At 43.0% G+C, this 72089-nt stretch overlaps 1 protein-coding gene across 2 annotated transcripts; it reads right to left on the bottom strand.

Moving 5' to 3' along the window:
• Nucleotides 1–14889: 14889 nt before the first annotated feature.
• On the bottom strand, nt 14890–63238 carry GDA (guanine deaminase). 2 transcript variants are annotated; one of them, XM_083186094.1, is made up of 14 exons: nt 62848–63238; nt 55534–55622; nt 49584–49755; nt 48468–48555; nt 44162–44267; nt 39361–39388; nt 38026–38133; nt 30179–30286; nt 28656–28753; nt 27118–27185; nt 25610–25852; nt 20184–20302; nt 18308–18335; nt 14890–15524 (listed from the first exon to the last, which is right to left on the bottom strand). In XM_083186094.1, the coding sequence occupies exons 1-14, from the start codon at nt 62953–62955 to the stop codon at nt 15454–15456; spliced, it is 1434 nt and encodes a 477-aa protein (XP_083042220.1). In that variant the 5' UTR covers nt 62956–63238; the 3' UTR covers nt 14890–15453. The 2 variants fall into 2 exon arrangements, with proteins under 2 accessions (XP_083042220.1, XP_083042221.1); XM_083186095.1 differs by lacking the exon at nt 62848–63238 and having other exon boundaries at nt 55541–55622.
• Nucleotides 63239–72089: the final 8851 nt, after the last annotated feature.

Here is a 72089-nt window from a genome sequence, read left to right as displayed (position 1 = left end):
AAAACTATTGCCCAGACTGATGTGAAATAACAAACTGTCAAAGACTGATAAATCAGACAGTTATCACCCATTGAAGTGGTATTATGCAACCTATAATTCATTTTTGAAGCATCTGGTATATCTGGCTGTTGGAATGTAACAATTATCCACGTGTGTAGCCTTTCGCTAGCACAGGAATAGTCATGAGTAAAAGGTAATGCTTAAGGAGACAACAACTAACTCCAAGGTAGATATGAAAATAAGTAGGTTATCCATATGCACATATAGCATAATTATTCACTGAGCGTGTCATGTTTCAGAAAATTAATCCGCAAACAAGAATGATGTTTGTCCAACACAAGGTTTTCACACACACTAAAAAACATGTGTTCTTTAATTCAATTAGTCTACTTTGTTAATACCACGTTTACACCAAAATCCTGGGCTGGACCTGGGATTTAAAGATGGGATATTCCTGGGTCAGACCTCGCTTTACACTTCATGACAGCCCAGGATATTCCTGGATTAGCCCTATTTACACTAAATCTGGGTAAAACTTGTAAAAGTCTATAGGTGGTCATACAATACTGCGATGTATCGCAGCAGTGTTTGGCCATCCGACCCTTTCTGAGCCATCCGTGACCTTCCCAGGCGGCAGAATCGTATGTGATACATCGCATCCGGCCCTTTAACATGTAATGTATTGCACGTGACCCGCTTGGATGTGTGCCAAGTCGGAGGTTGAATGGGCAGCAGGTACGACCTCCAGCTCAGGTCCAATGCACATCGGAACTGAGGGGGATGTCAAACACATCCGATTGGACGTGTATATGGGGGCCTTCTGAATGTCATTAAAAACATTATGTGGAGTACCCGGTCCACATAATTAGGTATGTAGCATACCCGTTGCATCCTTGGCTCATGAAAAGGATAAATTAAGCAACATTAAGTAAGTATACAGCTTCTTGCGGCAGTGTAACTCAATATGCAGCTTCTTGCGGCAGTGTAACTCAGTATGCAGCTTCTTGCGGCAGTATAACTCAGTAGGCAGCTTCTTGTGGCAGTGTAACTCAATATGCAGCTTCTTGTGGCAGTATAACTCAGTATGCAGCTTCTTGTGGCAGTATAACTCAGTATGCAGTTTCTTGTGGCAGTGTAACTCAGTATGCAGCTTCTTGTGGCAGTATAACTCAGTATGCAGCTTCTTGTGGCAGTGTAACTCAATATGCAGCTTCTTGTGGCAGTATAACTCAGTATGCAGCTTCTTGTGGCAGTGTAACTCAATATGCAGCTTCTTGTGGCAGTATAACTCAGTATGCAGCTTCTTGTGGCAGTGTAACTCAATATGCAGCTTCTTGTGGCAGTATAACTCAGTATGCAGCTTCTTGTGGCAGTGTAACTCAGTATGCAGCTTCTTGTGGCAGTGTAACTCAGTATGCAGTTTCTTGTGGCAGCATAACTCAGTATGCAGCTTCTTGTGGCAGTGTAACTCAGTATGCAGTTAATTGTGGCAGTATAACTCATTATGCAGCTTCTTGTGGCAGTATAACTCAGTATGCAGCTTCTTGTGGCAGTGCAACTCAGTATGCAGCTTCTTGTGGCAGTGTAACTCAGTATGCAGCTTCTTGTGGCAGTGTAACTCAATATGCAGCTTCTTGTGGCAGTGTAACTCAGTATGCAGCTTCTTGTGGCAGTGTAACTCAATATGCAGCTTCTTGTGGCAGTGTAACTCAGTATGCAGCTTCTTGTGGCAGTGTAACTCAGTATGCAGCTTCTTGTGGCAGTGTAACTCAGTATGCAGCTTCTTGTGGCAGTGTAACTCAGTATATAGTCTCTGTGTAGCTGCTCAACAATGTCAGGGGTCTACTCAGTGTACTTCCATATAAGTGCAGGGGACAATGATGGCTTACGTATCCATATTACGTTTATATATTATCTGCGCTTTAGACAGCCTATGTTTTATTGAGATAAGGGGTATCACCTGACCCCTTGATGTGTGCAATAGAAAAGAAAAAGGTATCTCAATCAATTTAACAATGGTGCCAATATAAATATAAATTAACAAAAGTACTCCCCTGTAAATGTAGTAGTTCGGGGGTCCCTCTTCACTCCTTTGATTCTCAGAGTGGTATATGGAAAATATAAAGACAAGATACACTTATCTCCCTGTGTGTACTTTTAAGAGTGACTAGCAATGTCACTTTCCACTGTCTCCAGACATGCTGCTCTCCTGCTCTTCCAGGTTCACCACACACTGGGCCTCAACTCCACCCCCTCACTTCCCTGGGGGAATGGTCCAGCCCAGTGGCTCCCTGCTTGTGTCAATCAGTTCAACATCACATTTTGAGGAGGCCTCCCTGTTGTCCAGCTGCCCTGTCTGAGTCTTTAGCATACCAGTCAATGCCTACTGTGTAGCTTGGCAGTTCCCTGGGGTGCTACATATTATCTCCCCCACTTGCCCCCTCAAAATTATCAGCAAACTAAAATGTGAAACTGATCTCTTAGTATTTCCTCAGTGGGAAGCCACATTCACCGCTCCCCTTCTTATGATTCAATCACACAGAAATTATGCCTAAACTATTGCAACACTTGTATCTCATGCCATACATACAATATGACTGGCACAATATAAGCTTTACTGGTGCAATTGTGCCAGAGTTGGTGAAATCTTCCATCTATTCTGGGGTCGCCCCCGTATATAGCCACTTTGGATTGAAGGTTTTGCTTTGATTAATTCAGTGCTGAATCTCTTTCTGCATTTGCATCCTCCTCAAGTCCCTAACAGGGAAAGATATCTCCTAGGTCGTATATTAACAGTTATTAGGACAGCCATCACTCAATGTATTGTCTTTCCATGCATAACATACATGATAGGGTCAGGAAGAAGACCCTACCACAGAACTACTCTACACCAAGTTAGATTAATTAGTATGAATATTATTTTTAATAATAATAACAAATATAATATTAATGTATTTATTCACATGAATACATCAACCATGCTTGTGCTGATAGCATCAAACTATTTGCTAAGGGGTTACAAACTGTGTTATGTTCCAGATAGATGGCCTCATCCTGAGGTGGGAGTGAATCAAAATGAAGAAATAACTGCGCACCTGGACAAACCATGTCGCAATGCTTGGTGTGTAAATACAAATTTGTATAAATTTATTTGCAGGGTCAATACTGCTACTTTTGCATGGAGCCCACAAATACTGGGCTTTATTTTTACACGTAAGGTGCCCACACACCGCACCAATTTCTGAACAATCCAATATGTCACCTACTTTCCCTTGAAATCCAGAACACCCCTAGCAAAACAATATAATGCACACACCAGAATGATTGTGTAAATGATCACAGGGTTTAGAGGGTAATTTAACGACTGCAAATCATTATTGCAACATTAGCACTTCGTTCATTTTGACTACACACAGAACCATGTGTGCAAAATTCTGCAGGACAGGTTGTTATCTTTCCACCTGCTGGAGGATCAGTAAACTAGATGGACGACCAGTAAGGTACACATATTGCATTGTTATCATGCCCACACAGGTACAGTATCGTTAAAAAATATATATATTTATGTGTGGGCATCGTGACACTTCCCTCTTAAATCTAAATCTATCTGCACATCTTACTAAGCACCATTCATAAATAATGTATGCATTAATCTATAATAAAAGAATAGTATACACCAGTGGTTCCCAAACATTTTTTTAATCATGGCACCCATGGGTATCTGAATGTTTTAAATGGCACCCCTAGGGCAAAGGTTTCTCATTGAGAAAAAAAAAAATGAAATTGAGTAAATTGTATTTATTTCTCATTTGGGTCAGTTATGTGGTAATGGACATAATTCACGTCTGTTTGTCCACAATTTGCCTATTACATTGGTCATAAATAATTTTTATTGGTCATGTACCACCAATCCAGGGCACCCCTATAGGTCCTTCAAGGCACCCAAGGGTGCCACGGCACACAGGGGGTTATTCTAGTCCATTCTTTCTGACAAAATCCTTCTTAGATGGACAAAACCATGTGCACTGCGGGTGGGGCAGATGTAACTTGTGCAGAGAGAATTAGATTTGGGTGGGGTTTTTCTTCAAAGTTAGATCTATATTGAAGTGTAAAATCATGCAGTCAGTATTTTCCCTGCACAGAAACAAAATAACTCACCCAAATCTAATTCTCTCTGCACATGTTACATCTGCCCCCCTGCAGTGCACATGGTTTTGTCCATCTAAGAAGGATTTTGTCAGAAAGAATGAACTAGAATAAACCCCACAGTTTGGGAACCACTGGTATACACATTCCTGACTCAATAAGTAGATGCAATACTTGTAGCTGCCACAAGATGTCATCAGAAACAAACTATATAAAACATATAAATAATATTTGAAAAAAAAAAAAAAAACATGGACTGGACTGAGACGGCAGACTTAGCAGCACCCCATGAATTATACGGTACACTTGGCTTACCCCTGGAATAATACATGACAAATGATGGCACCCCTAGAATAATACAGTGCACATGGCGACACCCCTGGACTGATATGGTACACATGGGGCACCCCTTGAATTATACTGCACACATGCAACACTCCTGCAGTAAAAAAAAAAAAGTATCCTTTTAAATATCATTTTTTATTGAGATACAAAATATATGGCATCGCATGGTAAACAAATAAGCATCATGTTACAGGTACAATCGAAGAAAGAAAACAGAGATAAATGGGTACACATGAACCTCAGAGACGAAGTACAATCAGAAATATATAAAAAATGTGGATTAGTGTAATGGGCATTTCAGTAACATATCAAAAGGGAGGAGCCTCCTTCTCCAACACAGTCATACGCTGAGGTCATGGGTTCAATTCCCACCATGGCCAAAACTGTGCGGAGTTTGTATATTCTCCCCGTGTTTGCGTGGGTTTACTCCGGGTACTCCAGTTTCCTCCCACAATCCAAAAATATACTGGTAGGTGAATTGGCTTTCTACAAAAATTAACCCTACATTGTCTGTATGTACATGTGGTATAGATTGTAAGCTCCACTGGGGCAGGGACTGATGTGTATGTTCAACTATACTCTGTAAAGCGCTGCGTAATATGTATGCGCTATATAAGAAACTGTTAATATTACCAAGTGGACAAGTGAACAATCTTTCTAATATTATCATGTTCTGTGATGGGTAAGGTCAGTATATAGGGCACCCAGATATCATAAAATGTAGAGGCAAGGATTCCACATCGAACGTGCAAACTACCCATTCCATTTGGTACATGTAAATCAACCTAGGTAGTAGAAGCGCTAATTAGATATGGTCAGAGTGTATCCATTTCCATAATATCGTTTTCTTTGCCGCCATAGCTAACCTAACTAGGAGAAGACATGTACCAGCAGGGGGCTTGGGGGTAAGGGATGAAGGGTAATAATTCCATAGAGCCCATGGCATGGTAATCTTAAATGAGACATGCAGAGTGTTGGTGAAATAAGACTGTACATCATCCCAAAAGAGTTAGACTATCGTACAGGACCCAAGACAGTGGCTAATGTCTGCATCTGGTGAGGAAAATGTATTCTTTTAATAAAAAAAGGACAGCTCCCCTGGACTGATACGGCAGACTTAGCAGCACCTCATGAATTATATGGTACACTTGGCTCACCCTTGGAATTATACATGACACATGGCAGCACCCCTAGAATTGTACACAACACATGGCAGAACCCATGGAATTACACACTAAATATGGCAGCACCCCTGGAATTAAATACAACACATGGCAGCATGCCTGTAGTTATATACAACACATGGGGCACCCCTGGAATTGTACACGACACATAGAGCACCCCTGGACTGGTACGGAACACAGGGCAGCACAGAAGAAAACATTTAAAAAATGTTTTTTCAAATACACAGCAATCCCCATTTATTAGCCCCTGCCCCCTTAGTGCCCCCCATAATAGTACCCTTTTAGTGTTTCCACTTGGTATTTGTCCCACATAGCAGTTTCCCCCTTAGCAGTTGTCTCCCATAGTAGTTTCCTCCTCAGCAGTTGTCCCCAATAGTAGTTTCCTCAATAGCAGTTTCCCCCATAGTATTTGCCCCAATAGGTGTCCCCTACTGTAGCAGCCATCTTTCATACTCCATTACAGGCAGCCCGTAGTAGCAGACAGCATGGGACACGTCCATGTTGTCTGCAATCAAGTGAGGGAATGAAGATGGCACTGATGACCAGGACTTATATCGAGTCCGTATCTCGCAGGATGACGTTTTGCCACGTTCTGAGCTCAGAGTCTGGGCGGAAATACCTGAACAGTGCTCGGGTCGGTACTCAGATCGGTATTCGGATTCCGGAAATCCGAACCCGCTCACCCATAATAATAATACATCATTATAACTGCAGAGGAAGTTGGGAAAATACACTGAACCTGGAGTATCAATTTTACTTGCAAATATATATATAAATGATTTCATATACAGCTAATGTAACATGGGACTGTTGCTATTAATGCAAGGGCTTATCTGTAGTGGGTGAAGGTGTTGCAGTGCACACAGGCTTCTGGGTCCGGGTTGGCACCCATTGAAATAGTTCTTACCTCTCCATCTGTGCCACAGGCATCACCGGTAAGATAATGGCAGAGAGGGGGTTTGAACCTGCACTAGTTATTTTAGTCAAAATGTTGATTTTTATAGCCAGCGATGCCAAAATTAATATTAGATTACAGTCACCCTGATCTGTGGTGTTGGAAGTGCTCCCCTGGGTTTCAGACATTAAATGGTTTATAAAGTATTAAATCATAACTTTTAATTCATTGGCATTTAAAATATGATTTTATGAAAAATATGTGTAGATAGAAATATCTAAGCAGGGAATAGCGACTCCATGCTCCTGTAAACTCTGCTACTGAACTTTGACAATACTATTACAGTACAAAAGTTAGGGACTTGTAAGACGCCAGTGGTTAAAAAATATTTCTACTTAAAAAAACATTACAATAAGAATTAAATTATAGGAAAATGAGAGAAGGTCAATTGTTTAATACGTTCTCTGGAAGAAAATATCCATAATTCCTGTAAGCTGGAGGGCACAGCCGCACTCCGTTCTTAAGTATGTGCTGTGTAACCATACTTTTTTATACGTAGAGGCTTACAAGGGGTATCTTAATTGGTTATTCGCATCAGTCCCGGGCCCTTTGTGCAGCTTACAGTCTATATCAGTAAGCCCAGAGGCAACTTTTATGAAGTGTCCCCCCACGTCTGAATGATCGGAGTGGTAGTGCCGTTCAGTCTGGCGGGTTCAGCCAGTCTCTTGTCCGGCAACGGGGCTCCCTGCCAGCATCGGCCTCCCATGTCCACAGCGTAGGCAGGTCCATGTCCTGCTGAGTAATGCTATCTTTCAGGAGCCGGTCCTACCACACACGTGGTGCTGACAGACACGGCCGCTGTAAATAGTTTGGCTGGCCCGTGTTTGGCTTCAGGTGCTAGGACATAGGTGCAGAGGAAAAGTGTCCCCCTAAGAGCTTGGTGTCCAGCAGCGAGATCCTCCATTGTCTCCCAGAGTTCAGCCACTGGTCTATATTCCCTACAACACACACACGGAGACATTTGAGATTTAATTTCTTGGGAGCCAAATAAATTAACCAGTATATTTTTAGATTGTGGGAGGAAATCTGAGTACCCAGAGGAAACCAATGCAAGCACGGGGAGAAAAAACAGGTAAGTTTAAACACAGTAAGGGCCATGGTCAGAATGGAAACCATGACCTCAGTACTGGGCCTGGAAAATTAGTACCTGCCCCCACCTCTCTGCGGCCCAGGGTAGGACTTCCAATAGGACGTCAATGGTAGTCACAGTGAAATATTAAAAGAAAGGAAAGTGCAAAAGCATACTTGCCTACTTTTGAAAACTAGTTTCAGGTAGATTATAGTTGGTAATAGAATTTTGCAAGGTACCCATTGAGGGGGCGTGTCATGCTCCACCCAAAGGGTGTGTCTAGTTCCATATAGAGAGAGATTGTGAAAAGAGATTGTGAACGTGGCTCCTAGAAGCGCGTGTGTGTACTGCTGTATCTGGGAGGAATCTTGTAAAATAACTTATATCCAAATGTAGATGAGCCCCAAAGCAGTTAGTAAGAGCTACTATACTTGCTAAAGTGCTGGGAAATGGTGCTGATGATTCAATGTAAATGTATCTGTCTCTCATTCCTTTTTCCCCCCTCAAAATGTAACAGTGTAATGTGGGCTAGGTGAAATGCGGGAGATTGCTAGACTAATCAGGGAGAGAGGGAGATTGCTGTTAGTTCAGGGAGTCTCCTGCAGAATGCAGGAGGGTAGGCAACTATGGTGCAAAAGTTTAGAAAATATTTTTGGGCTGTTGTCTGATGCTGACAATATGATTGTAATGTATATGTAGCAGTCAAATAGAATGTACACAGAAATGTAATTGACTATGGCACATTGTGGCAGTGTAGCACTCAGAACAGAGTGACAGAGACTCACATTGATGCAGAATAGTATTCTCACGCATGCTGTGATTATTGTATCAGAATTTCTAACATCTTATAATTTATATTGCAATTCTACAGCAGATATTTACCTCTACGCTGCTGTATTAACAAACAGCAGAAGCTCTGAATGTACCCAGGATATATGGGGACAGCAGCATAAAATAAATATTTAAAGATATGAAAAGGAAAAGGGGAAATCGCACCAAATAGTGATCAATTTAGATCCAGCGACACCCCACAGAATGCATATCCAGGTACCAGAATATAGTACCTTGCTTCAGCGATATGTATACATGGCCCTTATTCAGATCTGATCGCAGTACAAATTTGTTCTCAAAATGGTCAAAAGCGTGTGCACTGCAGGTGGGGCAGATGCAACATGTGCAGAGTGTAAGTGACTTGAGAGTTACTTCAATATACGTATACCTTCCACATCTTTCAAGGACCGGCGATCATCGAAAGATGTGGGATGATCCCCCTTCCCTGTAAAAGGATGTTACTGTGTCGTCCTTGTGAATGGGTGGCGCCAGCCAACCATTCATAAGGCGGGGTTTGGTGGATTCGCAAGGCTGCGAATCAACCAGAATAATCCTGTGTGTTTAGTATCTGTCTGGCCATAGCTAACAGTATAGCTCATTAGCAACAGACTTCTATATGACAATAGGAGGACAAATATGCAATGGCCCACTGGGAGTATTATTTTAAAACACAATTTTCTTACGATCCTTTCTTTTAATATTGAACAATTTTAATACCTACCAATAAAGGGTTTGACTTTTATATTGTAACGGATCCCAGTGCACCAGACATAAATCTACTTATCTTTTTTCTCTATTTTGCTACAAACACTTATGGACTGCATCTGACACTGAGCAGGGGGTCGGATTCTACTGAAAAACACACATTTATGATCTGTATCTTTAAAGGTTAATCTCGTAAAGTCACCTTTTATTTCTTTACTTTTGGAGTCCAGAGAGCAAAAGTCACAGTAACTTTTCTGCAACAGTTGCAGATATTTACACTCTACAAATGTCAGTTCATGTGCAGGACCTATGTGTCTATTATTGGGAGCGTTTGTTACAATTGTTCTGCTATTTGGAGCAAAAACAGCAATTAACCTATCTCCTGTAGAGAGGAACATTGTCATGGATGTGGTCATGTGGCACCTCTGAGTCACATGGTCTTAACAGGGGTGTAACTAACAAAGGGGCTGATTCAGACCTGGAAGTTCAGGTGTGAATTTGGCCCTTTACCCGATGTTCGGGGTCTGTGCATGCGCATACAAGAATATGCGCATACGCAAACCACGGGACTGGGCAGCTTTGGCGAGTTTCTCACTCACCAGGCCATTTGTTCTGGGAAGGGGGATGGTAGCAGGGAAACGCCCAGCCTTTTATGTGAGTCCCCATAAAAACTCTAGGCATTCCCAGTGCCTGCATGGTGCGAACAGCTGACGTCACATGATGTCAGCACCTGCCCTGAATTCGGCCATCTCCAGCCACAATAAAAGTCAGTTCAGACTGACTTTTATCTGCAAACAGGGAAAAAATCTTTTGATGGTCAGCAAATAATCCCGGCAATCTGCGCTTCTAACGCATGCACTGGAACCATCACAATCGCAGCGGAGCACCGTCTGTCATGTAGCTTATATGAAATCACATGTGCTCGCGTCGCTTACACTTTAACCTCTCGTTAGAGTGATGCCTTGGGTTAGTTGGCCCGTGCTGACATGCCCTGGTTCAGCAGCTGTGTGAGAGATGGAATGGCTCTTGCTGGTGACAGCGGATCATGTACTGCAACATAGTACAGCAAAGTGTAGTGAGCTCAATCACTTTGATCCCATCATCTTATTGCCAGTTATTATATGATTAGTCCCAGGGCCTTATTAAGGTCCTGGGTGTAAGCAACGCTGGGTGTTCTCATGCAAATGCCCCAATGACACGGGTGTGGAGGGCGGCCAGCTGACATCACTGCTCGCTCACTTCCTCCCGAGCGTCCACGCATATGTAAGTGACTTGAGAGTCACTTTTATGTGTGCATCTTCGCCATCGGCGACCATCAAATGATGAAGGTGGATCCCACTAGGCTGTGAATGGATATTACTGTGTAACATCCATTTGCAGGCCCTGCGAGGGAATTGCCCCTGTGAATGGGTGGCGACCAGCGACATATCAATTAGACCTGTTACTGAGGTTTGAGAATGTGTGCCTAAGTTGAAATCTGCTATCTGAAGGCTAAATATGGTAATATGGTTTAGCTGGTTAGAGCTAGTTACAGAATATAAGATATATATTGAGTATCTATAGGAGTATCCGATAATTACCAGAATTATAGCTTTGTCAAGCCCCTGGTTTAAGGTTTAAAGGGGGAATAGATTATTTATTATTTAATTAAAAGGGGATTGGCGCACTGATATGTGGCATACTATGAACTAAGCATGCGGCCATGAAGGAAGGCACCAAAGCATATATTTGCACCAGACACCGCCACTCTCAAGCTCCGCCACTGGTGAGTTTTGACTATAAAAATGAAAATAATAATACAAAGATGATAGTTACAAGCTTTAAATATAATATTTGTATTATTTAAATAATTTTTGTAGTCAAAACTGTGTAACTCTAGAATATACAAACAGTGTAACATTATTTGTTAAGGCGATACAACCGCAATTACAAGCAAAATATAGGTAAGCTGCATATCATTGTACGTGATTGTATCTGCATTCCATGATGTTACACTGTTTGGCTGGGAAACACAGTACATAACATGTTTTTATGCAATACAGTCTCAATTAGAAACAGAATATAGGCATATCATTTTAATCAGCTTGTGTGTACCATTAGCATAGTGATGTGCAAAGGATGCATTTAACTGGGGAAAATGGAAAATGACACGTTCAGTAAGTGAGCTATTCTGACAGAAATAAGTATATTTATATCTGTACGTGGAAACCGGATGCCAGGCTGACAGACTTTGATGCATAAATGATTTAAACTGTAATAACTGTATTGGCAATGTAATACAGGCACAACATACACATATAGCAGGTATTGAGCAGGTGTATAGGTGCAGTTTGTTTTAATTATCTGCTACTGCAGAGATGACTTATGGGGGTCTCCACTTGGGTGATAAAGGTGCAGCGTTTTCTGTTGGGGGGGCGCTCCCAATGGGGAGTCATACACACACACACACCAGCTCTTTCTTATAAACAGTGGGGGCACTTCTATAGCAGCGGCTTCCTCCTGCTCTCCTCTCTGAGCTGGTGTGATTTGGGGGTGACAGGGGAGAGACAGTGGGTGACAGTGAAGAGGAGGGGGAAAGGTAGAGGTTGAAGTGGACAGGGCAAAGGGTGTCAGGGGAGGAAAAGCGTGACAGGTAGATGAAAATAAAGTGGCAGTGAGAGGCAGATGGTAACGTTGAGTGAATAGGAAGAGGCAGTGGGTATTTAATGTGTGTTCTCCCTCCACAGACAAGTCCCATACTGACCACTGTCTGTGGTTAGTGCTCCCCATACTGCTGCTTCATCTCCAACTTTAAACACCCCACAGCATGGGTCCCACACAGCATGGCTAGCTGGTGAAAGGAGCACAGAGGCCCCCATCATGTCCCCTCACCTGCAGCAATGGATCAGGGCCGGCACAGACAGAAAGCTTAGCATCTGCAGCAGGACACTATCTGGCAGCCTGATCTACAACAAGTTCAGTGTCACAGGGTGGCGCTACCCAGACCCGAGATCCCCGAGCTCTTCCTGCAGATAAGGACAAGGCAATCACTTGAGAACCACTGCGGACTAGTCTAACTGCGGGCGGGAGGAAGGCGTGCTGCTGCGCTATAGGCTGAGCGCGCTGTCAGTCTACCGACGGCATGCGCAGTCCAGGGGCTGCTGCCGGGGGCTGGCTGTTGCTAGGAGACAGATGCCGAGCACTCTGCTCCTAACACATCGCACAGTAAGGAGAGGGGTGGAGGGCAGTGGGCCGGTCCGGATGGCGTCGCGGGCCGCATCCGGCCCGCGGGCTGGCGTTTGCCCACCCCTGTTCTAGAAGGTGCTAAATAAATAAATAAATAGTAGAATCAGATTAGTTGCTATGGGAAACGCCCCATCTTTAATAGAACTCACATTTTAGTAAGCTTCTAATTAGTGAGCATAATGAAGCAAGCTGGCAGCAACTGGAAATACCAATCATCATGATCAGATGAAATATTTTATATATCTTCACAGTTGTTCAGGAAGATTAACAGGCCCACATTGATTAATTCACGTGGACGAAGGTTTACTGTAAATGGAGGCTATAAAAATATGTGTTTTACCTGCTTGTTGATTTCAGTGTCTTTTACCTTCCAGCCTGGCACATTTGGGGGCATGTGAGTAATCAAAACAGAGCAGCTGTCCAGAACTCCTTTTTAAAGGCAAGGTAGGAGTGTCATTTGCCTGCCAGTCTGGGTAGGGAAGGAGGAGTCTAGGGTATATTAGGTCTATCTGGGCCATTTCTCTGGATGACCCATGACAGAATAGCTGGCCGTGACTACAGATAAATTTTGAAAGTGACAGTAAACATCTTACTGTGATATGGTTACTGATCTGTAGTCATCCTGACTAAATATAATCATAGTGAACAAGTCCAGAGTCCGTGTTTGCTTCCACTGCACAGCTTGCATATTATGTTCGCACACACACTGGTTTCTTATATTTAAAAAAAGTATAATTAAATGATTTATCTTTATTATCTCATTGACATTTTTATTTTCAACTAGTATCCATAATGACAATTTTTAACATATTAACACTATAAAATAGTTGCTGCACCAAGCCCTTCCAATCACGATACCCTCCTTCTTTAGAGAGCTGCAAAGCTTGGTATGTAAATTTATTTGGGCTTATCGGAGACCTAGACTCTCTCAAAAGGTCCTGGTTCAGAGTAAAGACAGGGGAGGTATCCAGCTCCCCCACTTTCTCAGCTATTACCACTCAGTCCACATAACTAGGGTGGTGGAGATGTCTAGGCCTTTACAATCCAAACAATGGCCTGCCATTGAAGGCCACTCATCTGGTATATCCCCCCGAGTCATCCCCTGGCGCCGGAAGATCCCGACAGTGCGACACCCAACTTTGACCCCAACGCTCTTGTGTTGGAACAGGTATAGACACCTCCAGTACTTTGTTCCAGGCACGTCACTCCTCACTCCATTAATTAATAATCCAGAATTCCCCATGGGATTTAATTTATGGAATGTCCCTAGTCGTTTCTCTGTAGACATGTCTTACCTGGGTCAGCTGGTGGACGGCTCTGGATTATACTCCTTTGAGGATTTGCGAAAAGATACTGGTCTTCCAGTGGGTCTCTTCTGGTTTTATCTTCAAATTAAACATTATGTCGCCTCACTGCCCAAGCGGAATCAAAGTTGGGAACCGACTATTTTTGAGTCGCTCTTTGTTTCTCAGGAGCCCCCAAAGCACTTAATCTCAAAATTGTATCAAATATGCCTAGGTAGCCTCCCAGATTTGATGCCTGGTTACACTGTGGCTTGGCATAGGGAATTGGGATGGGACCTGTCGGAAGACCAGTGGTTGCAGATATTCAAATGTATTTTTGCTTCCTCTTCCTCAATCCAGACACTCGAGACTCAGTATAAGATATTGTCCCATTGGTATAGATGTCCATCCATACAACATAAATTAAATAATTCTTTACCTGACCTTTGTTGGAGATGTGGCCAGTCTTTGGGTACCCCTCTACATATATGGTGGTTATGTCCAGACATCCAAGGATATTGGTGTCAGGTGCACAGAATTACGGAAAAAATTACTAACTCCTCCCTGCCCTTTAATCCGGAGTTTTGGCTGTTCAATCTTACAGATATGCCTATCTCACAGTTCAAGAAATCATTACTTAGACACTTGTTGAACGCAGCTAGGGCGGTCATACCATGCCATTGGAGATCTACGACATCACCCCCTATATCACACTGGTTTCGTAGAGTAGACCTATACATGTCTATGGAGGACCTGACATCTTTTTTGAAAGACCCTACCCAGTCTTTTACTGCTACGTGGTTAGGTTGGATTACTTTTAAGGAATCATCAGATTACTCCCAATTGGTATCGCTCGAGCAGGTCTCTGAGGCGTAGAAGTACTCGTGCAGAACTTCTTCCCGCCTTTCCATACCCCCTTATCCCTGCCTCCTCTCCTTTTTCTTTTTCTCCCCCCTTCTTTTCTTTTTCTCCCTTTCTCTTTCGCTATTTTTTTTAATATATCATTTTCCACTTCTTCTAATAGTGTACATCTTTCTTTTAGCTGTGTGTGAGAGATAATCCCAGTGTTCTAATGTTTTATTTTATATTTCTAACCATACAATGTCCTCACTCTGGAAATAACACATTTCATTTTTGTAACTATCTTTTATTGTTTTCCTTTTGAAAGTGCATTACATTGTTACATTTGGAAGATGTTTGTAATCTTTAATAAAAATTGACTGCATTAAAATAGTTGCTGCACAGAAAGGAAGAAAAAACAAGTACTGTAGAAAATTTGCGAATGCATCCAAAAATGCGATGCATACGCAGATCCATTTGTAAAAACCAGAACACCAAAGAGTGTTCTGTGCCAGTCATAGGCTTCCACAGTTCTGCTAAAGCAACAGGTTATAAGTGGTTATTGCTAACTTCAACACTCCCCCACCCCCTGAAAAACGCCTTGGCACACCTGATATTGACAAACACACCCAGAAAACAACACGTTTCCTCCCCTTAAATGCTGGCTTTCTTTAGATCAAAATGTGATTGTATTGAATGCGGACGCAGAATATTTAGCAAATTGCGGATGCGCGTGCACAGTCATTCCATCATTGCCTGGATTGCGTTTTCTCAAATTATCCGTCCATGCTGAATTAGGCCCTTTATACACAAACATCTTCAAATAAATCTCACATAGTACATTGAAGCGAAACAGTAATCAATTGGACCCTATGCATTGCTAGAGAATGGAACAACACATCTACCTGCCACATAAACAGCTCTGATATTCCTGTCATCACCTGCAACAAACAAAAGTTGGTGTGAATAAGTAATTACTACATATAATGGATACTTTTTTTCCCACTTCATATAAGGACATTATGAGCGAGATGTAATTGGGTGTCCCTGCAACGCCACATAGCCAACCCTGCTGGCTCTGTATCTAGGATCGGCTATGATCTCAGTTTTGGGGTTGTGCATACTACTGTACCCTTACCCTCTAACCCTGCATAAACTACTGTACCCTTACACCCCTATCTCTGTACACACTACTATATGTACCCTTACACCCTAACCCTGCACGCACTTCTGTACTCTTACACCCCTAACCCTGTTACGGGTGTGGTATGCGGCTCCGACAGTCGGGATATCGATATCGGTGTGTCTCCAGGATCCAGCCAAGTATATTACTTATCATATATATATATATGTATTGTAGTGCAGCGACACTCAGCAAAGAAACATGGGACAGCAGGCCGGGGGTTGCCGACGTTTCAAAGCCCGCAGGCTTTTTTATTAAGGTGCTGGATTTCACCAGCACCTTGATAAAAAAAAGCCTGCGGGCTTTGAAATGTGAGCAATCCCCGGCCTGCTGTCCCGTGTCCAGCACCTTGATAAAAAAAAGCCTGCAGGCTTTGAAGCGTTTGGAGGTGTGGCACTCAGAATACCGCTGCATGTTAATTCATTTGTGAGGGCACCAGGTCAGAATTATACTTGGATTTTTCGGAGTGCCGGATGTATGGAGTATACATGTATATATATATTTAATTTTAGTTCCTTTTGTCTTGTCCCACTTTCTATATTAGAAGAACAAAAATAAAACCCAAACTTATTGTGTACGTTGCTTCTACCTGGTGCATATGGTGATACAGTCAGCGGTGTAGCTGGGTGCCACAGTGCCCGGAGCAAGGTCATACTTTGCGCCCCCCCATTTGTAGCAGGCCAATAGCCACCCCACCTCAGTGGCAAACGCAGGATTTTCATGAGGGGGTTTCCACACACACACACAACTATATTTTCACCAACTCACTTATAGCCAAACACACCCATTTCAAATACTGAAATATAATTAACATAATAAACTTTTTGCAGTGCTGTGCTACTGTACCTGGTGTCCCCTGTGCAGCCTGCACTGCACACCATCAGGGGGGGGGGGGGGGGGGGGGGGGAGGCAGTAGGCTCTGCTTGCTGGGCTTTCAGCACTGCAGGCAGAAGCCAGGGTCATCAGCGCTGTGGCCGGGTGTCAGGGTCATCAGCACTGCGGTTGGGCGCCAGGGTCTCCAGCACTGCGGGTGGAAGCCTGACTTTCAGTGCTGCTCGCAGGAGACAGGGTTATAAGCGCTGTGGCCGGGTGTCGCGGTCATCAGCGCTGCAGGTGGGCACCAGTGTCATCAGTGCTTGGGGCGGAAGCCTGACTTTCAGCGCTGCGGGCAGGAGACAGGTTTGGAGACAGGTTTGTCAGCGCTGCGTGTGGGCGCTGCAAGCGGGAGACAGTCTCCCGCTTGCAGCGCCCACACGCAGCGCTGACAAACCTGTCTCCCGCCCGCAGCGCTGATAACACAGTCTCCCGGAGACTGTGGCCCTTATTCTGATTGACGCGGACTTTACCGCATTCTTACGGATCGCGTCTTTTCGGCGTCTGCGCATGCGTGGAGAACGCAACGCGCATGTGCCACGCCTTGACTCCGTACCAGTTCGGCCAAATCCCGTACAAAACTGTTCCCCGCAATCAGTCGGGAAATATGGGCGTATTATGGGCGTCATGCGGAATGTCACATGGGCGTAGTTTAAAAGTGGGCAAAACGGGGCGGAAACATGGGCGGACACGGGGGAGTACACTTATGTTGGGGGGCGTACATTCGGATACCACTCCGAATGCACGCGATCAAAAGGGGAAGAAATGTGCGGTGTCCACAAGTGTACTATTGCTTTGCGGACACCACTCGTTCATGCGGTAGGCGAACGTAAGCCTAATGACTACAAGCATTAACACCTGAACCCAATAGAATCGACTCCTTTACTCATTACTCACTAATAGGACGCTTGTCAGTGCTTTAATTGAAACCATTGCACTTCAATTGCTGTAAGGGTTAATGTGTGCAATGCATGTGTTAGGCATGCTTGTAAGGATATATTGGCATCTAATTGATTCCAATTCCAAATAAGAAGTTTTTTATGAGGATAGGTAATTGAATAAGTGGGTCTTGTGATGTATTGCAGAAGATACATAATAGTGGGTTGTTTGGCGTAAATACTCCGCTTACGTGCGGTAGCACCGCTTGGCTCCCGTTCAGATGCGGTATTCCCGAGCATACTCTGTAATACTCTGTAATACCGTGCAGAATCGGAGTGTTTCTCCCGCACACGCATGGTTTGTATGTCGTCCGTAAACACGCCCTGTTCTTAAAGAGTGAGTCCGTCCGAATGCGGAGGACACGTGGGCGTTTCTACGGACGATGGCCACATGCGGCAAAACACCGTAGCGTGCGGACCGCTCCGTAAGAATGCGGGAATATCCGCACCGATCAGAATAAGGGCCTGTGTTATCAGCGCTGCGGGCGGGAGACAGGTTTGTCAGCGCTGCGGGAGGGAGCCCCTGCCTCCCCTTTCACTGAGCACGGCAGTACGCCACTGTGGGCGGGCGGTATACAGCAGGGCAGGGCAGGGATGCCGTTTGCGGTGCGTGGCTCCGGCGCCCTGTCAGCTTACTGCGCCCGGAGCTAACGCTCTGCCCTAGCTACGCCTCTGGATACAGTACATGTATTACAGTATATTGCTAATGCTAAACTGAAGTAATACATACCTAGATAAAGGAACCTCTCTATCATTTCCTAAAAAATAAAAAAAATAAATGATTAAATAATGTATACATAAATAAAATACTATAATGTTATAATGTTAGTTACAAACAGTTATCTTGCTCAGAAAAGGCAAATATACAAATGTACTTCAACATATATTTACAAAGCAGGGATCAATGATGGATTAGGGAGTAAGGGACACATACTGTACAGCACTGACAAATGTAATGTGGAGACGGAGTTAAGCACAGGACAGAAACAGAAACCATCATGGGAAGTGTGGGGGAAGTCACAACAAGAGTTAAGGTGAAGACAACATCTTCACTAAATTCTCGGAGAGTGAAGAGGCAGCAGGTCCTGGCATGCATGCCTGCTCGCCCACCCGCCATCTCGCTGTCCAGTCCAGTGATAGTGCTGTCTTGTCCAGTAATTGTGCTGTCTGCTCTATATATACTAGTCCAGTCCAGTGAAAATTCTGTATAGTCCAGTCTAGTGCCAGTGACACTGCTGTATAGTACAGTACAGTGATACTGTGTGTATAGTCCAGTCCAGTCCAGTGAAAGTTCTGTATAGTCCAGTCCAGTGATACTGTGTGTATAGTCCAATCCAGTGATAATTCTGTATAGTCCAGTCCAGTTATAGTGCTGCGGCCTAAGTCGAGTCCAGTGGTACTGCAGCATAAGTCCAGTCAAGTGGTACTGCTGTATAAGTCCAATCCAGTGGTAGTGCCGTCAAAGTCCAGTGATACTGCCAGTAAAGTCTATTGGTACTGCCAATAAAGTCCAGTGGTTCTGCTGCATAAGTCCAGTTTAGTGATATTGCTGCATAAGTCCAGTCCAGTCTAGTTTTTCAAACTGCCATCCTGTCTGTGACTGCAGTGCCACTCTTATTTGGCCACGTGTTTGTGTCTCTTAGCATAGTCTTTCAGCTACCTTGGTGCAACCTTTTGGCCTAAAAACAACATTGTGAGGTGTTCAGGATAGACTGGAAATGCATGGAAATTAATATTATTGAGGTTAATAATAGCGTAAGAGCTAAAAAAATGGTGGTTTTAGCGATTTTTAGGATTTAAAAAAAAAAAATGCAGATTCAAAACAAGAAACACAGAAGGGTGGTGTTTTGACAGATCCAAATACAAAACATGGCCGGAGATACAAATCCGAAATACAAAACACTAAAAGTGTCCGGTGCACATCCCTAAAATATACTCAATATTGTATGGTTCTGGGCTCCGGTGAATTCAAGCGAAATCACATAGTCAAAATCATACATAGCCAAAATCTCACCGTATGTATGCACCTTAAGGAGTCAAAGGTGGGCTGAAGAAAGAGTCTTGGGCATGTGCAACTTCCATAAGTAAAAGTGGGCGTACAATCCACGCTCTTTACACTAAATATCCACAAACTGCTTTATTTACAGTGGTAATGAATATGTGGGTCAAATGCTGAGTTTACCTATTATATGGCAGAGCCACCACAGCACAGGCCATGTACAGCAATAGGTTGTATGGTTAATGCCTTTTCTTGGAAGCCCCATTATACGAAAACAAAACAAATTCTAGGGGGTATGTTTAATAAAGTGTGTGTGTGTGGGGGGGGGGGGGGGGGGGGTTAGATGTGGCGATAGCATAGCACCCAGATTCTACTTATCATTTATCTGGAACCTTCTAGAAGATAATAGTTAGAATCTGATTGGTTGCTATGGGCAACATCTTCTTCTAAAAACCACACAGTTTAGTAAATATACTCTTAAATGTGAAGCAGAATTCAAAATAAGGGTTTTTTAGTTGTGTTTTAAAAAAAAAAAATTCATAAAGCCAAAATCACAAAATGAAAAAAAAAAAACGGTTTGAAATGCAAGCTAGTATTTCAGCCGTACCTCTTTAGAGATATGAGAAAATACTTCAAACGGGCTGTCTTTGGCTTCAGGGTTGATTATTAATGCATCAAATTCCTTGTTGACTTCAAAGTTTCCAATTAAGTGATCAATACTCAAAGCTGGAAATAAGATAATTAGCATCTTATCTTTCACAATTTCAAAACAAAGAGATCAGTACTACAGTATATTGCTGTTCATGCGTCACATAGCTACAGTATGTCTGTATGGCACAATGTATCTGTTTCAGTATTGCAATAGTATATGAAATGAAGCTAAACACATTAAGGGGGTATTCAATCTGTGCCCATATTTCCGCCGGCGGAAATATCACCAATTACCTATTCAATGCTGTCTTTTCCGACTGCCTCTCTCTGGGTGACTGATCAGTGTCTTGATAAAACTTGATTTGTAAAAAACAATATGAAATATTGGGATGCAGTTTAAATCCCGGCGGTCGGGATCCCGGCGTTCGGAATCCCGACCGCCGAAATCCCGACAGTTTCTCCCTCCGTGGGTGTCCACGACACCCCTGGAGGGAGAATAAATTAGCGTGGCGAGCGTAGCGAGGCACCGGGCCCGCTGCGTGGCGAGCGCAGCGAGCCCGCAAGGGGGGCGAATCCACGTCCCCCCCTTGTCGGGATTTCGGCGGTCGGGATGCCGGCGTCGGGATTTTGAACGCCGGGATCCCTACCGCCGGGATTTCATACTGAATCCGAAATATTTATTCTAAATAGTTTGACATATGTTGCATAAGTTAAAATACAAAACAATTACAATGATAAAGCAATTATTCACAATTACTGGATTCCACACATATTGGCATATAGTTGTAGAATCCAATAAAAAAAGTGTCACAATAATAATAAAGGCAGATCATCCAAATCTAGAAGTAGATGATATTAGATTAAAGTGACAATATAAATGCTGGGCATTAATCAAGGCTTATATTGTCACTCTAATTTAATTACATAACAAGGTATATGGCCCATATTCCTAATGATACAGCCTTCATTTATTTGTTGAGTCTTATTTGTAAGGAATTGTATTGCTGTATATCGGCTGCGTGTGGATCAATACTCCTACAGTGTCTGTTTTGTGTTTAAGAGAATACATTTTAATATACAGTAGTGACACACCGTGACGGAAGTCGGGGCCAGAGCACGCCGGAAGGGATGCCAGCCACGGAGGACGGGGGAGGAGACGCATGGGGTAAGTGTATTTATTGTGTGCTGTGTTTCCACTTGCTGTATCCTGACGAAGGGGGCAAGACCTCCGAAATGTAGAAATAAATGTTTCACTGAGCAACAACGTTTGGAGTCCCTGAGTGCCGCCGCCAACAAGGAGGGTATAGTAGTGGAGCTTCCACCACGGAGGGCACCAGGGCAAGACACCCCAAGTAAGGGGCAACAGAGTGCCGGGAGAGAGAGTGTATACATATATATATAGATATATATATATATGATACATTTATATATATATATGATACATTTGATAGGATTGTATATTTGAAGTTTGTATTTGTTTGATCCGGCTGATTTCAAGGAGGTTACATTCAAACATCCGCAGCCCAGCTCCGCCCCCCTTTCTCCGCTCATCGCATACATATTATCGCATATGCTCTAACCTATGTGATAATTATGGCAAAGGATAGCTCTTGCGTTAAGAGCGGTCCTTTGCGTTGAGAGTCATGGGTCCCACCAGGACCCGGCAGCTCTCCCCTCCCATTCTCTTCCCGGTGTAGGGAGGAGGAGAGCCCGGCGCAGCAGCAGCAGAGCCGGGCTCTCCTCCTCCCTACACACGGAAGAGGATCATAGTGCAGGGAGGAGGAGGTCACAGGTCCGGGCAGCACAGCTCTTTGCTGCCCGAACACAGGTGAGGGGGGTTCGGTGCGGGGCGGTGGTGGGTCGGTGCGGGGCGGTGGTGGGTCGCGTTAGAAGCCCAAAGGCGATGCCCCCCATCACGATAACCCAGCGGGAGATGCTTAGATCATCCCAAAATGCAGTAAAAACCCAGATAACGGGGTTTTTTTCCGCATTTTAGTTTAGAGAATCTCCCCTTTGACTGGAAAATAGTTATGGAAAACTGATTGAATAACAAGGGTTTAAACAGGGGCTGATTGGCCTACCGGGAAACCAGTCATCAAAAGGGGACCGGCCCAAAAGTCATCAAAAGGGGGCCGGCCGCGCTCCCCCCTGGGCTGCCTGGGCCTTAGCACTTTGCCTGCTTCCAAAATGGCCGCATGAGGGCTGCTGCGCATGCGCGCACAGCACCTCCCAGGCTCCCAGTTCCCGTTCCCCCTCCACTCGGCCAGCAGCAGGTGAGCCGACCGACCCCCGACCCCCCACCTCCGGCGAGCATTATGGCATATCATGGCACCCCGGCGTACATACCGTCGCCGCCGCCACCACGCCCTCCCCCCCCCCACCCCGGGTGTACATGCCGCTGCTGCCACACCCCCCCCCCCTCCCCCAGGATTCGGGACCCAGTCCGCCCCTGGGTTTAAATACACCTGGCTGTTAATCTAAATAAAATGCATGTAATCTAAACACACATAAAGGTGTCAATATTTTTATCCTATTTGATATGTATGTATGTATGGATGTATGTGTGACACCATTTATCAGATGATTATACGGAGAGGTTACCATTGAGCTTCTTTGACAGCTGACTAATACCCCTTTTACACCAAAATCCCTGGTCAGACCTTGGTCTTTGAACACGGGAGTTTCCAGAATTGGACCCAGCTTCCTACCCCATTTACACAGCACTGTGACCCAGGTCAGACCCAGGTTTGTGCCGTTTACACTGAACCTGGATCAGCCATGCTTTTCTCTATGGATGACATTAAAAATGTCCATTTTAGGACTGATAAACTGCCATCCAAAATTCCTTCAATGATTTAAAATTAAAAGACATGACTAGTTAGTATTGAAAAATGTTGGTTGGTTTACATAAAATATTTTTCAAAAAGTTTTATTCAGTGCTCAAGCCCACACAGTGGTATAAAAGTGCAACATCACCCATGTACTCCACCCCCCCCCCCCCCAAAAAAATAACATAGATGATACTGCATCCAATTATGATTTCTGTGTGCACTGCCCGTATCCTTCTTGGCTGCTGTCTTTTGACATCGCAGCACACTGTGGAAAGGCGTCCAGCACTTCTGGTATCCTTTCAGCACTACCCGGATGTCCCAACCTGGGTTGGGACCATTTACACCGCCCACGACCCAGGTCCAACCAGTGTTCAACCCTGGTCAGGACCTGGGTAGGAGACCAGTGTTACTGGACCTGGGTTGGCCCCTTTTACACCAACGCTGACCTGGGTCCGATCTGGGTTTTGCCTTGGTGTAAAAGGGGTATAAACTGCCTTCAGCTGGGATTCTCATTTATCACTCTTTCACAGGAGCTTACTTCAGATAACCTGCTTTGGAGCTTTGTTATCTATAGGATATGAAGCGGTTCATTATCACTATCAATGTATTAAAAATCAGCTAGTTGGAAGTTGTATTTAATTCTATCCCTGAATCAATTGAGCATCACTTAAATTATGATAAAGATCATGACAACCTGCATACTCCTTAGAAATGCTAGTCCAGTTTTCTGTAATTCCTTTGTGTGTGTGTACATATATATATATATATATATATATATATATTTTTTTTTTTTTTACTTTAATATATAGGGGAATTCAATCTGTGCCGATTTTTCTGACAGTCGGAAGAATCAGCACTTTTCGTGGATTTTCAAATTTACATTCAACCTATTTAATACTATTGCCGATTTTCAGCTGTGGAAATATTGTCACAGTCAAAAAACATGTGGATCAGCAAATTACTCTACGTTCTGCAGGTTTTAGTAAAAATGCGGCTTTTTTATACTATTTTCTGCCAACGCAGATTCAACTTTAAACAAAATGTAATCTGTATCAGCGGAAAAGCCTTCCGAAAATGGCCACATTAAATAGGGATGTCTGGATATTTCAGCTAGCTAAAAATCTGGACAGAATTGAATACCCCCATAGTTTATGCATTCAGCATCCCAGCGGATAAGATGTCGGCAGTCACAATACCAATGTTGGCACAGCCCGACTACCACCAGGAGACACCAGAATGCCAACATCGAAGTGGATGCCAGTGTGTTGAATCTCGACTGCAGACATCCCGAATGCAATTGTGCAGGGAGGGGGGACTTAGGGTTAGGCTGCAGGGAGGGACGGTTATTTTTAGGAAATTTGAAGGGGATAGGGTTACGTAGTGGGCTGGTGGAGTTTATGAGAATTACAATTAGGCATTACTGGGAAGAGAAAGAGTCACGCTGTTGGATCAGAGAGGAGCTGCAGTCTCAGCAATAGGAGGTAAGCAGGGGCTGTGCTGAAGAAATGCTAGCGGGGAGGGGGGAGACATGAACAGGGGTTGGACGAGCTGGAGAGACAGAAATGGTGTGTGGTGGGGGGTGGGGGGAGATCTGGAGATGACGTGTGTGACACAAAAAAAGTTTTAATCATGGTGCTGGGAGACACAATAAGATGTGCTGGACACTTCATGATAGGACTGATACATTGAGACACAGGGATGAGGCCAAGAGACACACGGTATGGAGGTGAGTAAGGAGAGATACAGGGGATGGGATTTATATATATATATATATATATATATATATATATGAAACACAGGAAGGCAGCATTAGAGACTTTGTAGTGTACAACAAGTAACAGAGCAAGTGCATTAGATATATACCCACAGAGTGCGGTATTATTGCACATTGTGTAAAATTTTATAATGTCAAATTAAACCACTAGGTTCCAATATGTGTGTGTATATCTAGCCCTGATACTGGCCAGTGCCTCCCCAGCCATTGACCTCACAGCATGTCACTGCTGGACAGTTGAAGGGATTGTATGCTTTTGTAAGAGAGAAGTTAGTGAAAACAAGCTACGCTGATAACGTTGTACAAAATGGGAAAACTGAATGTCCTTAGGATAGCCCTTGTTTTGTAGCAGAGTCCAGGAGTCCCCAAAGTCGAACTGAACCTCGCAACTCATGGAGCTACAAGGCAAAGTCCAGTGAAACAACACAAAATTGGGTTCACATGCAGGAAGAAAAAACATTTTACACAGTTTACATGGAATCAGATCTGAATCACGTCTGAATCACGTATTTTCAGCATGTTTAAAAGTATATTTAATTGAATAGCCTTTCCCCATGCCATGGGAACTTTTGGCGGCTATTAGTCGTGGGGTAATTAATTGAATACCTGCCAAAGTCCCAGCTTCTAACTGGCTTTTTCTAGCACAGTCTATTAAATGAATGTGTGAAGATGACTGTTGGGAACTTTCTTTCTAAATGAGTTAATAAATCTATTCATATGTCACTTATATTGAACTTTTTCATTTATGACAGCTTTGCTTTGCTCAGTTTTACTGACCTTCACTTCCTCCAAGAGTTGCAAGCCGAAATGCCTCCTTATAACCCAATACATGATACTCAGCATCCATTTCCACTGTGCCATTAGAAGGACGGCTTTCTTTCTTTAGTACAATTTTCCCCGCTTCTTTGGTGTCTACTTTATTGCTCTCATATTTGCTTTTTTCCATGAAAATAATTTTTGAAGTTTCTATAGCTTTCCGGATAGAGTCAAGTAAGGATATGGAATATCCACCAGCAATATCTTTTAACAAAAAAAGCAGTTTATTTTTTAAATCCAATCAATAAAATTTGAATTGTACAGATAGCCATAAGAGCTAACTTAAGGTGCCCATACACATCACAATTATTGTATACAATATTGTATACAATATCGCGGTTTTGCAATGAGATGAGATGAGATCTAGTACAAAAACTAGGTGCTGCACATACTTTTTGTACTAGATCTCATCTCATCGCAAAACCGAGATGAGATGAGATGCGATATTGTATAGCATATACTGTATACAATAATTGTAACGTATATGGGCACCTTTAGAGGGATAAAGCAACAAATGCCGTGTTATAGTTAATTAACTGTTCTTTTCACATTTCATGAATGGTATTGTAAAGCTACTGTACTTTGGAGAGATTATTAAATCTCACACAGTTAGGAGTAGCTTTACTAAAGCTTCTAAGACAAGTGGCAACCTATCAATGTGTATCATTTTCTAGGATACATTAGAGAAATCATAGCTAAAATCTAACTGATTGATACAGGCAACATCAGTACTTTTTTTTTTAGTAGCCTCAGTAAATCTACATTTAAGATGTGTAAACATGGTGTGATTTGCACCATAGATTTTGACTATATAGTCAAAATCGCATACCACATAGTGCAAATTGCACCGTGCTATGCAGAACCCGATCCTGATTCGAATCAATTGTAGAATTAGACTGTGCAGCACAGTCTATTTCTACTATCTCGGAACAATGGCTATGCTGCTCAATGCATCATGCCCCCCCCACCCAATGCCGTCCCTCCCTCCCTAACCAGTGAATCGATATCGGCAGATGCCAAATCTTACCATGTATACACAACGTTAGTCTTATGAGAGAGAGATAAAGTTCCAACCAAACTGAACTCAAAAGGGAGAATACAGTGTGATTCAGGGTCACTTTCTATTCGATTTGGACTATATAGAATCACACTGTGTGTACACAGCATTACACTAACATTTTAGGCTTAACACTAAGGCTTAGTACATATGGAGAAGCACAGACAGGAGGCACTGCTTGCCTCTTTGGTGGGCGTGGGAGGGCTGTTTTGTGGCCAAATTACATGGATTTGTGTGATTTAGCCCCACCCCCTCAATACGGCACTGGAAGTTTCCTGAATAATCTTCTGATCCTGCCTGCTTCACTAGGAAATGCGCGGCGTGAGGCAGATGTGGCAACTCTGGTGAAAAAATCAGGAGTCTGCATGAGTTGCGGGAAAATAGGCAAGCACGTGCAATATACATTACTTACCAGTCCCAAGACCCAATTTAACATTGTGCTTTAATACATTTCGGACATCAAGGTAACCACTGCACAATCTGCAAGTAAATAACAGAATGGATATATGAGACTAGCATTAGGTCTGAAAGTGTTTGTTATCATCATTTTCTACTTTGTTCTAATCCACAGGCTGCTTCCCGACAGGTTGGAGGCAACGGCTCTTACAGTTAGGGGTACATTTACAAAAGCTTCTAAAAATGAAAAGAGGTGATGTTGCTGATAGCAACCAATCAGGTTCTGTTTATAATTTCGCTATTGCATCCTCGAAAAAGATAGACAGAATCTTATTGGTTGCTATGAGCAACATCCATCTTTTCATTTTAGAAGCTTTAGTAAATGTAGCCCTTAGTGTAGAGTCTAACATGCTTTACACTGACTGTGAAGTGCCATCAGCTCTTTGCAGCACCCTCTGAGCACATGATGCCATGCTGAGGGGGCTGTGCTGCCAGCTGCTGGGACAGAGGCAGAACTCTGGGAGGCAAAGGAGTCATCTGCCACCGGGCTCCTGCTCCCAAGGGGGCACCTCTCCTCCCCCTGCAAGTATAAATCAGTTATTTAAAAGCCAACAATGCTTCTGTGGCTGAGTTTTGAGAGATATATGTGTTATCTATCTATATCTCTTAACAGAAATATATATTTTATATAAGGCTTAATTGGGTTGTGTTGTGTATGCATGTGTGTGTGTGTGTGTGTGTGTGTGTGTTTGTGGGGGGGGGGGGGGCACCAACATATATCTTGCCTCCGGGCAACTGGAAGGAACTTACGCTGGGAAGAACTGCATTACTCTGAGCTTTCTCAGGATGCACTGGGGCCCTGTATAGGCTGCAGCGTGCATGTTTGGAGCATCCAAATTGGTGCTGTAGCAGTGATGATGGCTGATGGATTCCATTTTCCAAGACTTTCCTCTCTTTTGAATTTTGAATCCAAAGGTTGTGTTCAATCCTGGCAAATATTTCCAATATTCAGAAATATTGTACAGGACCTATTCAATCTTGCACATTTTCGTCCGGTACTCGCTGCTGCAGATTCAGCTCTTTGAAAAGCTGAATCTGCATTTCCAAGGAAAAAGACGTGGATTCACTGGAGAAAAAGAAGGACATTGAATAGATCGAATGTGAATTCGATCTATTGTATGCGAAAACGGCAGATATTTCTGAGGATCGGAAATATCTGTCGGGATTGACTACCCCCAAAATCTTTAACACACAATACTTCTATTATCATAGTTCAAACTCACCCATATTTAATTTCATTAATTAACACAATAGGTGCAGAATTTAGCTTTAGGTCTTTTCAAGAGTAATATTATAGAATAAATAAATGTAATTAACATATATATATATATATATATATATATATATATATATATATATATATATATAATTATATTGCAGTAACTATTAATGCCATTACAGGATTAAAAGAAACAAGAAAAATAATATGACGATACAGTATATATTATTCATGTGTTTTAGCATGCATTTTAATTATAAAATATATTAACTTACGAAATGTTTGAATTAGGGCAATGGGATATTGCAGCTCCCTTTTCTTTAAACACATGTAGTTCTTCATCTGTGAGATAACAGCCATGTGCCATTACTGTCTAAATTGTAAAATATACTCAAATTTAGAAAAGTACACATCTAAATGATTGCTGTGTTTTGATTTTGAAAAACCACCCTTAAGTGTTTTGGTATCAGTTTGGTTTTGGATCTTAGTTTCTTTTAAAACTGATAAAAAAAATCAATTACGACTTCAAAAATTATGTAACTTTGACCTGTTTTTTGTTACTACAATATTATGAACATTAATAACATACATTTCCAGTCAATTTTGCCTACCTCTCTATACAAGCTCCTGTGTGAAATGCCACATGAAATCATGAGGGAGGGATTTATATGCAACCTAAATCCCCAGATTGTTTTTTTCTAAACCTGAGTTCTGAACAGGAGGGAAGATCCAACTCAGTAATTGTCCCAATAGGATGCTAAAAATTCACATCAGGTCCCCAAAGTTTGACATTTTCGTTTTTTACCAAAACAAAAATGCTCATCTCTACTCAGATTTACCAACAATGAATCATATCATACCAACAATATCAATCCATACATTTAAGCACTAGCCACTGTGGTTTTCAGAGAAGAGCCTTCACGGACATTGTGCTACTCTATGCCAAAAAGATGCCTCTTCCCACATTTTTCCCCTTAGGTATTTCAGTCACTTTGCTAAGCTAGATAAATGATGAGGAAGGTGTTTCACCACAGGTGACTTCTATCAAGAGAGAATGCCAGGAGCAGATCATTTTGTACACTGAAAGAAATCATGTTGGAAGGCCTGCTTTTGGATAGTGAAAGTTAAGCTGGGTACACACTGACTGATATGCTGTTTGATAGGGTGGATCGGAGGGACATGTCACCTATCACACAGGGTCAGATGTACAAAGCCTTGAAAAGTGCTAAAATGGAGAGTGGTAAACCACCAACCAATCAGCTCCTAACTTTCATTTTTTCAAACACAGCCTGTAGCACTCCCGCTGTTGCGTGTACAGTAAGCTGGACAGAAAACAAAATGTCAGACCAATTGACATCACCTTTATGCCACCCCGTAGATATATATAGATATATATATATATTTTTTGGTCGCAAAGTGGGTCCCGACCACCTCAGCATGGGGTCACGACTCTATGTTGCTGACCATCAGGCAAATGTGTCTGTAGAGGGGGGACAAGGTATAACTCATTAAGTAAACACCCACTGCTTCCCTCATCCATCCCTGTCACCCTTTTCCAACCCCACCATTACCCACTGCCTCCCTGTCACAATAGTGGTCACTTCACTTCACAGACCACACATGTGGTGGCCATTCAGTAGTAACTTGCTGGGGTCCTGTAATAATTTTATTGTCTGGTGGGGTCCCAGAGCAACATAGTTTGAGCAACCCTGCTCTAGTCTATATCCAGCTATAGATATTGTCGCACAGTAACAACCAATAACTAAATTCCTGTAAAAAGAAAAATATCCAACCTTACTTTATTTGTCAGAAGCTTATTTTTGTTGTACACTTCAGTATAGTTTTTGTATTCAGGAAATAATCTTAACACCTCTTCAATTTCTGCAGGAGACTCGCTGATGTGGCTCTAAAATTAAATGTAAAAATGCAGCCATTAATAAAAATAAATTCTGTGTAAGTAACAGATGTTATCACCTTCATTTTAAAAATACCTTTTATACACCCGGTTATTTGTTTGTATGCGTGGCGTAGCTGCAATCTTATCAATTAGCTTTAACAATTAACATGCATCTTTGCCCGCACCACCTTCACACAACTTGTGCAACACCGTACACAACTCTTGTGCTGCATATTTACTCTGTCTTAAGTGAACACAGGCCCAAAGCATCTCACCACCAACCCCTTACTGGCCTCACTCATATTTTTTTAGTTATTGCTCAGCTCGACGGATCAAGATAAACCAAAGTGCACCTTAATTAGGACTTTCCACAACAAATGAATGCAGTTTTTAAAAAACAAAACACTAGTTTTTGCACCAACTTGTTCTTACAATACTAGTATAGATTACATGTACAGCTATTGCATTGGAGATGGGGAAACATCTAACAAATGTTGCTACATTTGCAATCATTCATAATAAAATGCAAACCCGCCAATCCATCACTGTTACTACTGCTGTGAACAACATAATTATATAAGTGATCTATTATTAAACCAGATACATATAGGGGAATTCAATTAAGCACTTCAATTACTCATCTTTCTATAGAGTGTCTTCTCGAGCATCCCTTTATAAACTTTTCTATGGATAGTAAGTGCTAATCAGGAATTAGTGGCTCATAGTATAGGTTTGCTGCTTGCAGAAATATCATGGATCCTCCTTTCCCTAAAATTAGCAAAGATATACAACTTGTAATCTTGTTTGAAGCAAATGCTTCGAAAGCTAGTCTGCTACCTTGTGATTGCCTCTGTTTTTGTGCATGTGTCAGAGAGAAAGAGATGTAATTTCACTCGCTACCAACAGATGGCGGTGTTTCAGAGACACACAATCAAACACTAGACATATACAGTATATAGATGGTAATATTCTACCGCATCACCTATAACAATCAAAAGTGTATGGATTGCAAAAGGTAGACACAGATAAGAAGTATGAAGGTTCTTCAGAGAACACAATTGTAAATAACTATTATCAAATAGTACAATGTAATACCTTTATATAAAGATAGCTGTGTATGTGTGTGTAGGCAAAAATCCTCGTAAAAAGGTTAAAATTGATAATAAAAGTCTTTATGGCCCTTGATCATTCAAGACAAGCAAAAATCCACAATGTCACAAGTCCCAAACTTGCGTAAACATTGTCTGGGTTGAAGAATGGACTATCAAGTACAACTGCAGACTTCAGTATTGTAGTGTCCTCCTACTCTCTAACCCCATTCCATTGATCCTGAAAATGACCCCACTTTGCTAACATGGGTTTAGTTATGAAGGGGGAAAATAAATGTCTGACAAATGATATCAGCATGGCTATCATTGACCATGCCCCCACATCAACACATATCTGGTCCTTGACTTAGCACTGCAGTACATGTATTACCTGGATTATGTTTCCAATATTTAACTTAGGGTGCATCTCATACTGGATGTTTGCATAATGGTGACATACAGCATGTTTAAAGTCTTGCCATGATTTTAATCTTAGAACTGCAGTTCTTGCAGCATAAGAAGATTGCCAAATGTGTCTTGCAGCCCTAGATGTAGCAGTTTGTGCAGCCTTAATCAACTGACATGTTTGTTTTACAGATACAGAGTTCATGTCCCTTGAGTCTACATGTCAAGCATTGTCGACTGACTGGTTTGTGCAGCTGGGGACTCCATGACCTCAGTTGCTGCATGACTAGCAGCATCAGCAGCTTGGCAAGCTACCCTTGCATTGAGTGGCTCTCTCTATTGAGTGGCTGCTTGTTGAGCTGCCAAGGCTAATGGTGCCCATACACCGTTCGATATGTACTAAGTGCGTTTTGGATTAGATCACATTGCATCTAGTTCAAATCATACGCTACAACAGCATGCAATTTGAACTAGATGCAGTAATGCCTGCACGTACTTTTTTGGCTTGTGATATGAGCTACACGTGATACGTTTTGAACTCAAAAGTTTAAAACGCATCAGAGAATCGAACCGTGTGTGGGCACCATTAGATGTAAACTAAAACCGTGAACACCCGGTGCGATTTGTCCTGGCAAATTTGACTAGATAGTCAAAATTGCATAGAAGGTTAGCAAAAATCTCACCGTGTGTACACTGACGGCGACAGCAATTCCCAGCGCTGAGTGAGAGGTGCGCCATCTGTATATGTAATTTTTCAAACCCAGCCTGACAGTTAGGAGCAGATTGGCTGGCTGTTTATTGCTCCATTTATTCACTTTTTGAAGCTTGATATTGTACATCTGGCCCTTAGTGCACTAAGCCAACAGCTTTCTTTTGTTTACACTCCTTTAGTTTTAATGTGGTGTACAAAAGGTGGAAAAAATGGAACTAAGAAGTCATACTCATTACACCTGAATAACAATGCAAATGAGGAGCAAGTGGCATATTCTCCGACTGTTTGGAATGAGACAGACTTAAATTACAGAAATCAGTACAGTTTCCAAAATCACTACAGAACAGAAAGCATTGCTAAGCAGAACTCGCTGCAGGCCAACAGTGAAGAACAAGGCTAGCAGGGCTGCCATCAGGGGGGACTGACTGGACGGGAGTCTGGGGCTAGACAAATTTGGTGGAGCTACAAGTACAGAATTCTAGCTGTGCATAAAGAACAAACAAATCATTTTTCCCTCTTATCTGCCCTTAGTACATGGACCCGTTAATCATTTTTCAGAGAACTGGAAAGTTGGAGGACCTAGGATTGCAGTGAGGTGTAGCGACACCCAAGTGTCCTGTGGCAACATCCCTGGAAACATGTCACAGCAGCGATTAGTAACATATAGGGTACTTGTGTAATATCTGGGCGCCCGATTTTTTCATTGTATTGCATCGCATCGCATGCAATATAGTGGCATACAATTCATACAATGCATTTTTTCATTGTAAAGACCCGATTTTTAATTGTATAGTCACCCATGGGTGATTTCATTCCCCCACTATCCAACTACGCCCGAAGCATGGCGAGGGGACGCAGAATACATGTAGAGTAATCCGCGTCACTTAGCGGGGCTCGCTGCGCTCGCCACGCTTCGGGGGCGGTGGCTCGCTGCGCTCGCCACACTATACAAAGTCAACTCCATGCGTAGTTGGATAGTGGGGGTATGAAATCACCCATGGGTGACTGTACAATTAAAAATCGGGTCTTTACAATGAAAAGTCGCATCGCATGCCTTAAGTCAGGGGTGGGGAACCTTTTTTCTACCAAGGGCCATTTGGAAAATTTGAAAACCCTTCGGGGGCCATATAAAAATTATCAATTATCGGCATATACGCGGGGGCATTATACACAGGGCAGCGGCATATACATGTGGGCATTATACACAGGGCAGCGGCATAAACATGTGGGCATTATACACACTGGCAGCGGCATATACATGTGGGCATTATACACAAGGGCAGCGGCATATATATGTGGGCATTATACATACTGGCAGCGGCATATACATGTGGGCATTATACACAGGGCACTGGCATATACATGTGGGCATAATACACAAGGGCAGCGGCATATACATGTGGGCATTATACACACTGGCAGCGGCATATACATGTGGGCATTATACACAGGGCACCGGCATATACATGTGGTCATAATACACAAGGGCAGCGGCATATACATGTGGGCATTATACACACTGGCAGCGGCATATACATGTGGGCATTATACACAGGGCACAGGCATATACGTGTGGGCATAATACACAAGGGCAGCAGCATATACGTGTGGGCATAATACACAAGGGCAGCGGCATATACGTGTGGGCATAATACACAAGGGCAGCGGCATATACATGTGGGCATTATACATAGGGCAGCGGCATATACATGTGGGCATTATACACACGGGCAGCGGCATATACATGTGGGCATTATACACAGGGCTGCGGCATATACATGTGGGCATAATACACAAGGGCAGCGGCATATACATGTGGGCATTATACACAGGGCAGCGGCATATACGTGTGGACATTATACACAGGGCAGCGGCATATACATGTGGGCATTATACACACAGGCAGCGGCATATACATGTGGGCATTATACACAGGGCAGCGGCATATACATGTGGGCATTATACACAGTGCAGCGGCATATACATGTGGGCATTATACACACTGACAGCGGCATATACATGTGGGCATTATACACACACACGGGCAGCGACATATACATGTGGGCAGAGACACCATAAAAAGTAACAGTGTGGAGGAAGGGGGGGTGTCACCCCCAAACAGGTTAATGTGATTATATCTGATTATGAGAATCAGATATAATCACATTAACCTGTTTGGGGGTGAATCCAGGGGTAAATGACAACCCCTGGATGTGTCAGTCACTGGGGAAGGGAGGGTGAGAGAAGCAGCATTGGCAGGTGCGTCTTCTGCACATCTCCCCCGCCACCCGCCCGGCTATATTACCGATTAATCAGCTGCCCGCCCGCCTATATAACTTATGTATCAGCCGCCCACCCGCCTATATTACTGATGTATTATCATCCGCCCTCCCTCCTATATTACATACCAGGCGCCGGGGATGGCTGCTACTGCTGCCGCCGGGGAGATGTGTAGAAGACGCGCCCGCCAATCACAGTGGCTGTGGAGTGGCGGGCGCGTCTTATGCACATCTCCCCGGTGGCAGCAGCAGCCATCCCCGGCGGCTGGTATGAAATATAGGCGGCCGGGCGGATGATACTTCTGTAACATAGGCGGGCGGGCGGCTGTAATATAGGCAGGCGGGCGGGCCAGACATACTGGGTGCGGGGGCCGTATCCGGCCCGCGGGCCGGAGGTTCCCCACCCCTGCCTTAAGTAGTGGCATGCGATGAAAAACTATAAACATATAGTTAAGAAAACAAATTCACTTTAGGGCCCTTGCCTCCCCTTGTGACAACCTTCCCCACTAGCAACCACGACCTGTGCATACCAGGACTTCCAGAGAACCTTCTGCAGGTAGCTTTGATTATGCTGTGTCTAGAATAAAACAGCTGTCAACACTGTTAATTTTTAAATGGACAGCAAGTGGTAGAACATGCAGGAGGAGGAACGAGTAAAGTGCACAACAGCAACTTGACATTCCATCCAGGCTGCAAGGTTTAACTCTAACAATAACACAATAAATCTGGATGCTTTAATGGAACGTTGGATAATCTCATTAAATAGCTATCATGTATTCTGTTCATATTTATATAGAGCCTGACTCAGGCCAGTATGCATGACTGCGAAGTAATTGCAAGCTTCGTGTAGCCTAGGAATGACTTGAAAAACAGCATATCCTAGCTGATGTCACAAACACTCCAGTCCCCTAACAGGCTTTGTCACGCATGCACATTGTGGCCTATATGCATGCAAAGTTCATCGATAATTGGCCATCATGCGCATTCGCAGCCGTGCAAGAAGGTCTGAAACGGGCCAAGGTCTGAAACGGGTCAAGGTCTGAATCGGGCAAGAAGGTCTGAATCGGGCCAATAGAGGCAGAAATATTTTTGCTTCCTGCATAGAGAAGGGACAAACACCACTCTCATAGCAGGACACAAACAGCTCCACTGTTACTAGAGCTGTTTGTGTCCTGCTATGAGAGTGGTGTTTGTACTCTCTCTGTGCAGGAAGCAAAAATATTTCTCTTGTGAAAACAAGGAAAAGACCCTACAGATTTAGAAGCCTACAGGCCAATTTCATTAATACCATCTGAGGCTAAAATTTTGGCAAAGATCTTGGTGGCGAGGCTGACCAAACACATAGAAAAAATTATACACTCTAATCAGACCGGGTTTATGCCCGCTAAATCAACCTCCATAAATATTAGAAAGGTCTTTAGACATCTACAGCTTCCACAAAATAAAGTAAATAATGCAGCAATAATGTCACTAGATGACATTAAGGCATTTGATGCGGTGGAATGGCCATATTTATGGTTGGTAATGAGGGCTTTTGACTTTGGCCCAAAGTATATCAAATGGATACAATTGTTTTATACTAATTCCATGGGCAAGATTTCTGTTGGACTTCCTCTGCCTTCCCCCTCTTAAGAGGAACAAGGCAAGGCTGTCCCATGTCGCCAAGTTTGTTTTCCCTGCCCATTGAGCCCCTGGCGTGTATGTTAAGGTCTCATCCTGAGATCATTGGGTTTAAAATAGGACAAGTTAATGATACGCTTGCTTTATATGCAGATGATTTAATTATTTTTCTCTTCGATTATATGAAATCTGCTCCAAGGATATTGAATATAATAGAGGCATTTGGTAGTTTTTCTGGTTTTGGCATAAATATAAATAAACCAAGTATCCTCTCAGTAAAGGCAACCTCCGTGTCATCCTCTTCAATGGTAAGATGAGTTGAGTCATTTAAATATCTTGGGATTTGGATCTCATGAGATCCGTATGAGTTTACTCAATTAAACGTGCAACCGTTACCAGTGTATTTGGGTAATAAATTTAAATCATGGAGTAGATTGCCACTTACAGTTACACGGCGTGTCAACCTGATTAAAATGATCGTGCTGCCACAGTTTCTGTATATTTTGCAGTAGTCACCAATTTACTGCCAAAATCTTTGATTAGTAAGATCAACAGTTTCATTTCTTCCTTTATTTGGAATAATAAATGGGCTAAAATCCAAATAAGTACATTAATGATAAAGAAGAATATGGGGGTATTGCTCTGCCTAATCTGAGATTGTATTATTTATCTGGGCAATTAATGCATATAAAGGACTGGGTGCTTTAAAATTCTGACAGCGACATCATTAGGTCACTTGTTGTGCGTCTGCACATGCGCATTTCTGCGCATGTGCCGATGCAGGGTGCATGCACCCTACACGGCGAGCGGGGGTCACCGGGCAGCCCCATTACTATATGGGAACGCCCAGCGTTTCATGGTAGGTCGTAACGTGGGGGCGGGGGGTGGGTAGCTGACATCACTGGATGTCAGCTGTCCGCCCATTTCCATCCTAGCGTGCACACATATGTAGGTGACTTGAAAGTCCCTTTTATATACGTGCACTTTCCACGTCTTTCAATGGTCAGCAACCATCGAAAGATGTAGTTTTTCACTGCAACATGCAAATGGATGTTTATGGTAAACATACATTCGCAGCCTGTGCAGGGGACACAAGCTGCGAAGGGGGGCGGGCAGCCATGCATTCACATCTTTAAAAAGCTGCAAAATATAAAAAAAATACATGAAGGCCCATACACACTGGGCAACTTTGAGCCCATAGCTGCTCAAAACAGCAACTTTGAGCGGCTTTCAGGGCAAAGCCACCCAGTGTATATGGCCCGGCGATGAGCGGTGAGCGATGAGCGTTGAGCATGGTGGAAGGCTGTATATCTGCTGGTATTAACAGCAGATGAGCAGCTTTGAGGACTTCTTTGCATAGCGCTGCGCTATGCAAAACCATCCTCCCCTCGCTAATGTGGGGCAGGGGGAAAGCCACTCAATGTGTAAGCACTGAGCAGGCTTTCCCACCACCAATGATAGCGATCATCGCTCTCCTCGCAACCTTTTCATACCCCCCACTATCCACATCAGCGCAGAGCTGTTGCTGTACTATGCACTTGTTGTAGATTTTGATCATTTTTAGACATTTGATCATGGCAAAAAGGAAGCATTTATTATATATTAGTATACCATATATCAGACTCCATCATATGTATAGCATACCTGGATATGTAGCTGGTGTGCATCAGCAATTGTGCCAAGTTTCATCAGTAATTTTTCAGTACAGGATATCCCAAACCGAGGCGTTACAATGGGTTTTACTCTGTCATACTAAAAAAATTACACATTTGTCATTATTACGTTGGTTACATATGTCATCACAATCTATCTGTATAGAGGAAATGTATGTGAGGAAGCAGAACACAGCAAGGCATCCTCCATAAGAGAATATCATATTTATTCATTCCAATTTGTATAATACACAGGCTGAGACAAGAGTAAATGGAAGAACTCATTTATCATTTTAATATATGCAGCTGTCTTAGCAAGTTCAATGTATGATCTTCATCTCATAAATAGGTGCATTTGACTCCACAATCTTCCTAATCCAGGGGAAACAGTGCATTTTTAGAATATACATTTCCCTATTCCCCATTGCAACCAACTTTTGCTCAAAAGAAGAACGCACTTTATTATACATAATCAAAAAATTGTGGGAAATATTCATCATGTAAATTATTGGGGGCTGAGTGGTCTTCAGTAGTTAAGTATCCAATTCGCTGTGAGTAGTAACGGTGTATACAAAACCACCAGAGCAATTCAACATTGCTCCAGTGTAGAGACAGCTGGTCCAAAGATCAGCTGTCCCCACAGTCCTTATTACCGCTACTTTAGTAATGGTAAATTGAAGTACTGCTGAGTCTGACCCTGCAGTGCTAGTACACATGCTTGAACCACTGTGTGTCTGCGGAAGGAACCAAACAGGGGAGGAGGGATCTGAGCTTCACAACCCCAGGGTAAACGGATGATAGCTGTGACATCTATGGTCTACTTTTTATCATAAATGACCCCAATATTTAAATAGGTGAAAATGTTAATTTAGTCGATTTAATGGATAATGAATAGACATACACACCAGACAATATCATCAACAATATCAGTCAAACTTCCGGGAAACCGATATAGTGCATACACACGGAAGGATATCATTAACGATACCCTACACTGACATCATTGAGTCCCTTGCTCCGGACATGCAGTTATTGATGATATAGTCAAAATTGACCTGCATGTACAGATGAGTACATATTGAGTGTACACCTTAGATGACATGAACGATATATAGCTATCAATATTGTTTTTGTTCATATCGTTAACGATACAGTATATCGTCTATTGTGTATGGGGCTTTAGGCGATGGTATGTCATACTGTACACATGAGCAATGTACTACTTATCTTTGGTGTTGAGTAGAGCTCTTGTTAATGCAAATTACGTGAATGTTCTAGCAAATTTCTTTTTGTTTTATTATTCCAATATTATATTCTGTATACTCACTTTTCTCTCTTTGAGGACTTCAATGAACCTAGAAAATAATACAACAGAATATATGTCATTTCTTTTTCAAGTCATTAAGTACTGTATGCAATACCACCAAAACTAACAATGTTTAATTGCCTAAAAACAAAATCTGCCTCTGCTCTCTATTCATCTAATATTATTTTCATATATTTAGGTTAAACAAGGCATACCTTACATTGTGAGATATTATTATTATTATTATTATTATTATTATTATTATTATTTTATTATCTATTTATATGTTGCCATCAGAAGACAAAATTGCAATACAAATATATAACATTTATAAAAATACATTTCTGCATCAGGAGTTATAATACTCCAAAAAGCAGCCGAATCCAAATTTTTAGTGGCCATGTAAACAGTGAGGAGTAGATGATGGAATAATTGAGGGGAGGAAATGTACATGAGGGAAGATAGTCCTGCTCATGAGAGCTTACAGTTTAAAGGAGAGTGACAGACAGACACGGATGGGGTAAACGGTCAGCATGGAGCAGTGGGTTAGGATGAGAGCTGGAAGGTTTTGATAAGAAGGAGGGTGTTGAATGCCAATTTGTAGTTTTGTGGAGAGTCTGATATGGAGCGAGTTTCAGAGGTAGGGATCAGCGGGATACATATAGATGACAGGCATTGGGGATGTCGGCGTACAGAATACCAATGCCGGCGTCCAGATGGAGGGAATCCTGACAGGGGTCAGGAAAGTATACTTACCCTACCCCTGCCCTCCCCTAACCCTCCCTTCCTTCCTACAGCCTAGCCCTCCCTACTAGTGCCCAACCCTAACCCTTCCTGCTAGTTCCTAACCCCTTCCCACCATGAAACACTAACCTCCTTCTACATGCCTAACCATAACTCCCCACAGCCTAACACTCTAACTCCCTCTCATCCCACAGCCTAACCCCTTCTAAGTGCCTAGCCATTAACCACCCCACCCCCCGCAGCCTAAGCCCAAGTCCCCCCTAGTGCCTAAACCAAATCCCCTTTATGGCCTAACCCTAAGATGCCCCAGCATACTTATAATCGGCATCCTGGCAGTCAGGTTTCCAGCCAAGCATCTTCATTGATGTTGGGATTTAGAGCAAGGTAGTAGATATATAGGGGGAAATTTACTAATATGAAAAACCTAGTTTTTCGTATTAGTATTTTCCCTACGACTGCATACGGCTGTTTCAGCCGTATGCACAGTCGTGTTCCGAGGGGAATTTACAAAGCAGTCATATACGACTGCTTTGTAACCCTCCGATGTCGTACTAATTCATATTAGCTGGCCATATATACGGCCGCTAATACGAATTTTTCAGGCAGCCTGCACGGATCAGACAGATCCGTGCAGGCTGCAAGGTATTAAAAAAAAATTGAAAAAATAAATAAATAAAAAACCAGCGTGGGGTCGTCCCCCCACAGCCATAACCAGCACCAGGCTGAAAGAGCCGGGGCCGGTAATAAAAAATCAGGGAACCCGACAAATAGGGGTTCCCCGATTTTTTACAACCAGCCCCAGGCTCCAGGTCCGGGGCTGGTTCCCAAAATACGGGGGACAAAATGACTAGGGGTCCCCCGTATTTTAAGAACCAGCCCCTGGCCAAACCAGCCAGCAGGGTAATGTCACAGCCGGGGGACACTTATTATATAAGGTCCCGCGGCCAAAACATCCCCCCACTGACCAGTCAGCCTGGCCAGGGGCCCTGGGGGAGTGGGGACCCCCCCCAATAAAGGGGTCCCCCCCTCCAGGACTTACCTGGTGTGTGGTGGCCACCGCACAGGGCAAACGGGGACAGCACCAGGCTTCAGCCTGGTCAGGTAAGTCCTGGAGGGGGGGGGGGCTTTATTGGGGGGGGTCACCACTCCTCCAGGGCCCCTGGCTAGGCTGACTGGTCGGTAGGGAGAATGTTTTTGCCGCGGGACCTTATATAATAAGTGTCCCCCGGCTGTGACATTACCCTACTGGCTGGTTTGGCCTGGGGCTGGTTCTTAAAATACGGGGGACCCCTAGTCATTTTGTCCCCCGTATTTTGGGAACCAGCCCCGGACCTGGAGCCTGGGGCTGGTTGTAAAAAATCGGGGAACCCCTATTTGTCGGGTTCCCTGATTTTTTATTACCGGCCCTGGCTCCGTCAGCCTGGTGCTGGTTATGGCTGTGGGGGGGACCCCACGCTGTTTTTTTTATTATTTATTTATTTTTCTATTTTTTTTTACACTGAAGCCTGCACGGATCTGACTGATCCGTGCAGGCTTAAAGCAAATACGACAGGGAGATCAAGGTGTATTTTCCTGCCGTATTTTCGTGACTGTTTCACGCCAATTAGCAGCCGTATTATCAATACGGCTGCTTAGTAAATCAGGAACCACCATTCTTTGGAATGGTGATTCCTGTCGTATTCTATCGATGGTGTACACATTCGTATTTGTAAATACAAATACGAATGTCCCATCTTAAGGGATACGAATTGCTGTATTTTTGGGATAGTAAATCCCGAAAATACAAATGTGTAAAAAATAGGTGTATTTCTGCCTACGAATACACCTATTTTTTTACGAATTCATATTAGTAAATTTCCCCCATAGATTCTTTCTTTTCTTAGTGAACTCTTTGAAATACTATTGCTTTTTAGTTCTGAGTGTGGTTATCCTTTAAGCTATAGTACTTGTACACTCATGTGGGTGATTAAAAGGGACTGTATGACATGGGTTCCATTTCGCACCTCATTTAGCTGATCTGCACATGGATTGGTTTTGATTTAAAGACACCTTTTGAAAAAAAAATATATAAAGCATTTTATGTGGGGGGGCGGGTTTCTTAGTCCACTCTGTATGAGTTAATAGCCTCTTGTTATTTAACTGCACAAGCAAGGTCAACAGAACCTTGTCATGCACTAAAGATGGTGAAAACACAATTCATTGGGGTTTATTTACTAACATGGGCGTTCTATTGCATATGGGATGTTGCTATGGGCAACCAATCAGATTCTATTATCTTCTACAAGGTACTAAATAAATGATGAGCAGATTCTGATTGGTTGCAATGGGTAGCATATTAGCTTTAATAGAACTCCTATCTGAATAAATAAACCCCATTGCTTCTTAGTGGTGTGGTGCTAATTATATTTAAGCTATGGGTCCCAATTAGACTGAGCATAGACATGTGACAACTAGACTCCAAGGGTTAGCCAGACAAGAACCGATTGCAAGTAATACATGCAACAAATCATGTTAGATTATTCACATTGGCCTTCAAATTAGGCAGCTATACACTTTTGTGTACTATATATAAGACCTGTTATGTAGCAATTGCAAATGACGACTAGAGCCATGAGAGAGGGCCTGCTGTCTATAACAGCCAATCGATGTTCCCTTTTATTCACACACTAGCACTTAGGATGCCACCAATTCTTATACCTCAAACAGTAGGGGTTTATACCATTGGCTGGAGAACACTGTTATTTTTAGTTTTTAATTCTTATATTAAATTGTGTTTGTTTACATCTGCTTACCATACCATTTGTTTCTCCAAGATTTGGTTCACACTGGGTAGTGACCATCTCATACATATTATCCTTTTTGAGAACTAAAATGACTGACATAAAAAGGCACTTAATAAGTAAATGCCCAGGACTATGGTATAGAAACAAGTGTCTGTGGAGTAATTCAGCGCAATAAATTAAGTAGGGTGCAGCTGTTCAAACAGGAGAAGGTACACCACCTTCAAGGTACAGATTCAAAGAACAAATATGTTTGAATGGTAGCGCAACCCCCTTAAAAAGATGTAATGGACACAATAAATATTTATAAATTTATTGTGACAAAGAATGATAAAACAAGCATGATAAAATACATGTATGATATTTACAAAAGATCCAAGGGCAGGTTTCAATTTCCTATGGTTACACCAGGCAAATATAACGAAGACTTTCTCTCACCATATGATGGGATTGCGGTGGGCTATGCTCCCATATGAAGTCCTGCGGCCACACCGCAGATGGCTTGGTGTAGAATAAGTCCTCAAGTAAAGTGCTGGTGCGTCCTTCAAAAAGTGTCTGGTCGTTTTAAAGTGCAAGGTGCCAGTGCACTGTGATGGGCAGTCTGTATCCAGAAAAGCTGCTTTTCTGGATACAGACTGCCCATCACAGTGCACTGGCACCTTGCACTTTAAAACGACCAGACACTTTTTGAAGGACGCACCAGCACTTTACTTGAGGACTTATTCTACACCAAGCCATCTGCGGTGTGGCCGCAGGACTTCATATGGGAGCATAGCCCACCGCAATCCCATCATATGGTGAGAGAAAGTCTTCGTTATATTTGCCTGGTGTAACCATAGGAAATTGAAACCTGCCCTTGGATCTTTTGTAAATATCATACATGTATTTTATCATGCTTGTTTTATCATTCTTTGTCACAATAAATTTATAAATATTTATTGTGTCCATTACATCTTTTTAAGGGGGTTGCGCTACCATTCAAACATATTTGTTCTTTGAAATGCCCAGGACTCCCAGGGCCTAGAATGGAAACAGTTATAACAGCAGTTGAAGAGAGACACAGGAGGCAAGAATAGCTGTCACAGTGTCACTGGGTATATTAGCTTGCATTCAAGTTGCCTAAAAATGAGTGGGTTCATCTGGCATTACTCTGGATGACGTGGTTATAGAAACTACTGGGAGCCGCCAGGGAAAAAAGCCTTGTTGACTTGTAACAAACAGCTTAAAAGAGTGGTGAATCATTTTACGCATATCAAAATACAGTTTTTGTTATGAAGTAAGCAATACTTTTATCCAACCTTTTAGTTTCCCTGATAGACTCTTCAGTGCTTTCTTTATACTTTGGATATGTATCATTTCTATCCATGCAAACTTTCCCAATAAATGCTCTCTGACCATACTGACCTGTGAGACAAACACAAAAGATGTAGTAGAATTCTTAAATTAATATACAGCAGTGCGGAGAGAAACATCGAAATATATAGAGTACATTGCATTCATACTTGTTTTATATATTGCCAAAGCCTAGGTCACCTGTGTTCACATCCTTCACCCATCATAATAAGAACAATAGAAACAACTCTTCCATACAACTGTTGCACTAGTAGAACATGTTTGTAGGTCAATGAAGTCCTTAAGAAAGTACTGTAGCAACTATGTAGACTTCACGGTTCATGGTTTAACAGGACAGCACAATAGTTGACTAATTGTCTGTGTTGACATTCTTTATACTACTATCTGGAAAGATTTGGTAATTTGTCATTTATTTATGCTTTATTGTACTAACTCCAATGAAAAATACATGCTAATCATAGTTTTAATGTTATGCAGACTACGAACTTAATTCAGGACTGGATGCAGTTCAATTCGGTTAGAAATGACCGATAGTTCTGCATGTACCAAGGCCACATGGCGCATGTACCGTGATGTTTCTGCGACCCTGTCTGCAGTGTACTGTACACCACAGCTTGACTGACATGCGTGCCATTGCTCAAAATGATGTTTTTTTGCCTCCGTTTCGGGACATGCCAAAGCCAGTGTCTGCATCTCTGGATGCAGATTTACTTGCTTCAGCAGAGAGTTACTCCAGATGTTCGATATCTACAGCCTCGCGTGCAATGTTGATGTTGCACCATCGACACAGGTAGCAGATCTGAGAAGCCGGCAGTAGGCATCTTTTTGCAATAGAAGCCACATGCAGGGTTTGCACATGCACTTAAGTCTGCTGTTACTCAAGATCATGCAGCACCAACTTAGACTATGTGCGCCTATGAACCAGCACAGGGTAAGGCCGCTCCACTCGCCGGGTTCCTCCCTGCGATATATTGATGGCGCTGAACTTGTGTGTCCCACAAAATGTATAGTTCTCGAGATGTGGAGAAAATAAGTGAAAATATATGGAAAAAATGTGTTTGAATTTCCAAAAATAACAAAGATGTGTTTATTTGATAAACTCTCAAATGGGGGGATTCGTACCCAAACTCACAGGTGAGGGGTGTGGTAAAGGTGTATAAAGGTATCTTTTAGAGGTTCAACCGTGCAGATGATCTAAAGATGGAATACCAGTAGATAAGGTGTGTCCAAAAGAGCGTTCCATACTCACTGTATATACAGGAGCTTGATGCCTATAAAGGTTTCTTTTTGCTGACACCAATTAGTGTGAGATATTCAATAATCAAGGTGCCTACCGTACTCACTGAGCATGTAGGTGAGATAAACACATAGCGTTTTCTTTGAATGATGCCTGGTCCTTCAAGTTTTCACTAACCTCGTCCCAGAGGTGTATATAAAAAGAAAGGAGGAGGAGGACCGGTCTCAGTAAAAGAATTTAATTATCGGAACAAATGCAATGTGGCCAATTGGCCAATACCCACATACAAATGATCCAATAGACAAGGTAAAACAAGGTAAAAGTAACTCACTTCTCTGCCAACATGTTTCGGCGGTCACAGCCACCTTTTTCAAGGTAGAGAGTGAGTGACCTGGCAGTGATTAAATAGCAATATGGAGGAAGCACTTCTGGGTTATATTGATTAAAATATAAATGTGTAAAAAAGGTATAATAGAGAGCGTACATGAGCTCTTATTATCGGCGCTTAAGTGGCAGCCAAAATCCAGATATCTCATCAGGGGCGTCTAGTGGAATAAAAGCATGTAGTCCACCATTCGCCGCAGTGGAACGCATAATCACGGCTTTCTTCTGCGATATGGAACGCATGACCCGGAAGTGTCGTCTACGACACGTTTTAGTTAGCCGGGTCATTCGTTTAATGCGCCGTCTCAGACTTCTGTTCTGTGGAACGCACAGCCGGAAGTAGCCTTGCGTTAATGGGGCAAAGAGAATATCTTAAACAGCTGTTCAATGTGGCGTAATGGACTTCCGGACTGTGAAACACACGGCCGGAAGTTCAGGAGATAAACTCTGATATGGAACGCATTAATATGGTGTGTGAAAAGTTTTGTGTTTCCTCCATTTACAAAATATACAGTAGTATCAGACAATTACATCAATACAAAAGTATAAAAATATATAAAAATACAAAAAATTATTTGAAGTTTAAGAATACAGAAATTTAAGAATACAAAAATAACTATGGATACAGCAGCATATTAGAAGATTAAAAAGTAATTGTAAAAAAATTTTAAATACATTTTTTAAAATAATTTTACAATTACTCTTTAATCTTCTAATATGCTTCTGTATCCGTAGTTATTTTTGTATTCTTAAATTTCTGTATTCTTAAACTTCAAATAATTTTTGGTATTTTTATATATTTTTATACTTTTGTATTGATGTAACTGTCTGATACTACTGTATATTTTGTAAATGGAGGAAACACAAAACTTTTCACACACCATATTAATGCGTTCCATATCTGAGTTTATCTCCTGAACTTCCGGCCGTGCGTTTCACAGTCCGGAAGTCCATTACGCCACATTGAACAGCTGTTTGAGATATTCTTTTTGCCCCATTAACGCGAGGCTACTTCCGGCTGTGCGTTCCACAGCACGGAAGTCTGAGACGGCGCATTAAACGAATGACCCGGCTAACTAAGACGTGCTGTAGACGACACTTCCGGGTCATGCGTTCCATATCGCGGAAGAAAGACACGATTATGCGTTCCACTGCGGCGAATGGTGGACTACATGCTTTTATTCCACTAGACGCCCCTGATGAGATATCTGGATTTTGGCTGCCACTTAAGCGCCGATAATAAGAGCTCATGTACGCTCTCCATTATACCTTTTTTACACATTTATATTTTAATCAATATAACCCAGAAGTGCTTCCTCCATATTGCTATTTAATCACTGCCAGGTCACTCACTCTCTACCTTGAAAAAGGCGGCTGTGACCGCCGAAACATGTTGGCAGAGAAGTGAGTTACTTTTACCTTGTTTTTACCTTGTCTATTGGATCATTTGTATGTGGCTATTGGCCACATTGCATTTGTAACGATAATAAAATTCTTTTACTGAGACCGGTCCTCCTCCTCCTTTCTTTTTATATACACCTCAGGGACGAGGTTAGTGAAAACTTGAAGGACAAGGCCTCATTCAAAGAAAACGCTATGTGTTTATCTCACCTACATGCTCAGTGAGTACGGTAGGCACCTTGATTATTGGATATCTCACACTAATTGGTGTCAGAAAAGGAAACCTTTATAGACGTCAAGCTCCTGTATATACAGTGAGTACGTTACGCTCTTTTGGACACACCTTATCTACTGGTATTCCATCTTTAGATCATCTGCATGGGTGAACCTCTAAAAGATACCTTTATACACCTTTACCACACCCCTCACCTGTGAGTTTGGGTACCAATCCCCCCATTTGAGTGTTTATCAAATAAACACGTCTTTGTTATTTTTGGAAATTCTAACACATTTTTTCCATATATTTTCACTTATTTTCTCCACATCACGAGAACTATACATTTTGTGGGACACACAAGTTCAGCGCCATCAAGACCTTCCTTTGTTTCCAAGTATCTGCCAGTGAGGATTACCCAGTGGTCCTCCATTTGGGTCTACGGCTGCAAGGACTGATAGCGCATTGGGACTTTTCTACACTTTGTCTTTTTGTCCTCCCTGCGATGTGCCTGCAACATTTTGCAGGCACATTAGCAAAAATTGCAATCACCAGAAGTAACACATCTTTATGTGCACAGGGTCACTTTTGTACCTTTAATTTAGCAATATTTTACAATCCTTTTCCCCCCTCTAATCAGGGCTGTCATGCCCCAGACCTATCCCTGAGCAATGCTGAGGCTATCAATGCTACAATCCAATTCATTTGGAAAAGTCAGAATGTTAAACTTTGCTTATAGATGTTCCCACATCACTTCCAACAATGAAAGACAAGAACCTATTGTCACCCGTATATGGTTTCAAGGTTTTTTTAATGGCCTGTTTCTAAATTCTGCACAAAGCATAAAGAGTCCTTTACACGTAGATTTATATCTCTACTTTCTGTTTCATATCATTGTATTTGACAGGCTTGCAAAAGCTGTTGGACATATATACAGTAAATATAATACTTTGATGATAACTGAGTGATCTTACACTTTAAAACTAATTTAATAAAAAAGTTATAAAGTTCTTACTTGCCATCTCAGCTAGCACAATGGAAGCATCAGTATGAATGGTAGCAAAATAGCAAGCGGTCGTTGTGCCATTTTTCAATGTTCTTTTCTTAAAAATAAATCCACATATAAGTAAATCAATAATAAACATTTGTAATGTTCATTTTCATAGAGGAATAGCTTGCATCATTTGTATACATTTGCTTTGTTTTCTGGTTATTCTGTATTTAAAAGTATTTCAAATAAATTTTAAAACTGCAATTTTTTTTTTTAAAGTGTTCCCAAATTGTATATTTCTACCCACATGCAAATCTCAGGGAGCTTCTTGTTTCCTCTGGACACACTTTTTTTTTTGCTTTCAAATTCAGTTGTAATTTGACTTCTTAACATAACCATCACTAGCTGATGTGCCTGGTTTCAATCAGGCAAATATTTGCTGGGCAGAACATTTTACCTCTTTTCATTCCCTTAGGAGTCACATTTAAAAAAAGAGAGATGTACTGTATAGTGGGTGCCTGTAATATCTGTCACAGTTTCTAGACCACCCAGCAGGTCACATGCTCTAGGTCAGCCAGCAGGTGGACAGAGAGCCCGTCAACTGTCATCGTAAATGGCAGGTGGAAGTTTTTGCCACATAAGTCCAAAATGAAGCGACTAATTACAACGCCATTTTTTTCTGCAAATCTATGGGCCAAGGACTTTCATTTGGTGTATGATGTCATGTGTACACAAAAGCATCATATCATACTTGCCTACTTTGAATGTGACCTCTCCGGGAGAAGCCCGGAGAGGCAGAACGTCGGGGGGGGGGGCAAGGCTGTCATCACCTTAAATGACGTGAAATTATGCTATTGCTTCATTTTAGCCCCGCCCCCTCTCTGCGGGCCTGTGATTTACAGTAATTAATGCAGCGGGCAAGGGGGGAGTGGGGGTATGACCACAAAGCGGGAGACTTGCCCATCTTCCCGGGGGGGCCGGGAGGCGGACCCGATTTTCGGGAGGCTCCCGGCCATTCCAGGAGGGTAGGCAAGCCTGCATCATAGTAATATATCACTCACAAAAGAAGTCAGTCTGCTGATGATATATAGATATCTTGTGTTGGCCTGTCACTTTTATATAGCAAATAAGAAGTATTACCACAACTGCGCTGTACAAGTTCCTAGCAACTTCCAAATCTGAGCATGTATCTTCTGTTGGAAATGTAGTGTATTTCAACCACTCCAGAAGAGGTCTTTCCATTCCTGATCCTATAAATGAGTACTGAGGTGCATGGATGTGGGTATCAACCATTCCTGGCATAATAAATTCACTAAAAACAGAGAATAATCTATTAATAAAGCACACCCCATTGTTAATTAATAAACACAGCATCTTTGGTTTAATAAATGCATAACACATTGATCTGTCAACTTTTTTTTTACTCCATAAATGAAGAAACTATTCAAATGTACTGCGAACATCCAACTTCTGCTTTTTAATGTATAATTTGGCCAAGACACATAAAAGATTTATCCAGTAGTATTCAAATACAGGTCGAGTATCCCGTATCCGAATATCCGTTATCCGAATTATTCCGAAATACGGACATTCCAGAAAGTGAAAAAATTTTTTTTTTTTGCTAAAAACTCACTGGGGACATATGTAACAGCATCACTGGGGACATGATAAGTAACTGGCACTATATATGTGCAAGACAATGATTGCTTGGCATTCAAATTCAGTGCTGAGATAGTACACACATTTTGTTTCACGTTTTGAAACCTTGTTTTTTGAACAATTAAAATATATTTGTGTGTATTTTATGTGGTAATAAAATATATTTGTGTGTATATTATGTGTTTATACAGCATAAATGCAAGATACTTCAAAATACATCATTGAAATATTAAAATATTCCGAAATACGGAATAATCCATTATCCAAAATTCTCCTGGTCCCGAGCATTTTGGATACGGGATACTCAACCTGTATATCATGTTGAATAAAAATAATTGAGCTTGAACATCTTGTGAAATAAAAAAATCTTTTTCATGCAATACAATAACAATACAATTTCTCATTTATATCTGCAATACATATAAATGTTCATAACTAAGGCAAAATATAATAATGCTTTTATGTACTGTTCTATTTGCATTCTAGATAGGCATCATTTGTTGTTGGTTTGATTTGTTTTTTTTTTGTAGCTTTTCTGTGTTTTATTTGCTGATTTTATATACTTCTTTTCTTTATATTAGTTGCATTTTCTTGTGTTACTGTAAAGACCCATACCAAACAAAGATGTGATATTGGAGCCAATGTCCCTGATCTGTCTAGGGCACTTAATAGTAGTAAATAACTCATATAATGTAGCATTTCCCAGCTTGAAAAAGCATAGCTCCCAACCACCATTTATACTTCTAAATTTAAAATATCTGTGTCACAAATTAGATTTTTTTTTACAGTCAAAGGAGAAAATTTATACCCCTTTTACGCCAAAATCCCTGGTCGGACCATGGTTTTTGAACACTGGAGTTTCCTGGGTCGGACCCAGCTTCATACCCCATTACACAGCACTTTCACCTGGGTTAGACCTGGGTCTGCACATTTAACTGATACCCCTTTAATACCAAAAAGCCGGGTTGCACCTGGGTTTTTGGACCCTGCTTCAAGCCGGGTGCGACCTGGCGTTTGTTACCTTTTACACCGGAGCTCCCCCCTACCCGGTGCAGGCGGTTCCTGATCGCCGCTGCTGGGACCCAGACCACTGCGCTGGGGGCAAGCCCAGCACTAAGGTAATCTCCTGGGCTGCCCCCAGCCCTTGTCCGGTAGGTGAATGGATGCCGCACACAGGCATCCATTCACCTCCTCCGCTGCCACCAATTCTGTCTGCAGAGTATAGCAGATAACGATGGAGGCTGTGTGTGCCCCCCCCCCCATCCAAGCAGAGTAATCCAATGAATCACTTAATCCTATTATAGGGATAGATGACAGTGGCTCCATCTGTATGGAGAGGGCAAGGAGGTGGGAGCCATGGGATGACCAGGTGGAAGTGGGGGATACGCATACCCTCCAACATCTTATGGGGGAGTGAAATTGCTCGTTACCAAGGGAGGGGGGTTGCTTGTTGCCAAGGGGGGTGAAATTGCTCGTTGCCAAAGGGGAGCCGCCAGACGCATAGAGTTTAAAGAAATGACAGTCGGGCAGAGAGAGCTGTCTGTGCGCTGCCCACCTGTATATAGTCAAAGCAGCCTGGTCCATCACTATGTCCGCTGGACCGTGAGCCAATAGGAGCTTGCGGTCCGGCAGCCAATCTAGAGCAGCCACCAATGCCGCTACTGTTGGAGGGTATTTATACATGGAGGTAACTCCCCCTGCAGCGGTGGGGTCCCTGTGGCAGATGGGCAGTCAGCGGCGGGGTCCCAGTGGCTGGTGGGAAGAGCTACTAGTTCCCATCCACCACAGGGACCCCCTGCGGCACTGTCTCAACCCGTGCTGGCACCATGTACACCGGCCTCTACCCAGGTCCTGGCCGTGTTCAACCCAGGTCAAGTCCTGGGTAGAAGTGCCGTGTAAATGGACACGGATTGACCCATTTACACCGCCGCTGACCCGGGTCTGACCCATCGCTGTCCCGGGTTTTTGCGGCGGTATAAAAGGGCTTGTAAGGAATATCTCTGACTATGTGCTCCTCCAACCACTAGGAGTCTCTGTATTTGCAAGTTTGCCCTTAGTTTTGCCCTTTTCCAAGATGGCCAATTTGGAATCAAAGAGAAGCCATCTTGGATCCGGTTTCCTGTTTAGGCCTATAAAAGGCACTTCCTGGATCTAATCCCTGCTTGAGTATTCTGCTTCCTCAGCTCCTGTTACCTGCCACACGGCTTATGTTTGACTACCCTCCTGTGTACCGAACCGGCTTACGTCTGTCTACCCTCCTGTGTGCTGAAACGGCTTACGTTTGACTACCCTCCTGTGTACCGAACCGGCTTACGTCTGACTACCCTCTTGTGTGCCAAACCAGCTTACATTTGGCTATTACCTGGTATATCTGCTCAGCCACTGGACTTCAGGTAATACCACCAGTATCATTACAGGGCTATTACTAAGATGGGAGTTCTATTCAGATGGGATGTTGCTATGGGCAACCAATCAGATACTATCTATTATCTTCTAGAAGGTGCTAAATAGATATGCAGATTCTGATTGGTTGCCCATAGCAATATCCCATGTGAAATAGAACTCCCATCTTAGTAAATTTCACCCAAAATCTCAACATTTCCAATCTTTCACCCCAAAGATGAAGGAGCATCTAAAGAGTCAACACTTCAACTCTGACGACAAGGTAAAAGCTGCAGTTCAGTCCTGGTGTCGACAACAACCACCAGATTTCTTCTTCGATGAGTTTGCACAACTAGTCAAGCATGCACGACTCATCAAGCATTGGCGCACATGCGTGGAAAGGGATGGGGACTACTTTGAAAAGTAGTGAATAGTGCATTACACAGAGGATGAACTGAGTTACCATGTACAAAAAAAGTGTTCAATTGTGTTAAAAAAATAAAAAAAACTTCTAGCCACGGAGGCGTTACTTTTCAATCCAGCCTCCTATGGTTTATTAATTTCATGCGTATCTCCATATTATCAACTCAGTTTTATACTGTATATAAGATCCCAGTGTTTTAAGTGTGTGAAAACAAAACCAAAGAACTGTCCAAAATAGTAGGTGGAAAATACTGCATGGTTTAGAAAGTACTGATTTGAAGTGCAGGAGCTTGGAGCCTACAGATATAGAAAAACCTCAAGACTCTGCTGTCTGCATATGAAACGGACTCCTGTGCTACCCACTGGTAGCTGAGTGGTAAAATAAGGAAATCATATTCTTCATTCTCTTTACGAGCATGTGTGCCGGCCATAATTTGCTGGGTTTTGGTTCTAATTTGTCATCTGGTTTTGGATTTGATTTTGCCAAAACTGCTTCATGAGTTTTGGTTTTGGATCTGTTTTTTTTTTTTAAGTTGATAAAATCAGCTTTTTTTTTGTACCTATGGTATTATTAACCTCCGTAACATTTAGTCAAGATTGACCACCTCACAGCTCACAATATTGTTCACCAACATAGGCCAAAGGCTGGCAAAACTAAGCAACAGAGCAAACACATGACCAATACTTCTGTTTAAAATGTTTTCTAAATTAGTAATGTATTAGCAATAAGTAACAACTCATAAGTACTTTCAATGGAAAACAATCCAACACAGAAATGTACTATGAATTGTTTGTGGAATATCATTGTTCAGAAGTAAAAGTAGTTAACAAACAGCAAATAAAAAACGCTGAACCATGTGTAAAATAGCAGCAGTAGACAAAGATGCTCCCCTTGTCTGGCTCTACCATTAGGCAGCTGCCTAGGATCTAGGATGCCAGGATCTTGGGGGGGGGGAGGGGAGGGGGGTGCCACAGGCCACCGATCCTGGCTATCACAAAATGAAGGATGTCAATGAAGAAAACTTCATGTAGGTGGTGGCTGTGGAACTTTTGATAATTTTGGAAGTGTAATGTTGGGAAGGGGCATCAGGTTGAAGTTATGCCTAGGGTGCTTGGGAAGCCTTATGGGGCCTACACATGGGGCAACTGTGCACAGTGATTTGAGCAATGTAGATTGCTCAAATCGCACAGCACACAATCCTGAAAAGTGATGTGACAGCAATCTGTGCTGAGCGATCTGTCAGGCTTCTCCGGTGAGAACACTTGCCCTGTCTGGCAATCTCACTAGATTTATCCTGCAAAAAGCTTGGGACAAGAAGAAGCATTTTGGATAACAGATTATTCCGTATTTTGGAATATTTTTATATTTGAAGGAGGCATCTTGAGGTATCTTGCATTTATGCTGTACAAACACATTAAACAAATGAAATACACACAAATATATTTTATTTGTGCATGAAACAACGTTTTAAAACATGAAACAAAGTTTGTGTACTATCTCAGGCACTGAATTTGAATGGCTTGCAATCATCTTCTTGCACATATTTCGTGCCAGTTATCAGTGGTGTAGCTAGGTGCCACTGTGCCCGGAGCAAGGGCATGTTTCGTGCCCCCGCTCCCCCCCCCCTCCAATTTGTAGTAGGTAGGGCTCTGGCGCAGAAAAACATTATACCACACACCGTAATGCCCATTGCACATTTTAGCAAACTTTGTAATACCCATTACACTTAAAGCCACATGCCGTAATGCCAATTACACATAACAAACTGCAATGTCCATTACATACTATATAACAAACCATAATGCCCATTACACATTTGTCTCATAAGTGCCACTTTCCTACATGCTCATTGCTACGGGATTCATGCTCGATGCCAGGGGCTTCTTGCTCGATGCCAAAGGGGACTGAAATTCCTTGTAGCCAAGGGGGACTGAAATAGCTCATTGCCAATGGGGACTGAAATAGCTTGTTGCCAAGGAGGACTGAAATTGCTTGTTGCCAAGGGGGACTGAAATAGCTTGTTGCCAAGGGGGACTGCAATTGCTCATTGCCAAGGGGACTGAAATTGCTCGTTGCCAAGGGGGACTGAATCCTGCTGCAGCCCGCTCCCCCGCCTGCCCAGCTTGCCCGCTCCTCGCTGTGTCCAGTTGTCCACCGATATTTTCAATTCAAGTCTCCCGCTGGACCGCTAGCCAATAGCCGCTTGCAGTACAGCAGCCACCAATGCTGCTTCTGATTGGCTGCTGGACTGCATGCGCATATTGGCTAGCGGTCCAGCGGGAGACTTGAATTGAAAATAGCAGCAGACTGCCGGGCACAGCAGGGAGCTGGTGAGCTGGGTGGGCGGGGGAGTGGGCGAGCTGGGCATGGGGAGCCGGCAGCAGAGCTTGTGGTGTGTTGTGACCTTTCGGCACCCGGAGCTCGTGCTTCACCCTCGTTATGCCCCTGCCAGTTACATATCATGTCCCCAGTAGTGACAGTTACATATAATGTCCCCAGTAGTGCCAGTTACATCATGTCAACAATGAAATTTTAGAAAAAGGAATTCATACCTATAATTACATTAAGGTTATAGATTATAACAGAGTTAACAACAGATGTAATAGTAAATTAACAGATGTTTACTTTTTACCAAGTTCTTCAATCCTCCCTTCATCAAATCCCCACTTCTGAGTCAACTTAGTTTGTTTTTGAGCATCTTCAAAGAACAGAATCTAGAAAATGAGAGTAGAAGGACCTTAAATACATACTGAAATGCAAAATCCCGGAATATAATTGGTCATACACATAAAAGTAATACAAAATTGAAAGGCATTAGCATATGGGAACACCTAGCGTTTCATGGGTGTTCCCATGAGAACGCTAAACATTCTCATGGTAATGAGGGTGTGGGGAGTGGGCAGCTGACATCACCATTTGTCAGCTGCCCGTCCACTTCCCTCAGAATGTGGTTGATCTGAGCAACCTTAGATCTGCATGCACTTTCCACATGATTCAATGTTCGCTGGCCATCGAATGATGTGGGTGTTCGCCCGCAGGCTGTGAATGGATGTTTATGTAAAACATCCATTCGCAGCCATTGCAAATGTATGCACCTTGCGAGTAGTGGGCCGACATACCACCATTCCTAATGCAGGATCTGGCTGACTCGCAAAGATAACCCCCAAAGTGTAAATCCCAGAACTAAAACTTAGCTTAACACTGAGGAGCACAAGTAAAGGACCGGGATCGAATGGCAAGTAGAACCCCACTGGCGATCGGGCAAGGAGAACAGGCAGCAGACTGGACACAAATAGGATGAGATTGGATAATAAAGTCATGTGCATCGCAGTATATGCTACTGTATACTCAGAGAAACCTGACATATTCCTAGCCAGCTGGTCATACATCACATCCAGCTTGCCATACTTTTTATCCAGCTCATCATATGTCGTATCCAGTTCGTCATATCCATCTCATCATACATCATATCTGTCTCAGTATACATCATATTCAGCTCGTTATACATCATGTCCAGCTATGTCATATCCATCTAACTATACGTCATATCCAGCACAACATACGTCATATCCAGCTCATCTTGCCATATCCAGCTCACCATAAGTCATATTCAGCTCGCGATACAACATATCCAGCATACTGTAGGTCATTTCCATCTTTTCATAGCTGTCTTGCCATACGTCGTATAAACCTTGCCATACATCATACCCGGCTTGCCTTACATCATATCTGGCATGTCATACATTATATGCAGCTTGTCAGACATCATATTCAGGGATTTAAATGGCCCCCTCATAGCTAACAAAATTACTAAATACCAACAAAATTACATTCCTATATAGTGTTTCCTAGAAACGAAAGAACAGAGGGGGTTATTCTCATCCATTCGGTCCTCTGTGCATTCACACGGAGGACCGATGGTGCACATCTGTGCATGCGCAGGCGCGTTTCTGCGCATGTGCAGACGTAGGGTGCGTGCACCCACTGTGAACAGTGTTCTGAAAAAATGTAGCAGAGAGAAATACTTTATAGTTCCCAATGCAGGGTTGAACTAGCCCCACAGGTAAGCCCCACTGCCTGGGGGCCCATCCCCTCTTGGGACTGTGGCGTATATTCTACAGTGTATTGCCATTATTAATCTTGTACACTATCATGCATGCAACAGCAGTAGAGTAGTTACTATATATACTGTATTTGCCGGCGTATAAGACAACCCGGCGTATAAGACGACCCCCCAACATTTCCACTCAAAATATAGAGTTTGTAGTTTGTTATATACTCGCCGTATAAGACTACCCCCTCTTCCGCACACCTTCCACACACCAAATAAAACGTAAAAGAACATCAGATTTGATTTCAACATGTTAATTTATATTATACCGTATTATACCGGTATTACATGAGTGCCATTAGTATAAGTATTAGTGCCATTACAGTACCTGTCATTGTCACCATTGTACGGCCGCAGCGTGACCGCAGTGCCTCCAGCCCGCCCCTGCATCTCCCTGTGACTGGCACTAGTGTGCAAGTGCGCATGTGCGAGCTCTGCGTAGACAAGGGGCGGGCCGGAGCGCATCAGGAGGCCACTATGGGCAGCTATGTCTATCCCAACTGAAGTGCACCTGGCGTATAAGACGACCCTCCCACTTGGAGGCATGATTTTCAGGGGGAAAAAGTCATCTTATACGCCGGCAAATATGGTGTGTATATATATATATATATATATATATATATATATATATAGAAAGTCTGTGCAAAAATATATATGTAGTGCAGCTCACTCCAAATGGGGCTAGTCAGGCCTCAGATATAATGAGAATATATAGTGAAGAAGAAGGAGCGCACACATGAGCCAAATGTTAAGATTTTACTAAAAAGTCTGTATCAAAGCTCATACATTACAGTGAACATAGCCAGCATGAGAAAATAGTCACCGACAGTGTTTGCACGCTATGGGTACGGGATCTGGGGACTCCAGGTAACTCCGACCAAGATGTGCAGCGGCAGCAGCGTTCTTTATTATGGAAAACGTGTGGTACAGGATCTGGGGACTCCAGCAACTTCCGACCAGGATGGATAAGCGGTGACAGTGTACTCGGCACACCACGCTGAGGGCACGGGACCTGGGGACCCCAGTCACTCCGACCCAGATGGACTAGCGGCGGCGGCAGCGTTCCCGGCATGGCGATGCAACAGACAAACAGGAATCAGCACAGGTGTTCTGATACGTCAGGAGGACACGCCCCAGAACACCTGTGCTGATTCCTGTTTGTCTGTTGCATCGCCGTGCCGAGAACGCTGCCGCCGCCGCTGGTCCATCTGGGTCGGAGTGACTGGAGTCCCCAGGTCCCATGCCCTCAGCGTGCCAGTCGGCTCCTGATTGGCCAGAAATCATTCTGAGTAGAGACGCAGAGGAGGAAACATCTCTGCACCTCTCAGTCCGCAGCGGGGAGATGCCGGAGTCGCCAGCAGCTTGAAGAAGATGGAAGAAGATGGAAGAAGCCCTGGACTACAGCGGATCAAGCCTGAAGAACTTCCATGGAGGACCTGGGTGAGTTGGATTTCCTTCCACAGGTCCACCATGGATTTATTCGGACCCAGACCGGACGCCGACGCCGACATGAAGATCGACATGCTGAAGAATGACGACATGGATCCGGAACCAGGACAAGGCACCGGATCAAGTCCCTAGGACCTACCTACGGGATCAAGATAGGTAAGAATCAGTTTGTGTGTAATGTATGTATTAAACTTTTATTTTTCATGTGTCAGTGTGTATTTATTTAACTATTTTTTTTTACTGTGGAACTACAAGATCCAGCGGGCCCTTTAATGCCCCGCAGGCTGGAACTTGTGGTTCTCCAAGTCCCAGCTTGCGGGGGAGGCTTGCTGGGACTCATAGTTCCACAGTTTAAAACAATAGTTTATTCATCTATTTTTTTACACCACTATCAGCCCGGTGGCCACCGCACAGGGCCACCGGGAACAGCACCAGGCTTCAGCCTGGTCACGTAAGTCCTGGAGGGGGGGGACCCCTTTATTGGGGGGGTCCCCACTCCCCCAGGGAACCTGGCCAGGCTGACTGGTCGGTAGGGTTAATGCTTTGACCGGGGGGACTTGTATAAAAAGTCTCCCCCCGGCTGTGGCATTACCCTGCTGGCTGGTTTGGCCTGGGGCTGGTTCTTAAAATACGGGGGACCCCTAGTCATTTTGTCCCCCGTATTTTGGGAACCAGCCCCGAATCTGGAGCCTGGGGCTGGTTGTTAAAAATCGGGGAACCCCTATTTGTTGGGTTCCCTGATTTTTATTTACTGGCCCCGGCTCCTTCAGCCTAGTGCTGGTTACAGCTGTGGGGGGGACCCCACGCTGTTTAAAAAAAAAAAAAAATTCTTTAATTATCTATTTTTTTTACACTAAAGCCTGCATGGATCTGACTGATCCGTGCAGGCTTAAAGCAAATACGACAGGACAATCAAAGTGTATATTCTTGTCGTATTTTCGTGCCTGTTTTACACCAATTAGCAGCCATATTATCAATACGGCTGCTTAGTAAATCAGGAACCACCATTCTTTTGAATGGTGATTCCTGTCGTATTCTATCGATGGTGTAGACATTCGTATTTGTAAATACAAATACGAATGTGCCATCTTTAATGGCACAAATTATTTTTTACACAAATGTGTAAAAAATAGGTGTATTTCTGCCTACGAATACACCTATATTTCACGAATTCATATTAGTAAATTTCCTTAATGCGGTAACCATACCACTCTTCAAAGAGAGACTTTCCTGTTGGACAACATTGTGGTTTATCAATTGGCGGTGTCAATAGGAACGGATCCAATTAGTTTTCCATATAATCTATAGCATTGTGCTAAGAGTGCCATGTGCTGATTTACATTAATGTGCTTTTTATTAAAACCATTATCTTTTATTTTAATTATTGTCAGCACTACAGGTACTTGGTTATTTTTATTTTGTAGTTGCTTGATGGATCTCTCACTCCCTCTCAGTAGCTGCTTTGTGATCCACCCCTCTCAGCGCCTGTTAGTGTTGCTTAGGCAACCCTAACATAACAGCATGCTGATACAACTCCAGTGGTGGTCTAGCTGTCACTTACCTGATCCTGTACTTCCGGTCCAGACCTATGAATTTTACGTTCCTGTAAGTATCATTCTACTACCTTTAACCCTAGTATCTTCTACATTTAATCACCAGAGAGTGCCTAACCCCCCTCCCCTATACTACCTAACCCTAACCTCCTTCCCAATGCCTACTGCTAATACTCCTGGGCACCTAACTCCATCAAATCATGCTTAGACTACCAACATTTCACGTGGCTACATTTTCGGCTGTTAGAATCGTGAACATGTTGACATTATCAGGATATTGACATAGTGCCTGTAGATATTTTAAACCATGTCAACACTTTGTATCAACACTGTGGTGTCGACATGATGAATTTAATCATGGAAACTGTTGACAGCATGACTGGATCCCTTATCTTATGTATTTTTATCATCCCCATAGCAGCTCTATAGTTTGTAAAGCTAAGAATGTTGAGTTAAATCCATCTCTGGATGGTGTTGACAGCATGATCTGAGGGAAAACTCCAGCTGAGGTTTCTGCCCTCGCTGGTGCGCATCTTCCTTCCTCAGGGCAATTGCATAAACGTACTTACTGGGCATGTGCAGCTTTATCAGGTTCTTCTTATCATTATGATGTTGCAGAATGAACGAAAATGCACAGAGAAGAATTGTTTTCATTGTGTCAGTGAGTGACACATTGATAAGTAAAACATTCAGTTTTACTGTAGTAAGCGGTGATACAAAATGATAATTGCCACTATCAAAAGGGTCATATTGATAAGCAGACACCTGATTATAACTGTACAAGGTGAGATATGAGTATCATTAACAGAGAAGGCAGTGAGCAATGATAATCTTTGGACTCTTATGTAATTGCTATAGAATGCAGCTGTATAATTTGCTACAATGATGCAATATATATATATATATATATATATATACACAGTCTGACGGACCGGCAACACCATATCCAATGTTGCAATGGCCGGGGTGCAGTCACCAAGAAACCACAATATATCCACAGATAGCGGCACTCATTCGGGCTTCAATGAATAGAAAAAATACCAAGACACCAGGTACTTTTATGTCATAGCGACGTTTCGGATTTTACTCCTTTTTCAAGCAAGTTTAGTTAGTGTTTTGCTTGAAAAAGGAGTAAAATCCGAAACGTCGCTATGACATAAAAGTTACTGGTGTCTTGGTATTCTTTCTATTCATTGAAGCCCGAGTGAGTGCCGCTATCTGTGGATATATATATATATATATATATATATAGTTTCAGGGAGATAATAGTTGGTAGTAGAATTTTGCACAGCACTCCATTGAGTGGGCGTGCCATGGTCCACTCAATGGGCGTGTCTAGTTCAATATATGGACAGATTGTGAAAAGAGATTGTGCGTGTTGCACCTAGAAGCGTGGGTGTGTACTGCTACATCTGAGAGGAATATTTAAAAATGACTTACATCCAAATGTAGATGAGCCCCAAAGCAGTTAGTAAGAGCTACTATACTTGGTAAAGTGCTGGGAAATGGTGCTGATGATTCTATGTAAATGTATCTATCTCTCATTCCTTTCCCCCCCAAAAAAGTAACAGTGTAATGTGGGCTAGGAGAAATGAGGGAGATTGCTAGACTAATGAGGGAAAGAGGGAGATTGCTGCTATTTCAGGGAGTCTTCTGCAGAATGCAGGAGGGTAGGCAACTATGCTGTAAATGTGCGATTCAGGGTCACTCGGTCATTCGGGACAAAAAAAGTGAAATACCACATGTCAACCTTTTGACTGTCGACCTTCCCCATGATGACCTGATGACCCTGTTGACCTAGCCCATGTCGACCTTCAGTCATGTCAACCTTCCTGCATGTCGACCTTCATGCATGTTGACCTAGTTGCTGTCTATCCAATGATCCATACCCCCATACACACTACTGCACATTTAATTTAACTTAATGTAATCATTCTTTTAATACAGTGGTTCCCAACCTGGGGTACTAGTACCCCTGGGGGTACTCTGCAGACCAGTTGGGGGTACTTGAAAATAATATTGGTAATGGCGGATGATGAAAAGGTCTTTTGATGGCTGAAGAAGACCCATTGCCATGGAGACAAACCATGTTGTGTTATATGCCTGACCAGCAATCCACTGGGAGCTTCCCATGCTGCCCTCAGACATCAGCCTTCATCTGCCCAGCACTGGCAAAGGTGGAGGAAGCAGCGGCATTAATCCTACTGGTGTTAGCGGGAGTCCTGGAGATAGTACACAACCAGTGTCCAGAAACAGAAGGGCACGATTCCTAGCTGTATACTACTCCTCCGCTCTTCCTTAATATAAGGACATGCAGAAGGATCCGCATACCGCTAAGTACTGTCCATATTTCAAAATGAGAGGAGGGGGTACTTATCAATGAAAAGCCTAATCAAGGGGTACGGGAGAGAAAAAAGGTTGGGAACCACTGTTTTAATAGATCAAATATGACACCATACACTACCATAACAGAAACACACCATTACTTATATATTCCCATGAAGATTGTATTTTAATCCTCATTCAATACTTTCCCATGTCTAAAATGGAATCATCCATGTAAAAATTGGCAGTCTTGTAGACTCTTTCATGTTTGTATAGAATTAAAATAGATTATCATATACACATCATGAAACTTATATATTAAGCATCAATATTAAATATATGTAAATATCAATTCATATTTAAATATATGTAAATGTCAAAAAAGTACTTACAATATACCAAATAACATAGCTATGCAAAAAATATTTTATGTGAAGAATAATATATAGTATGTTGTCATCTCTTAGGTGAGTAAGGAAGTACAATAACAGGTAAACTTACTTTCCCTGCAATGTCTGTACCCAGGATGTGGTTTTCCAGCACCTCCAGGGGACATCTGTGAGTTGAATGCACAAAAGTGCCCCTGAAGACATGTTGCACTGTCTCCATAGCAGCTCAGATGTAGCAGCAGGTGTGTACTGTATATGCAGGACTGGGGCAGGCTCTGCAGAATGCAGAGCAGTCTACTGCATTGCCTTATAATAAATACAGTAACCTTCCTGTTTCAGCACTCATGCAAGGAGGAGGCTGAGCTTCCACCTCTGCACCAATGACATATCCATGCAGTGTCCATAATGATTCCCCTTTTATACTTGCATAACTACCAGTTACTTCGGAACCATCGTGTGTGTGTGTGTGTGTGTGTGTGTGTGTCAGCTATGACAGCTCAGCTAACACATGTGTGTGTGTGTGTGTGTGTGTGTGTGTGTCAGCTATGACAGCTCAGCTAACACATGATCAGCACCAGCCTATTTTCTCCCAGTGTTGTTATCGTCTTATTTGGCATCAATGAAACATGACATATTGATAGGTCCTACACAATAATTTCTTTTGGCACTTTAAGATAGATTTTTTTTTGTGAAATTATAGAAAAACATGATATTGTCTCAGATCCATGAAATGTTTATTATTTAAATGTTTTTCATTAATCATAAGCGATATTGGGGGAAGTTTAATAGGATGAGAGATTCAGAAAGTGAGAGATTTGGTAAGAAATCTCCAGGTTTTTTAAAAGCGGCAATCATTTACACTGCAAAACCAGTTTGATGTTGCAGTGTAAATGATTGCCGATTTAAAAAAAACTGGAGATTTCTTACCAAATCTCTCACATTCTGAATTTCTCATCCTATTATATTTCACCCATTATTTCCCTTATGTTTAATACTAATGCAGCATATGACTCTACCGGTACTTATGTATTAGCAGGGTGCCAATTATGTAGTTTGCGTAGTGGTGTATTGAGAATACCAATAAGCCACTATGCTGGCTACGTAAACTATGTAAGTTACGTAAATTACGTAACTGGAGCTGTGCTAATACATAAAGGATCATATCCCCAATATCCACGTCATACCTCCAGTGTCCACTTGGGCGTGGAGTTAATTTTAGAAAGCGTGGCGAGCGCAGCGAGTCACCGAGCCCGAAGCGTGGCGGGCGCAGCGAGCCCCATGTCCGCTCGCCACGCTTAGGGCTCGGTGGCTCGCTGCACTCGCCACACTTTATAGAATTAACTCCACGCCCACTTGGACACTGGGGGTATGACGTGGATAGTGGGGATATTATTGTTTTAGTGGGTGCTCCCCCTGCGGTGACTGCGCTGAATTACAGTCATTGCTGCACCACCGATGCCCGTCCTTCATTGCAGTAAGTGCAGCCCCCCCTCTGCCCGCTGCTGAATACCCGCCACCCATCACATATTAGCCGGGCGCCCGGCAATGGCTACGCTGAAAACGTAGCCAAAGCTACGTTGTCAGCGTAGTGTAGCCGGGTGCCCGACTAATACATAAGTACCACTCTACCTTATAAACTGGACATTAATAATTGTACATTTGTGGGAGAATGAGCTCTAACATGTTTTTATGAAAATATGCATGTATATATTTATGAATATAAGTGAAGGTCGTAATGAACTGGCTATTTGAGTATTACCAAATATACAATACAAAAAACAGTTGTAAAAAGATAATAATAATAATAATAATAATAATAATAATAATAATAATAATAATAATAATATGTTTAAATGTAGATGTTAAAATAAAGACAGAGATAGTGAAAATAAAAATCTAAATAAAAATAAATATAAAAATCAAATATAAATAAATAAAAATAAGTATTAAAATCAAAAATAAAGTAAATATTAAAAATAACAATAATGATAAGAATAAAAATAAATAATAAGCTGGGAGTTAAAACATGTTTACACTCCTTTTGGAGTATTGAGAATGACCGTGGACCTAGTGCTGTCCCTACCTCTAGTAAGTTCCCCCATAGTTACTAGTTTTATTGCACTTTGCACCCAGAAGTGTTTTTATGTACAAAACAAACTGTAATAGATTTCTGAGCACTTTGCTTTTCTAGAACCTTTATTGTGGATACAGAGGGTCAAATTTAACAGGATGAGAGATTCAAAAAGTGAGAGATTTGTTTAGAAATCTCCAGGTTTTTTAAAGCGGCAATCATTTACACTGCAAAATAAAACTGATTTTTGCAGTGTAAATGATTGCCGTTTTAAAAACAAACTGGAGATTTCTTACCAAATCTCTCACTTTCTGAATCTCTCATCCTATTATTACAGCTTTCACATTGCCAAAACATTTTAAAAACCAGTATTTTGAAACAGTATTTAAAAACAGGTCTGAGTCTTCACACTGCAGTAGATTACCGTTTTAAATACCGTATAAGTACCATTCACATCAGTCAACCCGTTTAATCCCCTGAACACGTTTCAAGGCAGAACGCAGGGGACAGCCTATCACAGGTCTGTAATCTGTTGTTTTTACTAAATACCGTTTAAGAGCCATTCTCACTGCATAAAAAACGGCTCTGAAACGTGTAGGCTTTTAAACGTTTTGAAATACCGGTTATCTTTAACCGGTAAATGAACTCTGGTGCTTTCCCACTGCAGCCTTAAATGTTATAAAATGGAAAAAAAAACACAGCCTGCATGCCGCCCGCAGTGCCTGTCTGACAGCGGGTGGCAGTTTGGAGAGGCTGAGCAGCTCCCTGCACCGCGCATACTGTGTTCCTCCTGCTACCTGCCCCCCCTCTTCCTCACGGACACCTACGCTGAGGCATGTAGCGCTGTCTGTGAATGCCTGGATGACATGTCATGTCCGGATCGCCCCCTACCCATTGCTCCCTGCGCCTGTCAGCTGTCAATCAAATGACGAACAGGCAGCAGCGCCACCTCCCCTTCCTTCCCTCTTCTCAGTGTGCTGTGCCAGTGCCACTGCCAGTCCTTAACACTCTGCGCCCTCTATCTCCTCCCCTCTTCTTCCATCTCTTCCCTCCTTTCCCCCTCAGTCATGAGAGGGGTGGTCATACACGCTGCAATAGCAGCGTGTGATGTGATGTGATGTGCACTCCTGCGGGCATCGCATCGCACAGTACAAAAAGTATGTGCTGCACATACTCTTTGTACTGCTTTCGGATCGCATCGCACACACATTGCATGCATGACGTGCAATGCGATCTAGCCCATAACGTATGCGATTCTCGCAGCGTGTATGGGCACCTTTTGTGCCTGCAACATTTTGCGGACACAGCACTGAGATGGTGTATGCATACATGTACATGCACCCGAGATCCTCCATAGGATCGCATGTTGCATACGCTCCCACAATCGGGCTGCAGCTTGTTGCAATGTCAATGTGAAAGGGCACAAAATTTATGGTTTGCAGGAGGGCGCCGGACACCCTAGCACCGGCCCTGTGGATGACAGTCAATTTTGTGTTCAGAGAGACCAGCGGACCCTCCCCATGCCAAGTGAACACATCACACATCATTATGGAACCAGCACCAGCCTGAACAGTGCCTTTTTTGTCAACTGAGGTCTGTAGCCTCATGGGGTCTGTGCCACACACAAACCCTGCCATCGGTCAAAAATAACTGGAACTGTGAATCTTTGGAGCACTGCAAATTATGCTAGTCCTCATAGGTCCAATTATTAAAGTGAGGTGTCAAGTATGGTAGTCTTTATAAGGGCATTTTGATGGGTCTTCTACTCCCACCTTTGACATAACAGATTATATTAAACCAGAGGTCATATGAACATACACACTTTATGAAAGTTGCATTAACTGATAGTTCAGATGATGATCAGCACCAGCCTATTTTCTCCCAGTGTTATCGTCTTATTTGGCATCAATGAAACATGACGTAATGATAGGTCCTACACAATAATTTCTTTTGGCACTTTACATTAGTTTGTTTGTGAAACTATAGAAAAACATGATATTGGGGGTATGCAATCCCGTTTGTATAGTTTGCGAATAGTTGGAACTTTGAGCTCTGCACGACAGTCGATCTGGTGCGCGTCACACATTTTCCACGCCGATGCAAAGTGTCATGGCGGCGTAACGTCTCCAGTCATGATTTGGCCTATGAGGTGCTTTGTAGGCGCTACCATATCGTCTTCCCGGCTTCGCGTAAACGTATATAAACCACAGGAACGCGTGGGACGCTGCCGCTGTTCATGATAGGAGGAAGGAGGTGTCTTCGGCTGATGAGGAAGGTGACCCTGGTGACCCAGTATCTGGGTGTGGCTGGCAGAATTTTGGACCTGGAAATAGGTAAGAATGTTTTGTTTTTCTGTTATTTACTCCTGTAATGTGCTGTCATTTCTTTATAGATGGTGCATGTAGAAATCAGCAATTGTTTAGTGTTGTGTGAATTGTGGTTTCTTGTAAACTCATGAGGCTCTTGTATTTTCTGGCGGTATGAGATGCATGCGTCTGCTGGTATATATGGATTTAGTTCTGGTTTATTTTTTTTGTTTAGTGTTAATTTTCAGTATAGCATTGCTTTAATAATGTGTTTTTTAGGCATACTTGCCTACTTTTGAAAACTAGTTTCAGGGAGATTCCAGGTGCTACCAAAATGCGCCGCTCCATTGAGGGGGGGGTGGGGGGCAGCGACAACAACATATCATGCTCCACGCCAAAGGGCATGTCTGGCTCCACCAATTTACTGACACTCAGGGGTGTGTTCTGCCTTGGCAGGTGAAAACTATAGCATATCTCACAACTCATTTTGATTTAAACTTCGACCTGCCGCGCCAAAGGCATAGCCGGCCCAAGAGGGGGTGGGGCTACACACAAGGTGGGTGTGGCATTGGGGGGAGGGCATGGCCTAGCACCGCAACACCCATTTTCATCATTCCTAGCAGCTCAGAGGTGCAAATTTGCACCGATACAAACAGGTCTGAATCTGGGCCAATGTGCACAGCCCACCATATATTTCATTAAACACAGCACCTCCATATTACATTAAACACAGCCCCCCATATTATATACAGCCCCCCCATATTACATTAGACACAGCCCCCCCGTGTTACATTAGACACAGCCCCCCCATATTACATTAGACACAGCCCCCCATATTACATTAGACACAGCCCCCCATATTACATTAGACACAGCCCCCCGTGTTACATCAGACACAGCCCCCCATATTATATTAGACACAGCCCCCCATATTACATTAGACACAGTCCCCCCATATTACATTATACACAGCCCCACCATATTATATACAGCCCCCCATATTACATTACACAGTCCCCCCCCACACACACATTACACAGAGTACCACAGACTAGTACACATAGCCCCACAGTAAATCATACAAGTGCCACATTACACACAGCCCCTCACCCCCCCCCCCAGTACACAGCACTCACCTGGCTGTGTTGGCCCTTCCTGGGAGGTGGCAGTGTGGTGGATGATGTTTTTGGGGCTGAAACGGGACTCTTGTTTTTCACTTTGGGTGGGGCAGCTGTGTAATGTGCTGGTGATCTGCTATGTAAAATGTAATGTCTACTTTTAGGAATATTTACTGTAATAATGTCCTGTGTTTCTTTTGGTCTGCATAATGGTTTTTGGGCTGAAAAGGGATTCGTGTTTTGCACTTTGGGTGGGGCAGCTGCTGGTCTTGGACACTTTGCAACATTTTAGTCACTTGCCTTGTGGTGTGATCTCTGGTGTTTTTAAAACATGTCAAAGATGTTTTGCTACCTAGGGGGCGCCTCTGTTTACTGTTTGGCTAGGTGTTGTGCAAAGGGTTAATTTTCAGTGTAGGTATCTTTGCAGGGGCGGATTGGCCCACCGGGAAACCGGGTATTTTCCCGGTGGGCCGGCTAATATAACTTCAAATGCGGCCGCACATCCTCCCTGCTGGGCCGCGGACCGCCATCTATGCGGTTAGCGGCCGCGGCCGCAGCTCTATTACTGTATGACCTCACTAAACATGGCCGCCCGCAGCCAGCCCTGGCTCCCCAAACTTAAAATGGCCGCGGGAGGGCTGGTGCGCATGCACACAGCCTCTCCCGCGGTACTCGGAGTCGGAGGAAGTGGCCGGCTGAAGACGCCGGCTGTCGTCTGGTGGCTGGTGACGTGATCCCCAGCAGGCAGCATGCAGCGCACAGGACTGGGGATCCGTCTGATGGGCGGCTGTGGGCGGCGCTGGGCAGCGCTGAAAAACAGAAGATTACGCAGCAGATGAGCACACAGTCAGTAATGTATGAAAATCAATGATAATAGTCTGTCTGCTGTGCCGTTTCTATATGTATATTTATTTATATGTGTGTGTGTATAAATATATATGTGTGTGCGTGTGTGTGTATAAATATATATGTGTGTGTGTGTGTGTGTGTATATATATGTGTGTGCACATATATATACACAGGGAAGGGGGTGCGGGGGGGGGGCACAAGGACGCACTGCTTGGGCATCATGTGCGTGTGGCATATGTATAATGGGCATCCTGTATGTGGCATATGTTTAATGGAGCATCACGGTGTGTGCCACATGAATAATGGACCATCAGGGTGTGCAGCATATGTATAATGGGCATCATGTGCGTGTGGCATATGTATAATGGGCATCCTGTGTGTGGCATATGTATAACGGAGCATCACGGTGTATGGCATATGTATAACGGAGCATCACGGTGTATGGCATATGTATAACGGAGCATCACGGTGTATGGCATATGTATAATGGAGCATAACGGTGTGTGGCACATGTATAACGGAGCATCACGATGTATGGCATATGTATAATGGAGCATCACGGTGTGGGGCATATGTATAATGGGCATCACGGTGTGGCATATGTATAATGGGCATCACGGTGTGGCATATGTATATTGGAGCATCACGGTGTGGCATATGTATAATGGAGCATAACGGTGTGTGGCACATGTATAATGGAGCATCACGGTGTGGGGCATATGTATAACGGAGCATCACGGTGTGTGGCATATGTGTAATGGAGCATCACGGTGTGTGGCATATGTGTAATGGAGCATCACGTTGTGGGGCATATGTGTAATGGAGCATCACGTTGTGGGGCATATGTATAATGGGCATCACGGTGTGGCATATGTATAATGGGCATCACATTGTGCAGCATATGTATAATGGAGCATAACGGTGTGTGGCACATGTATAACGGAGCATCACGGTGTGGGGCATATGTATAACGGAGCATCACGGTGTGTGGCATATGTGTAATGGAGCATCACGGTGTGGGGCATATGTACAGTATAATGGGCATCACGGTGTGGCATATGTATAATGGGCATCACATTGTGCAGCATATGTATAATGGAGTATCACGGTGTGGGGCATATGTATAATGGGCATCACGGTGTGGCATATGTATAATGGGCATCACATTGTGCAGCATATGTATAATGGAGCATAACGGTGTGTGGCACATGTATAACGGAGCATCACGGTGTGGGGCATATGTATAACGGAGCATCACGGTGTGTGGCATATGTGTAATGGAGCATCACGGTGTGGGGCATACGTATAATGGGCATCACGGTGTGGCATATGTATAATGGGCATCACATTGTGCAGCATATGTATAATGGAGTATCACGGTGTGGGGCATATGTATAATGGGCATCACGGTGTGGCATATGTATAATGGGCATCACATTGTGCAGCATATGTATAATGGAGCATAACGGTGTGTGGCACATGTATAACGGAGCATCACGGTGTGGGGCATATGTATAACGGAGCATCACGGTGTATGGCATATGTGTAATGGGCATCACGGTGCGGGGCATATGTATAATGGAGCATCACGTTGTGGGGCATATGTATAATGGAGCATCACGTTGTGGGGCATATGTATAATGGAGCATCACGTTGTGGGGCATATGTATAATGGGCATCACAGTGTGTGGCATATGTATAATGGAGCATCATGTTGTGGGGCATTTATATAATAAGCATCGTCTGTGGCAAATGTATAATGGGCATCACGGACTGCACTATTGGGGTCATATGTGTATCTGGCACTATTGGGGTCATATGTGTATCTGGCACTTTTGGGGGCATATGTGTATCTGGCACTGCACTATTGGAGGCATATGTGTATCACAACCCCATGTAGCCTCGCAGGAGTTCCATGGTAGTAGGTGAACCCTCTAATTTTGGGCGCAGATGCCTCTTCTCTTCTGCCTCCAGTGTTGGGAGGTATGTTTGTGACATATTGGACATTGCAGTGCGTGGCATAATGTGTCAGGGGCATTACGGTGTGTGGCATAATGTGTAAAGGGCATTTTTGAATATTATGCAGATTTTTTTTTATTTTAGTAGCTTTTCGGGTGGTTTATTTTGTTGCGAGTAGCTCCCGCACCAAAAAAGGTTGGAGACCACAGTCCTATAGTAACCTGCGGGCTACCTTTTTGCAAACTGAGCATGTGCAGTGTGTGGCAGGGACCCAAACCAGGAAGTAGTGTTTCTCCTATTCAAGGATGGTAATGGGTATCCATGGCTATGTAACACTGATAGGGCCAATCCGCCCCTGTCAGAGAGAGCTACTAGCCATGCCCCCACAGCGGCAAAAATGGGGTGTGACCTCGTTGAAATAGGCCACACCCCCATATCACTAGGCCACGCCTCCGAAAAAATTTGGGCGCGCCTCCGGCGCGCAAAAGGTACCCGCCCCCCCCGGGGCTGCTTAAAATTATTTCCCGGGCTGCTTTTAATCCCCAATCCGCCCCTGTATCTTTGCAACATTTAAGACATGTGCCTTGCTTGTGATCTCTGCTGATTTTGTCACATGTTACAGCTGCCTTGCTACCTATGCTAGTGTGTGTGTGTGTGTGTGTGTGTGTGTGTGTGTGTTGTCCGTCCTAGGGCACTGTTGCTTGGATGTTGCAACATAGATGTTTCACCATCGAAGAAAATACAGTGGCTGACCAATGTTTTTAAACTTGTCTGCATGCTGCAAACATCGATGGTTGCATACATTGGTGTATCGATAATTGTTTTTTTTTTCCCAAAAAAAATCCTTTTTAATTATTTACCTTAAGCTGTACCTGTCTTGACTGACACTTGCAATGTTGCCCTTTCCCTTTGGCATCCTATGCTAGTGTGTGTGTGCGTTGTCCGTCCTAGGCCACTGTTCCTTCGATGTTGCAACATCAATGTTTCGCCATTAAAGCAAATACAGTGGCTGACCAATGTTTTTAAACTTGTCTGCATGCTGCAAACATCA

Source organism: Crinia signifera, chromosome 1 (genome assembly GCF_055691185.1).
Source record: "Crinia signifera chromosome 1, ASM5569118v1, whole genome shotgun sequence".
Lineage (NCBI taxonomy): Eukaryota > Metazoa > Chordata > Amphibia > Anura > Myobatrachidae > Crinia > Crinia signifera.
The sequence above is the reverse complement of the archived record's forward strand: the minus strand, read 5'-3'. Positions and strand labels throughout refer to the sequence as shown.

What these genes read in the sequence shown, in the direction of transcription:
- GDA (XM_083186094.1), bottom strand. Translation starts at nt 62,955, where the DNA reads ATGGAGACAGTGCAACATGTCTTCAGGGGCACTTTTGTGCATTCAACT. An exon ending in GTACAGACATTGCAGGGAAA is followed by an intron (nt 55,623 to 62,847) that starts GTAAGTTTACCT and finishes CTCATTTTCTAG; the next exon opens with ATTCTGTTCTTTGAAGATGC. An exon ending in TAAATTGGGTCTTGGGACTG is followed by an intron (nt 25,853 to 27,117) that starts GTAAGTAATGTA and finishes TTTTGTTAAAAG; the next exon opens with ATATTGCTGGTGGATATTCC.